The sequence below is a fragment of the Camellia sinensis genome, chromosome 14, assembly GCF_055761805.1.
Source record: "Camellia sinensis isolate YWXY chromosome 14, ASM5576180v1, whole genome shotgun sequence".
Taxonomy (NCBI): domain Eukaryota; kingdom Viridiplantae; phylum Streptophyta; class Magnoliopsida; order Ericales; family Theaceae; genus Camellia; species Camellia sinensis.
In genome coordinates this window covers 89447111-89518883 of record NC_138974.1, presented here as the reverse complement: position 1 = coordinate 89518883, position 71773 = coordinate 89447111, and the positions used below count along the sequence as shown (strand labels likewise).

At 38.9% G+C, this 71773-nt stretch overlaps 7 protein-coding genes across 9 annotated transcripts; 3 read left to right on the top strand and 4 right to left on the bottom strand.

Moving 5' to 3' along the window:
- Nucleotides 1-26057: 26057 nt before the first annotated feature.
- On the bottom strand, nt 26058-27092 carry LOC145807162 (uncharacterized). The gene has a single exon (XM_082905100.1). It carries the CDS (start codon nt 27090-27092, stop codon nt 26058-26060), a length of 1035 nt encoding a protein of 344 aa, XP_082761226.1.
- A 1499-nt stretch (nt 27093-28591) lies between these two features.
- Nucleotides 28592-29416, bottom strand: LOC145807161 (uncharacterized). The gene has a single exon (XM_082905099.1). The coding sequence runs from the start codon at nt 29414-29416 to the stop codon at nt 28592-28594; it is 825 nt and encodes a 274-aa protein (XP_082761225.1).
- A 31-nt stretch (nt 29417-29447) lies between these two features.
- Nucleotides 29448-29966, bottom strand: LOC145807160 (uncharacterized). Its single transcript, XM_082905098.1, has one exon. The coding sequence runs from the start codon at nt 29964-29966 to the stop codon at nt 29448-29450; it is 519 nt and encodes a 172-aa protein (XP_082761224.1).
- Nucleotides 29967-42939: 12973 nt separating this feature from the next.
- On the top strand, nt 42940-47697 carry LOC114278762 (Tetratricopeptide repeat (TPR)-like superfamily protein). Of its 3 annotated transcripts, XM_082905927.1 has the most exons (4): nt 42940-46171; nt 46837-46889; nt 47007-47045; nt 47234-47697. In XM_082905927.1, the coding sequence occupies exon 1, from the start codon at nt 43071-43073 to the stop codon at nt 45705-45707; it is 2637 nt and encodes an 878-aa protein (XP_082762053.1). In that variant the 5' UTR covers nt 42940-43070; the 3' UTR covers nt 45708-46171; nt 46837-46889; nt 47007-47045; nt 47234-47697. The 3 variants fall into 3 exon arrangements, with proteins under 3 accessions (XP_082762053.1, XP_082762055.1, XP_082762054.1); XM_082905929.1 differs by lacking the exon at nt 47007-47045 and having other exon boundaries at nt 47234-47686; XM_082905928.1 differs by lacking the exons at nt 46837-46889; nt 47007-47045 and having other exon boundaries at nt 47234-47543.
- A 2854-nt stretch (nt 47698-50551) lies between these two features.
- Nucleotides 50552-55891, top strand: LOC114278768 (NAD(P)-linked oxidoreductase superfamily protein). Its single transcript, XM_028220904.2, is given in 10 exon segments — nt 50552-50740; nt 50742-50826; nt 52517-52601; nt 52840-52956; nt 53913-53977; nt 54055-54143; nt 54239-54318; nt 54670-54781; nt 55212-55331; nt 55441-55891. Coding segments are annotated over 10 exon segments (981 nt in total). The 5' UTR covers nt 50552-50698; the 3' UTR covers nt 55627-55891.
- A 6426-nt stretch (nt 55892-62317) lies between these two features.
- Nucleotides 62318-64781, bottom strand: LOC145807158 (uncharacterized). Its single transcript, XM_082905097.1, has 4 exons — nt 64532-64781; nt 64168-64402; nt 63114-64050; nt 62318-62779 (listed from the first exon to the last, which is right to left on the bottom strand). The coding sequence occupies exons 1-4, from the start codon at nt 64779-64781 to the stop codon at nt 62318-62320; spliced, it is 1884 nt and encodes a 627-aa protein (XP_082761223.1).
- A 1381-nt stretch (nt 64782-66162) lies between these two features.
- Nucleotides 66163-70160, top strand: LOC114278763 (uncharacterized). The gene is made up of 5 exons (XM_028220894.2): nt 66163-66323; nt 68954-69141; nt 69254-69327; nt 69457-69575; nt 70085-70160. Exons 1-5 carry the CDS (start codon nt 66163-66165, stop codon nt 70158-70160), a joined length of 618 nt encoding a protein of 205 aa, XP_028076695.2.
- The last annotated feature ends 1613 nt before the right edge of the window (nt 70161-71773 follow it).

Here is a 71773-nt window from a genome sequence, read left to right as displayed (position 1 = left end):
TTTAAAATTTTTTATTCTTACTTATTTTGATGATTTCCTAAATACTTCAAATATTCAAATCATGATGTCACAGTGGATTTAAACAGGATGGTTATAATCTTAAGAGATTCAAGTTGTGCTGCATTTGGTACCATGTGAATTTTCATTTTACAATAATAAACTATATAATTTTTCACACGGTTTTTTTTTTTAATAATTTTTTTTAACTATATAATTATTTCTTTACAAAAAACACAAAATAAATAATTACATAAATTTTATTTATTATTCTTTACTTTTTTTCCCAAAGATTTGATAACATAATGATAAATTTAAGAACACTTTTTTTTTTAAATACAAACACTCAAATTTCAGATTACATAAAACTATCCCAAAAAAAAAGGTACAGAACCTGATAATATAATAAAAATTTGAAGAATATTGATTTTTTTAAACAACGTGCGCACACACACACATACAACATTAAGAAAACAAAAACATAATAATAGAATAGATTAACCCTCCAACTGGACCCAAATTCTATAATAATAAATAGTTTCTCCAGCACCCAAATTCTTTAATTTGCCAACCCCACATTCCTTCATTCCTATCATCACTGTGGACCTCTTCACTCGAAGAACCCCAACTCCCTATACTGGACCCTCAACCATTTTCCTTTGACGTTGTGTCGTTCCCCGAAATCTGATTTTTGTCAACAACCGCCTTGTTGCCACCATTGGACTGGCTATTTTTATTACAACTCCTGATATTAGTGGGTGACTCATTCTCATGCCTGGGTTGAGATTGTATTTCAACTTTACTCCCCTCAGTATTCAAAGAACCCCATGCAGCAGAAGTTTTTGACTGAGGTACATGCCCAATATCTTCTTACTTGACTGTGGGTGACTCATTCTCATGCCCGGTTTGAGATTGTATTTCAACTTTACTCCCCTCAGTATTCGAAGAACCCCAAGCAGCAGAAGTTTTTGACTGAGGTACATGCTCAACATCTTCTTACTTGACGATGGGTGACTCATTCTCATGCCCGGTTTGAGATTGTATTTCAACTTTACTCCCCTCATTATTCGAAGAACCCCAAGCAACATAAGTTTTTGACTGAGGTACATGTTCTACATCTAGGTACTTTATTGTGGGTGTGTTTCACAGTGCTGTCTGCGACTAAGAAAATAATTTCGATTTTATCTCATGTAATGTAACTTAACTCATGGGCATTTCAAGACACTTGGGGGTATTTACTTGCACTCCGTTTCATAGTTATTTATGAACAGTATTGCTTTAACACCAAGAAAATTAAAGCCTCTGATTCATTTTATGATTTAATTTATAATTTTTTGCAAACACAAATTTGTATTGAAATCGTCAGTTCGAAGTGACTTCTTATTATATTAAAAAAGCAAGCACCAGAAAACAATTTACTGTGGCAATGTGACAACTTACTGCATTGAAATGGCAAAAGCAAGCAAAAGAGAATTGACAGTGATTGAGCGAAATAATGTCGTAAACAATGTTCTATGTAGTGTCGTATCTTCGTTACTGGAGTGTAAAACAATATTGTTGTTCATCTAGCTTACGAATGTATTTTAACTATTTGTTATATGAACCTGAAGTTTATGAAATCACTACATTTATAAGTACACATGTCAAGATTTGTAACGAATTTCTCTTCCTATTGATGACCCATGTATAAGCATTGCAAAGCCATTATACTGAATGAAAACCTTTGGTCATATATGAAACTAAGTTCATTCAGTATCATCATTATATTCCACATCAATAATGCATGAAATCATGAAAGCCTAGTTCAAGTAGCGTTCTTCAGAATAACAATAACGGAGAGAAAGCAAAGGTATTTGTTATTTGTAGAATTACAAGAACTATTCAAAAACTATTGAAATTTCTCCCTTCATTGATAAGTCGTGGATAAGCATTACAAATCCATTACAAGATAAATGGTTTGGTCATTCATCCAAACAATTTCATTCATTATCAGCATCATTTGACATTTCAATATCAGATTCATACATAACATCCATGCTCCAGGCGAAGTACTGGTGTGCATCATCCATTAACCCATCTTCGGCACGCTCATTTGCGATCTTCATTAGTTCGAACCTTTGCAAACGTTGGGTCATGCGATTAACTTCGTCGCGGATACGATGCAATGCCCTTTGCAACAATTGTGGAGTGTCAGTTGGCATACGCATGGCTAACTGGTGAGGAAATTTAATATGAACTTCATGACATAGCTCAACGAGAACGTTTGATCGAGTTATGCGAAATTCCCACTCAGCTCTCATGGTATTGACGGCGGCATGTGAGTAACGCAAATTTAGATTTAATGGGTATTGAAATTCATCTCCAACGGCAACCCAATAGCAACCCATTGCTAAATATAGATCAACCATCGTATATCTCATGATGATATCACTCGAAATAGCTATAAAACTTTTGTTATGGTATGATGCGATATTTATACTACATATACACATGGTAGCTGTATGTTTGAACTTATTGTAAACAACTATGCATCAAAGTTGTCACGTCAACTTTTATGACCTGAACAACTATGCATCAACTTTATACGAGTTGTCACTTCGACTTTTATTTACTACTCAGTGCATATCTGAAATTTAAGCAATTTAATTTCGACTTTTAAGAAAAGTTCAAATCCGCTTAGAAATTTAATTTCATTTTTTCGCTTACAAATATAATTCAATTTATTTTTCCTTGATAATATATTTAATTTCACTTTTCACCTTACATATTTTGTTTAATTTAATTGGAGAAATTTGACCAATTTAATTTGAAGTTAACTATGTTTTGATTTAAGTCGGTGTTGTTCTTGTCTGCATACTAGGCTAGCTTTTATCTGTAACACTTTCAAGGTATTTGCATCGAAAAACTCATTCATTCTAACTCTACTACAAATTAATCTTCAACACATTATAACTCTATAATATTTTATCTTCAAGGTTTATAAATTTATTTGGAGTTGCATAGGGTAGCTTTTTAAACACAAAGGGTCTAATTGTTTTGTTGTTTTGTTCTAACACTCCCTCATCCCATTATGAATTGCAGAAATTCACATGGGCACAATAGCTACGGTACGATAATGAATTGTAGCTCAAGCAGTAATACGTCCAACATTCATCAGTGATGCAAAGACTTTAACAGACGTAATAAATTATATGCTTTGTTTTTTCCTCAGATGCTATGTGACTTCCTGCAGCGATGCAGTGATGCATGTGACTTTTTTTCCTCAGATGCAGTGATGCATGTGACTTTGTGCAGTGATGCAGTGATGCATGTGACTTTGTACAGTGATACAGTGATGTATGTGACTTCATGCAATGATTCAGTGATGCAGTGATGCATGTGACTTTCTGACTTTATAAATTATATACTTTGTAACTTTTTTCCTCACATGTAGTGATGCATGTGACTTTGTGCAGCGCGACTTAGATGCTTTGTTTTTTCCTCACATTTCAGAATTCATCTAAGTCACATTAATACGACTACATGGCAATAGTGTTGATAAACAATTATATAAAGGAGTGAAGTGTAATTTACCGAATACAAAAAGAAGCAGAAAATGAAAAAGAGGAGAAAATGGGATCACTGTGAAGTTTCGTTAAGTGAAAATAAGAGAAAATATAGGCTGCAGTGCCAATCTTCTTTACATATCAGGTGGCCATTTTATTATTTTGTTTTGTTTGTGTTTTGAACATTGTTTTGGTGAAAAAATCAACGATAGTTTTGTAGGTCGAAGTGAGTTGGAAGGTTGTGTATTTACTTGCACTCTGTTTCATAGTTGTTTATGAACAGTATTACTTTAAAACAAAGAAAATTAAAGCGGTTGTTTCATTTTATGATTTAATTTATAATTTTTTTAAAACACCAATTTGTACTAAAATCGTCAGTTCGAAGTGACTACATACTATATTAAAAAAGCAAGCATGAAAAAATAGTTTAATGTGGCGATGTGACAACTCACTGCATTACTGATTAATTTGACAACTCACTGCTTGAATATGAAGGGATTGCATTGTGAAAAGGACGACCTACAATTATGATTTTATCTGACAACCACGTCCGTGACTACATCACAGGTACACAAAGTCACGGGTACTCAGGATTGCATGAAATGAATAAGATAAAATAATGTCACGGGTATCACTTCTTTCATAGTGCCCCAACTCAATTATCGTCACCAGGTCATCTCTAGGTAACCCCCAATATGATGTCTATAAATAGTGCTACCCCCAGTATGATTGTCACGACCCTATTCCACCCTAGTAGAATGGTGCCATGATGGTCAGTAATCCGAGATTACCGAAGGCCAACTTACAAACTCACACACAATCAGAGTATACATGTGGGGCTCACATGTGCGGAAGCAATAAATTTAAATCTAAATAGTCCACAAGAGCTGTGCATAGATCAAATGAAATGTCATACATAATGTGGTTCTACAACTTGAGTACAAATAAAACATATACATATTACATCTTGATCAAAAGGCTTCTCTAGCCGACATATACAAAACGAACTACAATGACCAAGCCAAGAAGCATAATCTTCAAGATGCTACAAAATACGAATCAAAACAACTTGCAAATAATCATCTAGGCGTCATCGCCTTTTTTGCTCGTCACCTACATATATATATATATAGAGAGAGAGGGTGAGCTTGGATACTCAGTGAATGATATTAGTAATAAAGGTTTAAATGAATGATATCTGAGATCTTTATCAAAACAATACATATCATAACTTGTACAAAATCAAGGGATGAACCAAGTTCATCTATCAAGTCTTTCAAAGCTTTAAGGGATGCTTACTAGCATCAATATAATACAAAGGATGACATTCTAGACAAACCCACGCGGTAAACCGTCGGTGGCAAGACAAGGGTACTAGTTGCATTATAGTTCCCTAGCACTAAGGACTTTCAAAACAAGGGTACTAGTTGCATTATAGTCCCCTAGCACTAAAGACTTTCAAAACAAGGGTACTAGTTGCATTATAGTCTCCTAGCACTAAGGACTTTCCAAGAATGTCATCAAAACAAATATAATACTTGATACAAAACTAGAGATAGTCATTCATGCTTGATCAAATACTTTTTCAAAGCAAAGCAAAGCTTTATCAAAACTTTATAACATAGCTTTATTAAAGATACCACTCACATAGCTCTTCGAGTGTGGGGATTATAAGCAAGGATTCAAGGCCTACAAGCACATAAAAAATCCCATTGAATGCATTTCAAGAAGACAAGAAGAGATGCTCAAGGATGGGTATGAAATGCATTCTTAAAACAAGCTTTTTATGAGTGTGAATGTTCTCGGCATTTCTTTCCAAAACCAAGTCAAAACAAAGCAATCATGTGCTGGGAATCAAGCACTATTTTTCATCTCGGGAAAACACGCTGGGTACCAACCAGGTCTTGGCCGAGGTCCCACACCTCTTGGCCGAGGTGTGGTCCCGATGACCACATTCAAGGAAATGAAGTCGGGAAAATCTGGGTGTTTCTTCGAGGGACATGAAGAACATGAACATGAAGAACATAAAGAACATGAATGCTAAAATCTTAACTTGTTATTACAAAATCGAAGATTTCATGAGATGAGTTCGAAAACATGGACCTGGGTATCCAAACATGGACCTGGGTATCCATACTTGGAGGTTTCATGAAAACAAACACGAAAACATGGATCTTGATACAAACTTTCGGATCAAAACATGGTTTTATTTCAAGAATACAAGAACATCATTTTCTCTTTCTAAAACAAACTTCAAATCAATGCATGGCTCATGAATCATGCTAGATCATGCAATGTAGTTAGATGAACATAAAGAATAACAAGAGCACATCAAGATTCTAACCTCAAAGTACGGATCTAATGGTTCAAGGTGTGAAGATCAAGCTTGAAATCTATTCTCACTCCAAGAACTCCTCTTCCTCTCTTCCTAGAGCTTCTCTCTCTTCCTAGAACAATATATAACAAAATGATGTAGGTTTCTCTACTGCCAGCAAACTTAACCCTTTGCTGGGACACGTGGCAATGACCGGTTGGTTCACCTCAAGAAGGTGGCTGACTGACAAGACAAGTGTATGACAAAGTGTATACCACAAGCAAGGTGACATGGGCACTCCAGCAAGTCATCATCTCGGGTTAGGACAAAGGCTTTTGCAAGTAAGGTCTCAATGATCTCGGCTAGGAAGGATAACACTTGGCCTAGCTGTGCCACACCTTGGCCTAGATGTGCCACACCTCGGTCTAGGTCATACCCGTCTCGACACAAGGTCACTAGGTGCACGGTTCAAGGATGTCGGATGCTTAGATGATAGCATCTCGGCCTAGATGATGCACATCTCGGCCTGGGTGATGCACACCTCGGCCTAGATGATGACATCTCCACCAATATGCTAGGGCGAAGGTGGAGGTCAACCGAAGTGGTTCCAAGATGGTCTTAGGTGTAAGAAGTTCAAAGGTGTGACCTAGGCTTAAGATGACCTCGGCCTAACACACGCAAGCAAGGAACAAAGCATGCAAACAACACATAGATAAAACAAATCAAAGTCTGCAAATAGGCAAGCTTATTCAAGACAAGGATCATGCAATGCATGCAAGCATGACTAAAACAAGGTGTGGGTTATTACTTCCTACCCCCCTTAAAGAAGTTTGGTCCCCAAACTTAAGTTACCTTGCCCTGAAAACAACTCCGGATAACGCATTTTCATTTCTTCTTCCATTTCCCATGTAGCATCCTTGCCATAGTGCTCTTTCCATTCAATCTTCACCATCGGTATTGACTTGTTCCTCAACTGTTTCACTTGCCTATCAAGAACCCGTATCGGCTTCTCCTCATAACCCAAATCTTCATTAATCACAATCTCGAAATGATCAATCGCATGCAATGGATCCCGAGTATACTTCTTCATCATCGAAATGTGAAACACATTGTGGACTTGACATAGTTCTGGCGGCAAAGCAAGTCTGTAAGCAACTGGGTTAACTCTTTCAAGAATTTCAAACGGCCCGATGTAACGATGTGCTAACTTACCTTTCTTTCCAAATCTTGAAACTCCTTTCATCGGCGAAATCTTCAGGAATACATGATCCCCATCTTCAAATTCTAACTCTCTTTTTCTCTGGTCGGCATAACTCTTCTGTCGACTCTGAGCAGTTTTAATTCTTTGCTGAATGGGCTTAATCTTCTCGGTCATCACTTGAACTAGTTCGGGACCAATCAAAGCTTTGTCTCCTACTTCGGTTCAACATATCGGCGATCTGCACTTCGTTCCATATAGAGCTTCATACGGCGCCATGCCAATGCTAGCTTGATAACTATTGTTGTAGGCAAATTCTACCAATGGCAAATGCTCTTCCTAACTTCCCTTGAGGTCCAATACGCATAATCGAAGCACATCTTCAAGTGTCTGAATCGTTCTTTCGGTTTGCCCATCGGTTTGGGGATGAAAAGTTGTGCTAAATCTCAATTCGGCTCCCAAAGCTCCTTGTAGACTCTGCCAAAATCTAGAAACAAACTTCGGATCTCGGTCTGACACGATGCACATTGGCGTTCCATGAAGTCTAACATTCTCATTCATATATAACAAGGCAAGTCGGTCGGCATTAAATGTAGCCTTAACAGGCAAGAAGTGTGCTGACTTCGTTAATCTGTCAACTATAACCCAAATCGAATCCATACCCTTTTGTGTCCTCGGCAAGCCAATCACAAAATCCGTGGAAATGTGTTCCCATTTCCACTCAGGAATTGACAAGGGTTGAAAAAGTCCTGTTGGCCTCTGATGCTCTACTTTCACTTGTTGACAATATAGACACTGAGATAAAAACTCGGCTATTTCTCTCTGCATATTTGGCCACCAAAAAGTCTGCTTTACATCTTGATACATCTTGGTGTTTCCTGGATGTACTGCAAATCTGGAACCATGAGATTCCTACAAAATTCTCCTTTTTAACTCTAGGACGTCGGCCACACACAACCTTCCTTCAAACTTAAGTACCTGATTCTCAATGGTGTACCCTGACCTCAACTTGGTGACAAACTCATCAATCACTTTCTTGAAGAATTCATCCTCCATCTGTTTGGTCTTCACTTCCTCAATAATAGTCGGCTCCACTGAAATCATTGCTAGACATGCCAAATTCCCATCTATCTTCCTGCTCAACACGTCGGCTACCGAGCTTGCTTTACCTGGATGATACTGGATCTGCATGTCGTAGCCCTTCAATAACTCAAGTCATGTTCTCTGCCTCATATTCAATTCTTTCTGAGTGAACAAGTACTTCAGACTCTTGTGGTCGGTGAAAAATTGGCAAGAAGCTCCATACAAGTAATGGCGCCAAATTTTCAAGGCAAACACTATGGCTGCTAGTTCTAAATCATGGGTAGGATAATTCCTTTCATGAGGTTTCAATTGACAAGATGCATATGCTATGACTTTACCCCCTTGCATTAATACACAACTCAAATCCTTATGTAAAGCATCACTATAAATCTGAAATTCCTCATTACCTGATGGTAGTACAAGAATTGGTGTTGTAACTAACCTCGTCTTGAGCTCCAAGAAAGCTGTTTCTCTATCCTCAGTCCATTCATATGTCACTTCCTTCTGAGTCAGTTGTGTCAATGGTACTACAATCCTTGAGAAATCTTTCACAAACTTTCTGTAATAACCTGCCAAGCCCAGAAAACTACGAACCTCGGATACGTTAGTCGGCATCGGCGAATTCACAATGACTTCAATCTTACTTGGATCAATAGAGATACCTTCTTCATTAATCACATGCCCCAAAAATGAAATGCTGGAAAGCCAAAACTCACACTTGCTAAGCTTGGCATATAATTTTCTATCCCTCAGAACTTGTAAGGCAAGTCTCAGATGCCTCTCATGCTCATCACTGCTTTTGGAATAGATCAATATATCGTCGATGAAAACAACCACGAACTCATCTAGGTATGGCTTGAAGACTCTATTCATCAAATCCATGAATACTGCAGGAGCATTAGTCACTCCAAAAGGCATTACCAAAAATTCGTAGTGGCCATATCTTGTCCGAAAAGAAGTCTTCTCAACATCCTCGGCTTTAACCTTCAGCTGATAGTAGCCCGACCTAAGATCAATTTTAGAAAAGACTTGTGCTCCTTGTAGTTGATCAAGCAAATCATCGATCCTCGGCAATGGGTACTTATTCTTAATGGTCACCTTGTTCAGTTCTCGGTAATCAATACAGAGACGAAGTGTACCATCATTTTTCTTCACAAATAGGACTGGTGCTCCCCAAGGTGAAGTGCTCGGCCTAATAAAGCCCTTATCTAACAATTCTTGTAATTGCAGCTTTAACTCCTTAAGCTCAGCTGGGGTCATTCTATAGGGTGTTTTGGAGATAGGCTGGGTTCCCGACATGACGTCAACAGTAAACTCCATTTCTCTATCGACTAAGTAGCTGGGCAAGTCATTTGGAAAGACGTCGGGGAATTCCTTAACAACTGGGATGTCGGCCAACTTAACATTTATATTCAGATTGTTTAGTATACTACACAAATAACCTTGACACCCTTTTTAAATCAACTTATAGGCCTTCATGGATAAGATCAAGTAAGGTGGGGGTACTACTTATTTACCCTGAAATGTAACTTCGGCTTGGTTTGGGGGTTTCAATGTGACACTTTTGGAAACACAGTTAATGGATGCATGATTTCCTACTAACCAATCCATTCCCAATATGACATCAAAGTGAGTTATGTTCAACGGCGTCAAATCAACTAATAACTCTACATCCTCAATCGCAACAACACACACTCTATAAATAGATGTAACAGTCATAGTTCTCCCAGATGGAGTAGACACAGATAACACATAACCAAGGCGTTCTAGTTCCCTATTCAACTTCTCGGCAAATTTAGCAGATACAAATGAATGCGTAGAACCCGAATCAATCAATATGTATGCATCTTGAGAGCAAATTGGAAGGGTACCTGACACTACTGTCTCGGTACTCTGGGTGTCTCCTGGCACTAATGCAAAAACTCTGCCCTACCTCACCTGCGTCCTTCCGACATTGTTTTTCTGTGCAGAGCCCGAAGTGTTCCCATTCTTCTTACCATCGTCAGCCTTTGTCTTTGGACAGTCCTTCACACGATGGCTTATCTCGCCACATTCAAAGCAAGCTCCTGACGCTCAATGACAGACCCCAAAATGTGGTTTCCCACAACTTGCACACGTCAGCTTAGTATCGCCTTCCTGATTTGAGTTACTGGAACTGCCCATGTTCGCCTTCTTCTTAGCATTAAATGGTACCCGGCGATTCTCATAGTTTTGTCTCTTCCTCTGGCTCTCTACTGAACTCTGGTATCGGTTCAAGTTAGCTTCTGCTAGGATGGCCTTGTCTAACACTCTAGCATAAGTCGGCATGTTGAGCATGTTAACTCGATCCTGTATCGGTCCACGCAACCCGCTTTCAAACTTCCTAGCTTTTCTATATTCGTTATCGACCATGTGAGGCGCATATCTCGCCAACTCGCTAAAAGTGCGGTCGTATTCTGCCACTGTCTTGTTGCCTTGTGTCAGAGTCTGGAACTCGGTGGTCTTGCGATCTCGGACACTAAGGGGAAAATGCTTGTCATAAAATAACTCCAAAATCTGGCCCAAGTCAAACCCGGATTACCTTCTTGGACCATCATCCACCATCTGCGAGCGTCGTCATCCAATGTGAATGCTACCAATGACACCTTATGAGCGTCGGCGCTTGGAAAAATCTCGAACAACTTCTCCATTTCTAGAACCCACGCTTCGGCTTTCAACGGCTCTATACCCCCTTGGAATCTCGGCCAGTTCATCTTCTTGAACTCTTTGATCAAAGTTATTGTGCCGTCCCCATGTAAAGCTGGTTGTGGAGGCACTTGCGGCACTAGAGGAGGTAGAAGTGGAACTGCATTTCGACCGTTTGTCTGCTCGGCCTGAGTAGAGGTGGTACTAGTGTCTTGTGGCCTAGGTTGTCTCAACTCACGGACCAAACCTTCGACCAACCTTTCTAGTCTGTCCAATCTGTCCTCGAAATGATCTCGGCCAACTGGTGGTCTACCCCTTCTCATGATGCTAAGAGTATGCAAAATATGACTTTAAAACAAAATGAGCAAGTAGACATGTATGCAAGTAACAAACGATTATGCCGAGATGATGAACACCTTGTCAAATAGCAAGCAATATGATACAATTCTAATATCATTCTAAGGGAAATCCTATGCTTTTTAGGACTCAAGTGTGTGTGAATAGCGTACTATAAGGAACCGGTGGTCTGATACTAATCTGTCACGACCCCATTCCGTCCCTAGTAGAATGGTGCCATGATGGCCAGTAATCTGAGATTACCGAAGGCCAACTTACAAAGTCACACACAATCAGAGTATACATGTGGGGCTCACATGTGCGGAAGCAATAAATTTAAATCTAAATAGTCCACAAGAGCTATGCATAGATCAAATGAAATGTCATACATAACGTGGATCTGCAACTTGAGTACAAATAAAACAAATACATAATACAACTTGATCAAAAGGCTTTTCTAACCGACATATACAAAACGAACTACAATGACCAAGCCAAGAAGCATAATCTTCAAGTTAACAAAATACGAATCCAAACAACTTGCAAATAATCATCTAGGCGTCACCGCCTTCTTGCTCATCACCTACATATATATATATAAAGAGGGTGAGCTTGGATACTCTGTGAATGATATTAGTAATAAAGGTTTAAATGAATGATATTCGAGATCTTTATCAAAACAATACATATCATAACTTATACAAAATCAAGGGATGAACCAAGTTCATCTATCAAGTCTTTCAAAGCTTCAAGGGATGCTTACTAGCATCAATATAATACAAAGGATGACATTCCGGACAAACCCACGCGGTAAACCGTCGGTGGCAAGACAAGGGTACTAGTTTCATTATAGTCCCTTAACACTAAGGACTTTCAAAACAAGGGTACTAGTTGCATTATAGTCCTCTAGCACTAAAGACTTTCCAAGAATGTCATCAAAACAAATATAATACTTGATACAAAACTAGAGATAGTCATTCATGCTTGATCAAATACTTTTCCAAAGCAAAGCAAAGCTTTATCAAAACTTTATAACATAGCTTTATTAAAGATACCACTCACATAGCTCTTCGGGTGTGGGGATTACAAGCAAGGATCCAAGGCCTACAAGCACATAAAAAATCCCATTGAATGCATTTCAAAAAGACAAGAAGAGATGCTAAGGATGGGTATGAAATGCATTCTTAAAACAAGCTTTTCATGAGTGTGAATGTTCTCGGCATTTCTTTCCAAAACCAAGTCAAAACAAAGCAATCATGTGTTGGGAATCAAGCACTGTTTTTCATCTCGGGAAAACATGTTGGGTACCAACCAGGTCTTGGCCGAGGTGTGGTCCCGATGACCACATTCAAGGAAATGAAGTCGGGAAAATCTGGGTTTCCCTTCGAGGGACATGAAGAACATGAACATGAAGAACATAAAGAACATGAATGCTAAAATCTTAACTTGTTATTATAAAATCTGAGATTTCATGAGATGAGTTTGAAAACATGGACCTGGGTATCCATACTTGGAGGTTTCATGAAAACAAACACGAAAACATGGATCTTGATACAAACTTTCGGATCAAAACATGGTTTTATTTCAAAAATACAAGAACATCATTTTCTCTTTCTAAAACAAATTTCAAATCAATGCATGACTTATGAATCATGCTAGATCATGCAATGTAGTTAGATGAACATAAAGAATAACGAGAGCACATCAAGATTCTAACCTCAAAGCACGGATCTAACGGTTCAAGGTGTGAAGATTAAGCTTGGAAATCTATTCTCACTCTAAGAACTCCTCTTCCTCTCTTCCTAGAACAAGATATAACAAAATGATGTAGGTTTCTCTACTGCCAGCAGACTTAACCCTTTGCTGGGACACATGGCAATGACCGGTTGGTTCACCTCAAAAAGGTGGCTGACTGACAAGTGCATGACAAAGTGTATACCACAAGCAAGGTGACATGGGCACTCTGGCAGGTAATGATCTCGGGTTAGGACAAAGGCTTCGACAAGTAAGGTCTCAATGATCTCAGCTAGGAAGGATAACACTCGACCTAGCTGTGCCACACCTCGACCTAGATGTGCCACACCTCGGTCTAGGTCATACCAGTCCCGGCACAAGGTCACTAGGTGCAAGGTTCAAGGATGTCAGATGCCTAGATGATAGCATCTCGGCCTGGGTGATGCACACCTTAGCCTAGATGATGACATCTTGACCAATATGCCAGGGTGAAAGTGGAGGTCAACCGAAGTGGTTCCAAGATGGTCCTAGGTGTAAGAAGTTCAAAGGTGCGACCTAGGCTTAAGATGACCTCGGCCTAACACACGCAAGCAAGGAACAAAGCATGCAAACAACACTTAGATAAAACAAATCAAAGTCTGTAAATAGGCAAGCTTATTCAAGACAAGGATCATGCAATGCATGGAAGCATGACTAAAACAAGGTGAGGGTTGTTACAATGATATTTGTTCAAGTCATAACAATAGTAATATATCTACAATTACTATTATTATTAATTTTTTTATTTTATGAACAATGTCTTCAAGAGGTGCAGGAAGTTCACGCCGTCAAAGAAATCCGAAAGTGTGGCTACTACCTTCATTTACTTATGACTACAAGAGCAAAAAGTACTCAAGTCCGAAGGATTATTATGCTGGTATCCGAGCACAATGGGCGTTCAGGGTAACGGAGCAAGAAGGATTGTTTAATGATCTACGTAACTTTGGGGCACCGGTACCTCATCGTCGTTCATTGACAATGGCTAGATGAAATGTGAGTGACTATGAAAAAGCAGTTAACAGAATTAAGAAGGAGAACAACAAAATGTTGATGCGGCGATGTCAACATTTCATGCTTCAACTAGCCACCGAAATGACAGAAGCAAGCAATAGAGATTTGATAGTGATTGAGCGAAATAATGTCTTAAACAATGAAAAATATCTCTCTGACTACTACATGTCAAATGAGGAATGAGAAATCAAACACCTTTATCTTTCATATATGTTTGTATGTTGTGTCGTATCTTCGTTAGTTGTTGTTCATCTAACTTACGGATGTATTTCAACTATTTGTTATATGAACCTGAAGCTTATGAAATAACTACATTTATAAGTACACATGTCAAGATTCGTTATGAATTTCTCTTCCTATTGATAACTCATGTATAAGCATTGCAAAGCCATTACACATGGTAGCTGTATGTTTGAAATTATTGTAAATAACTATGCATCAGAGTTGTCACGTTAACTTTTATGACCTGAATAACTATGCATCAACTTTATATGAGTTGTCACTTCGACTTTTATTTACTACTCAATGCATACTTGAAGGTTTTAAGCAAAGTTCAAATCCGCTTAAAAATTTAATTTCACTTTTCCGCTTACAAATATAATTCAATTTATTTTGCCTTCACAATATATTTAATTTCACTTTTCACCTTACATATTTCATTTAATTTAATTGGAGAAATTTGACCAATTTAATTTAAAGTTAACTATGTGTTCATTTAAGTCAGTGTTGTTCTTGTTTGCATACTAGGCTAGGTTTTATCTGTAACACTTTCAAGTTCTATACATCGAAAAACCCATTCATTCTAACTCTACTACAAATTAATCTTCAATACATTCTAACTCTGTAATATTTTATCTTCAACGTTTATGAATCTGTTTGGAGCTGCATAGGGTGACTTTTTAAACACAAATGGTCTAATTGTTTTGTTGTTTTGTTGTTTTGTTCTGACACCCCTTCATCCCATTATGAATTGCAGAATTCACATGGGCACAGCAGCTATGGTACGATAATAAATTGTAGCTCAGCGCAGTGATGTGTCCAACATTTCTCAGCGATGCAGTGACTTTAACAAACGTAATAAATTGTATGCTTTATTTTATCCTCAGATGTTATGTGACTTTGTGCAGCGATGCAGTGATGCATGTGGCTTTTTTCCTTAGATACAGTGATGCATGTGACTTTATGCAGTGATGCATGTGACTTTCTGACTTTGTCAGTTATATACTTTATGACTTTTTTCGTCACATGCAGTGATGTATGTGACTTTGTGCAGCGCGACTTAGATGCTTTGTTTTTTCCTCACATTTCAGAATCCATCTAAGTCACATTAATACGACCACATAGTAATAGTGTTAACAAACAACTATATAAAGGACTGAAGGAGTGATGGTAAACACACAACCTTTCCACTAAGTTCTCCCTATGAAATTATCGTTCATCTATTGAGAAAAGTCAAATAGAGTATAGATTCACAGCAGGGGTAGGAATCGCAGAGGTTAGAGTTCACGACGAGGAAGAGGACGGGAAGGGGACTCGCAGGGGGAAGGAACTTCGAAAGAGGTGAGAGTTCATGCCGAGGAACAGGAACGGGAAGGGGAAGTGGCGATATTGAAGATGAAACATCATTTTCTTTGTTAGATGCCTCTTGTGCTTATCATGATAGTTTTGGGAAGCGACATTTTGTCATGCCCAAGTACTATCGAGATCCATGTGGTTTCGTAGAGGATCCATCTGATAATCAAACAGAATATAGTTTTACAGACGCTAGACTTCTGAAGTGGCCCGCACTATTTATAGAGCGAGTACAAATGGAAAGATTATGTCGAGAAAATCGACTGAAGGTGCCGAAAGCATGTTCAGTTCAAATCCAAAAGGAAGATCCAAATAATGTTGATCGACTATGTGAAAGACTTCAACGTGAGATTTCTCAAATGCGCCGTAGGTCAGCTCACGATATGGAACTATCTATATTTAAGTCGGATGCCAAGAAGAACAGAACAGCACCAAATACTGCGGCTATCAAGGCTATCAAGGACAATCCTGCACTTCTCTCTGACCCTGAGCTCTCTGATTGTTCGGACTCTGAGATTGTCGATTTGAGCGAGGATTAGGCGTTTATCTGTCTACTAAATTATATTAGGTTATCCATAATTATATGCTGTGTGTGTTAAAATAACTCTTTCGACAATGAGTTTATGAAAGGGTTGTCTAATATTTGTCTATGTAACTGTTAAGTATTGTACTTGTCGCTTTATTTTATGTTCTGTGTTATGTTGAATGTTTCCACAAATTATTTTTGTGAGACACTTATGTTTGAACTAGCTATGGCGTTCTAAAGTGTTGTAATTGTTATAATCATACCTTTATTTTGTTTTCCTGTTCGTAGTAGTAATTAGCAAATTAGATACTTTATATATGCTGTGTCAAGTTTTATGTAAATATTTCGTGGCAACAAATATTTAGTCTCGAAAAATCTGCAAAAGTAGGCTTAGTTTGGGAAATAAATTCGTATAAGGGCTTAGTATGGGAAAAGCCCCAACAAATTTCTCTGAAACTGAGCAAAATGTTCTCTGGGAGGGTGCGTGTTTTGAGGCCATTATTTTCTTCTTCTTTTTTAATTTTAATTTTTTAATTTTTTATTTGTTGTTTTTATTTTTGTCCATCATCGATCTTTTTTAAATCATATTTGAATTATATAACAAAATAAAAATTTATTTAAAATTTTATATTTAAATAAAAATTTAAAAAATATTAGGTAAATTAAGCAAATATTTAATTTATATTTTTTACACAATTCACTACTCTTTAGACAATGCATATTGTTTATTTTTTAAAAATTTAATGTATAAATTATTTATGTAAATATCAAATTGATCTGATAATCGTACATGTAATTTTATCATTTTTAAAAAAAAAAATAATGGATCTGTGACATAATTTCCAAATTATATAATTGATTTTGAAATATTAAAATAATAAAATTTTGATAGCTAAGATTACAAATTTAATATGATATTTTATATGAATAATTTATATATAGAGATTTACAAGATGATTGAGCGAATTATAGAATGTGGGTTGAACAATAATAATAATAATAATCAACAGTGAGTTGTCACGCTTTCCTTAAAAATTGTATTTCGGTAGTAAAAGTTGTGAACAAGACGATATTTTATATGAATAATTTAAAAACTGTATTGAACCAGGTTTTTTGAAAAAAAAAATTTTATTTAAAACCACAATAAAAGCGTGGTTCAAAACCACGTTTTCTGAAGAAAAAAAAAAATTTACACAATTAAAGCGTGGTTCACAACCACGTTTTTAGAAGAAAAAAAAAAGAAAAGAAAAGAAATTCACTTAAAAGCATGGCTCACAACCACGTTTTCAGAAATGAAAAAAAAAAATTACTTACAAGCGTGGTTCCTAACCACGCTTTCTTAATTAAAAGCGTGATTTAGAAACAGGTTTTTACGATTTTATAAATTTCCCACGCGAGAGTCAGAAAAACGGTGAAAGCGTGGTTTCTAATCACATTTTAGCCTAGTTTAAAAATTCCGTCCAAACTAGACTTAATTTAAAAAATAAGTTACTGTTTTGCCTTAATTTGGGAAGGACCGCACAACCCCTTCTTTGGTCCTTTCGTGAGGGTTTCACACCTATCAATTTAATGAGTTGAAGGATGAAGTATTATATTGAAGTGTGATTCACATTCAAAACCAAATATAATTTTATGATTTTCAATTTAAATTAGTGATTTGAGTTCAATCCGATGCTATTATCTTTCCATATTTAGATAATTCTTTTTTTTTTTTTCTTCTATAAAATCTCTTAATTGTTTGTTTCATTATATTATTCTTTGTTGATTCTTTTTTTGCAGTTTCCTGACTTTTGCAAGTTTTTTTTTTTTTTTTGTATATATCTAAAAAATTGATGTAAATATTTTTTAAAAATATATTTATTTGGTAATGTAGCTGTAGGTTCATCATATTACTATATATATATAGATATGAAGAATTTAATTTGACGATTTTCTTCGTTTTACTCTGAAAAATACAAACAAATAAACTTTGACATTTAATTTTCAAAGAACCTTTACGCAGAAAGTGTGAATGAATTTTATCTTGTATACATTAGCTGACAAAATTACAATTAGATCTATAATATTTTAAGTATTTTTAATAAAAAATAGCAATTTGGCCCCTTCAAAATTTATATAGTTTTACTTTGGCCCCTTCAAGGTCTGTGTAATTTTACCTTGGCCTCACCAAAATCTATATAATTTTATCTTGGCCTGCTAACCTTCACAAAAACCTCATTTGGCCCATGTTATTTTGAGAATTTATAATAAAAATTAGCATTTTCCCCTTGCAAATCTGTATATTTATTTTGGCCCCTAAAAAAATTTAAATAATTTCTGGTTCCGCCATTGCTTGCGTATTAATCTAATGATTGTAATCCAAGCGTGGAGTCAAATCTTTAGATGGATATATCTCTGAACTTACTCCTAGCAAAAGAACGACACAATCATAGTTTGACAATTTTGAATTTCTAAGGATTTTTTTCGACCTTTAGATGAAAGAAAACAGTTGGAAGAGTTTTACGCTAATAAAAAGATCTATACTATGTTATGGGATCTGTTTTATGTGTGTTAGCCAAACACAGCCAATTCCTTTTACTAATTATGTGGTGTCTAACATATGCTATTTGTGCTCTCTTCTTTTATTGCTATAGCTGTGATAGTTCTCATAACGTGCCAGGTGGCCTGGGCCCCATCATTACGTTACATATTCGAATTAGAGTTGGTTTGGCATCCTTAAAAAAAGTTAAAAAGTTATTAAAAAAATTAAAAAGTTATCACTATTTACCAAAAAAAATAAAAAAATTAATTTTACACAAAAAAAAAAGTACAACTCACTTCTCACGTGAGTTGTACTTTAGCTGACTTTGGTTTGACAAAAGGAACAGGCGGGTGCACAAACAAGATGGTGTTGTTCGGCTCGTGGGGGCCCATCACAGATCCCGTTTTGATAATCTGAACCGTTCAATGTGTAGAACTCGTCGAGTACTATATGCTTGTTAAAAATCATGTTAATCGGATATTGCTAACTACATGATCAAATTAATTTTGTATAAAAAAAATGGATGGTGTTATAGTTAACGGTTGACAAAAAACTAATCCGATCAAATAGCTATCGATATCCGATCAACGTGATTTTTTATAAGTATATATTATTCGATGATTTCTACACATTGAACGGTTCCAATTAGCAAAACGGGACCCATGGTGGGCCCCCACGGGCCGAAGAGCATATTTCAATTCAATACCCAAAAAGGAGGTAAGTATCTCCTATACACTACTCTGCACAATGCTACCACCGTACTGCCTACTCGCCGAAAAGCTTCTCCTATACACTAATTTATACAATTTTTTAATATATATTTTTTCGTAAAAAGTTAAAAAATTATCCCAAACAACTATATTTTTTTTCTCAATTTTTTAGTTTAAAAGTAAAAAATTACACGTATTTAGAATATTTCAAGCAACTCCTTAATAGTGGTAGGACCCACAACACATGTCATACTCTTGCAAGGAGTGGCATGGAACCTGCTTGATTTGGTTTAGATCCTATGAAGTGCACTTACCCACCAAAGATTGTACTTAACTCAATTAATTATTTCATTTATGATGCCAGTGAATGTGTAACAAATTTTGGATGATCTGGTTCTTAAGAATATTGCTTCTTGTAACCTTATATCATGTTCACAAATTTTGATGCCAGATAGCAAGAGCTTGGAATCTGCTCATGTTAAAATTTGAATTTTTAGCTCTGAAATTGAGCCCCACTTCAGCTTTCCCAGCAACTTCCGGGCACAAATGCTGCTCATTTTAGGGAAATATTACAACTTATGTTCTTAAGAATCTGTACGGGGTGAAATATTCTCCGTTCTCCATACTCCTTGAATCTAAGCTTCACCTGGCGTTGCTTAACCTGAGAACAGAAAGACGATGAGCTGTCTGGCGGTGTGCTGCCGGATAAACCCTCTGACGATCAAGTCAGCATACTTGGAGAGAAAGAAGGAGAATGAATAGAGCACTTTCGAGAGAGAGAATTCGAAATACTTTCAGGTTGCTTACCTTTAATGTCTCCATATTCCTTTTTTTCAAGGCTGGTCATGTAGCCTTAGGATTGTGGGTGCACTACATCTGCTGTCCTTTTCTGGGCAGATGGTTGTGCTCCCCTTTACCATTCCTACACGTGTAGAGACCAAAACCTCCAAACAGTGTTTGTCAAACCGCCAAACGGTATTGATGTATACTAGGAGTGGATTCCTCTCTCTTCGTCATTGGGCCACGTGGGATGTCGAACCGAGCTATCACTTGGTGAACCATATATTTCGATAGATAGCTATATGCCAAGCTCAACCAGATTGGACTACGGTGGAAAGCATCTCGGCTGCTGACCACTGACCTTATGGGCCATCTACGCCCGCACTATTGCGGACCGAACTACCTATGGCCCGGTCATCAGAAGATTCAGTTACCTTGAGTTCCAATGCCGAGGCAGTTCCACCCGTCCACTCCATCCCGGCTAAATCCAGCAAGATGCTTCATTCGATATGAGCCTAGCTCGGTCGAACCCCCAGACACCGCGTGGATATAGCTTGGCTACCTTAATCCGGTTTGGCAATATACTCAGCGAGGACTAGATTCGGCTAAACAAAGAGCTCTCGGTTTCCTTCGCGTGGCCTATCACAGCACTCCGTGCTATTCAGCCCGGCCACACTATTCGACGCAAATCTCCCTCTTAATTGCCCCTTAATCCTAATCGAGCCGAGCGTGATTGAGATTACCACTTCTAGCCGAACTGTCATGTTTTGGCCTGCCATTGAGACTCATGTCAGTCACTCCGCCTTCAATCAATCAGCAGCGCTGACAGCCAGCTAGTCGCTTCTAAGCCACGTGGCGCCTCCCTAAAGGCTCTATGCAATCCTTGTAGCTGTGACCATCATGCCAAAATTTGAAAAGTTGTCGCCTTTTGAGCTTTCCCCCATAAATAAACCATTTATGCCCCACAGTCTCTTCATTGTTCATCTCCTTCCTTCGTGCCAAACCCCTATCATTTGAACATTTGCCTCTATCATTGCCATTGTTTTTGTTCGAGTCAATTCATCATTCTCTCTTCTTACGAACGTTACAACAAGGGTCGTAATCAACTGGGCTTCGATTTCGCATTTAGACTCGTAAGTTTTCCCCACTTTCCTTTTTGTGTCACTGTGTTCTTCGTGTTCTTCATCTTTCTTCATTTTTTTTCATTTTTCTCTTTGCTTGGGATTTGTCAATATGTTGCCAATGTTCCTCTCATGGGGTAAAACCAATTGTCACCTATAGAAATTAGGCAAAAGTGGAATCTAAAATACATGCGGGGCCAACATGTCCCTCATTTCCTTAGCTTCAACGCTTGAATTTCATATTTAGGATAAATAGCGTAGGTTCTAGGTAAGGCCGAGTATAATCTCACCTTTAGATCCAAAAATAGGACATAGCCGGGCTGAAGTTAGTTTGTGGTCCTGCCAAGGGGCGGTGACCACGCTGGAAACTCGTAGGAACAATTTGCCAAGATGACTATCTCAGACTAGGATAAAGGCCCAAAACCGACCTAGCCCTGAAGGCTTAAACACCGAGCTGAAAACCGAGTTGAGACAGAGAAACAAAACTTTCGTGGCCGAGTTAGGCTCATTTTGGTAGCTGTGCACTTGAGGCTGTGCTAATACATGCATTTATTTTTCTAAAAATGTAGAACAAACTAGGACCGACCAAGATCATTCTTTATCACTGTCGGTGAGGTCAAAGACCGAGCAAATAAGATCATCTAAGCCACTCAAATTAGACCGAGCTACTGTCAGATTTCTCATATAGAACAAAACCAAGATAAATGGGAAAATACCGATTTATGGTCAGCTCGTCTGGGGCTATGGCCGAGTTCCGTAGAGAGTACAACATTCCAGATGACGTCCACCTGGAGTTAGCCAAGAAAGGAGACACTCCTTGGGGTGAATTGGACAAGTGCCCCTTCACGGTCGTGTTTATTGTGGAAGGCGGCTTATGCTTCCCGGTCCAACCCCTAGTCTGTGAATTTTTGAGGCATACTAGGTTGTGCCCCACCCAAGTCTCCAACAACACATACAAAATAATAAACGACGTGGCCGCGCTAAATAGGATACTCGATCTTAATCTCGATCTTGCCGAGATATTCTATCAATACACACTTAGTAAAAATAAAGGAGGCTTATGTTGATATCTCAAGGTTAGAAAGGGCCGAGCAAAGCTCATAGAGGGCAACCCAGATAAAAAAGTGAATGATGATGACTTCTTATGGGTGTCTAGGAATTACGAAGACACTGAAGCACCCATACTGAGCTGGTACATACAGAAAAATTTTGGGAGTGCTGGTGAGCATCATAGAGCTGTGTAATTTTTTTTGAATTTGAGTTGTTTTTGCTGATCTAACCCTTGCTTTTATTTTTGCAGATTACAAACTCTTGGTGGTAGATTATTCCAATGCTAACTGAGAAGCTATAAGGGTTGCTCTTCGGCACCCGGTTGAAGAAAGAGAAGCTCAAAAACTGCTCAGATACCATTCAAGTTATAGATACACTACACTGCGCAGGAGTCGGGTCACCGATTTTCTTCGCGCCCCTTCTCCTGAACCAAATCCAACCCTTCAGCCGATCAAACTCATACCTTTAACAACTGAGCAAGAAATGGCTAAAATCTGAGCCATCAAATCAATGATTACGGGAGAGGCAAGCAATTCTCAGCTGATGGAAGTTGTTGGCGGTCAGTCCTCCATGCCAACCGTCCTAAACAAAAGGCCTGTGCTGGCCCTTGCCAATGAGCAGGCTTCAGGTCGGTCAAAGAAGAGGCCCAGACAGGGACAAACCCAGCAGCGCCTGGTTGATGAAGATTCTACCGAGCTACCATCGGCAGAACAAGAAAAGCAAACTGAACAATCGCTTGCTGGGCAATCCACTCATTTCACCACCTCTCCAATCTGGTCACCTAAGCTAAAATACAAGGACCGAGTTGTGACGGTGGTGGACTCTGTATATGCCGACAAGGACCATTCACTCGGCTCCTCCCTGTTAACATGAAAAGGCATAAGGAACTGTTCGATCTAAAAGTCCTTCAATCGGCGGCGAAGTCAATCATTCTGGTAAGCAATCAAATCCCTTTTTTTTTTGGTTGTTTTGTGCAAGTTATTGATCGATTCCCCGTACTAACTGCTGTCATTCTACAAGCTGCGCAGAAAAACTATCTTGCTCATGAACGCATGATTTCTGTTTTGAAGAGTCTGCGTGAGGCCATTGCGGATAATAAAACAAAACGACCAAACTGGAAAAGTTAAAGACTGCACAAGAGGAGGTGGTGGTTGAGCGTAACCAACTCGCAAAGTGGCTGGCTTGGGCGGATGAGAATAAGCAAAACACCTTGCAAGTGACCAAGGCCAGATACACCGTCGAGCTACGCAAACTCCGCGAAGCCCACAAAGCCGAGCCGAAGAAGCAGGTCAATGATGCTAAAGACCGCGGCTATGCAGAGGGTGAAAAATCTTATGAACGACAAGTGGAAAGGACCAAGGACATCTTTTTCCAATGCGGCTGGAAAGCTGCCATGGAAAAACTTGGCTTTGGGCAAGACTCTGACGGATTCAAAAATCCCCCAACCGCCTTCATTCCACTCCACATGCAAGCTTCTGCCAGCGCCGTGTAGCAGAAATTGATAGAAGAGGCAAAACTGGCAGCCGTGGCAGATGCTTCTGTCATACAACATGCCAAACAAAATCTGCCTTCAGAGGTATCCGAAGAAAGAGGCAGCCAAGCCGAAAAGGAGCCCGATCAGGAGGAGAATCCGATGCCCCGTGTAGGTGAAGGAGATGCTAAGATTGCTTTGACTGACAAGCCAACACCGTGGAGCTGGACTGATTTGTCTCTCTTTTTTTTTTCTTTTTTTTTTTTTGTAACCAGGCTATAAACGCCACTTTTGTAATCAAACTGTCAGGAATGAATGAAAAACTATGAACTTTTTGCTCGCTATGCATTTGAATTTTTGGTTGACTTATTGTTTTCTTTAATTCGGTCAAGATACATATCGCTCGATTTCATAGCATCAGGTTGAACCTGCACGTAGCCGAGATAAAAATCTTCTCGTTGCATTCCAAGCGTAATGATCTCCGTTGGGTCGAGCTGGTTTTTCAAACGCGCACAAATATAAAATTCCTTTTCAAAATTGGGGAAACGTAGCTGTCTTACAGGCGATTCAGCTTGGCTAACTAGCAAAATCAGCTCGGGGATGAAAACATTTTAACGAGCGAAATTAGCTCGGTTTGAGTGCAAAAACAATTCTTGAGACAAATCGCAGTCATTCCACGGCGAACGAATCAACTCGGGTTAACGAGCAAACTTAGCTCGGTTTTAAACATTCGTTGAGCATAACATCAACTGTTTGAGCGGGCGATCGAGCAATGTAGATCAATTATAATACAAGTTGGACAAAACACCAACTGTTTGGGCAGGTGAGTGAGGTCAGCTCGGTTTTATGAGCAAAATCAGCATTGCAACAATGAGCAAAAATTAGCTCGGGCAATCAAGAGTGAAATCAGCTCAGTTTATTGAGCAAAATCAGCTTTATAATGGTGAGCAAAAATTGGTTCAGGCAATCATGAGCAAAATCAGATCAACCATTGCAAGCAAAGATCAGCCCGGTCGATTAAAAGTAAAATCAGCTCATAACCGAACAACCGCTTGTACAATAGGCAAAAGTAAGCCCGATTTGGGCATTACCCCTAGCACTCACAGTAGCTTAATATCCTTGTAATATTTTTGTACAGAAACGCATAGTATAAAAGAAAGAAGGAGCTATCTTCTATTACATGTCACAAATTACACCCAATGCCAAAAGGCCAAGTTACAAAAAACAAAGAAGCAGAAAAGATTATATTTCAAAAGTAAAATATCTTGAGGTTGGCCGCATTCCATGGTCTGGGGATAGCTTTATCATCTAAGTTTTCTAGGTGATATGCCCATTTGCCTGCAAGGCTAGTTAACTTGTATGGCCCCCTCCCAATTTGCTTCTAACTTGCTCTCTTCAGGGATCACTGTGTTGCCCATTACCTTCCTCAAGGCCCAGTTTCCTATCTTGAATAGCCTAGGATGCACAGTCTTGTTGTATTTCTTGGAGAGCTCTTGTTGGTAGGCCGCAATGTGAATTAGTGCCCGTTCTCTTCTTTCCTCAACTAGGTCCAGTTCCAGGGCTACAGCTTCACTATTTAAGTCTGGTTCAAAACTTTCAGATCGAATGGTTAGCATGCCGATTTCCAATGGTATGACTGCCTCCATGTCGTAAGCCAAGGCGAATGGAGTTTTCCCGGTTGAGCGTCTTGGTATAGTGCGGTATGTCCAGAGCACATTGGGGAGTTCCTCAGCCCACCTCCTTTTGGCCTTCTCCAGTCACTTTTTCAGCCCGTCCAAGATGGTTTTGTTTGAGGCTTCGGCTTGACCATTTGATTGAGGGTAGGCCGTCAATCTTTAACTCTTCGTAAAACCCGCGAAAGAGTTACCTGTCGAACTGAGTGTCATTATTCGAAATGAGGGCTTTTCGGATGCCAAAGCGAGTGATGACATTCTGCCAGACAAACTTCTTTACATCATTTTCCTTGATGGTGGCCAATGGCTCGGCCTTTATCCACTTAGTGAAGTAGTCCGTAGCAGCGATGAAAAATTTACAGTTTCCCGAAGCAGTTGGAAGCGGTCCTACAATGTCTAGCCCCCAAAGCACAAATAGCCAAGGACTTGTAAGGGGGAGCAACTCTCTGGCCAGCTGGTGGATTTGGTGAGCGAATTTTTGACATTTTTCACATTTGCAAACATATTTCTGCGCGTTGGCCTGCATGCATGGCCACCAATAACCCTTGGAAATGGCTCGGTAGGCCAAAGATCTGCCCCCAATATGGCTTCTGCAAATGCCTTCATAAATCTTGAAGAGGAAAGCTTCAACCTTGATGGGGTGGACACACTTCAGGTATGGCCCAGTAAAAGATTTCTTGTACAAGACGCCAGACGGAGAGAGCCAAAACCGCTAAGACTTGGCCCTGATCTTGTTGGCCTCCTTCTTCTCAGTGAGCAGAATTCGATCCTTCAAGGAGATGATGACTGGATCCATCCAGGATGATCCCAAGTCGGCGCAGAGTACTTCGGGAGCCTCCAGTTCCTCAATGCTCGGTCGAGGTAAGAATTCTATCATCAAAGAATTGGGAAAATTTGTTTGCATAGATGCTAGGCTGGCCAATTTGTCAGCTTCATTGTTGTCTTCACAGTTAATTTGTTCTATTCTTATCGCAGCAAACTTTTTGATCTCTGCGCGTACCAGCACTTGATACTTAGCCATCATTTCATCCCTGGCCTCAAATTCCCCAGAGACCTGATTGACCACCAGCTTGGAGTCACTGAATACCATAAGTTCTGATGCTTTCATTCTTAAAGCACTTTTCAATATGGCGAGGAGGACTTCATATTCCTCCTCATTGTTGGATGTTGGGAAACCAAGTATGATCGCATGCTCAATGGTTAACCCATCTGGGGATGTCAACATGACCCCCAGTTCGGCGCTATGTCTGTTGGAGGCCCCATCAACGAAGAGCTTCCATATCTCGCCAATGAACAATTTCCAGTAGTCGGAGGGATTTTGAGAGTTCCTCAACTCCAAGTTACTGGTCAGGTCGGTCTGATTCTTTCCTGGACATCTATCGAGCTTGTATTTCGGTAAATCAGCCGGTTCTTTCATTTCTAGATCGGCTTGATCGTTCCATTCTACTACTTGTTCCCCACCATTTTTTTCTTGTTTCGCTTGATACTTAGCCAAGTCCGCGCTAGCCAAATCAACAGAGCAAACAGGGTGTGTTCCAGGGGCAAATTTCACCACAAAGTCGGCAAAGGCTTGAGCTTTGATAGCAGTGCGCGGCTGGAACTTGATGCCGTATTGTTCTAATTCTACGGCCCACTTCAGAATTCTGTCGGTGAAGTCTGCCTTCTCAAAGAGCACCTTGAGCAGAAATTTGGTTCGCACTACTATTGTGTGGGCATGAAAATAGTGCGCCAACTTTCTAGAGGCCATCATGAGAGCTTGAGCCAATTTTTCAAGCGGCAGATATCTCGATTCAGCTAGGAGTAGTGTCTTGCTAACCTAGAAAATAGGGAGATGCTGGATCCCTTCAGCACGGATGAGGACTGCGCTTACCGCGTGCTGAGAAACTGTCAAGTAAAGATACAGCTCTTCACTCGGTCATGGTATGACCAGGATTGGGGCTGAGAAGAGATATACCTTTAGATCTGCCAGTGCATGGTCGCACTCGTCATCTCAAAAAAACTTGGCTTTCAAAATCTTGAAAAAGGGCCTGCAACGATCCGAAGACCGGCTGATAAACTGCTCAATGCGGCTGCCATTCCGGTGAGATGTTGCACGTCATTTGCCGAGTTTGGCCGCTCCAGTTCTTGTATTGCCTTGATCTAGGAAGGGTCGGCTTCAATTCCTCAGTTGGTAACTAAAAAGCCAAAACATTTTCTAGTTCCCACCCCGAAAGCGCACTTGGATGCATTCAATCGCAACTTATGGTATTTGAGGACGACAAACATTTCATGTAGGTCCGTGAGATGTTAAGACTTGTCTTTGCTCTTCACCACCATGTCGTCAATGTAAGCCTCCATAGTGCGGCCCAATAGTGGGGCAAACATTTTGGTCACCATTCTTTGAAAAGTTGTCCTGGCGTTCTTAAGACCAAAGGGCATGACCTTGTAGCAGTACAAGTCTCTAGGCGTGGTAAACGACGTGATCTTTCTGTCTGGCTCGTACATGGCTATTTGGTGGTAGCCGTGGTATGCATCTAAAAAGCTAAACCTTTGGTGCCCAACAATAAGGTCCACCAGCTAGTCTATTATCGGCAATGGAAAACTATCCTTTGGGCAGGCACGGTTGACCGTCTTGCAATCAACGCATACCCACCACTTCCTATTTTTCTTGGGCACTACCACCGTATTAGAGATCCATCTAGGGTATTGTACTTCTTCTATTGCCCCAGCTTCCAACAAGTTTTTGACCTCTTCTGCCACTACCTCAGCATGGTGTAAGGCCGAGCGCCGAGTTCTTTGAATAATTAGTCTTGCGTTGGGAAAGACATTTAATTGGTGGCAAATGAAGCTAGGGTCGACGCCAGGCATATCGTAAGGCGTCCATGCGAAGACTTCGATGATGGAAACCAAAAAATTCATATAGTCTAGCCACTCGGCGCTAGACAAAGATGATCCCAAAAGGAAGAATTTGTTCGGGTCATTCTCATCGATGCGCACTTCCACCAAGTCTTCAACCGATTTCTCTTTGGCTTTTCTTCCTACAACTTCCAGCACCTTCTTTTCTTCTGGCTCTTCTATCATTTGGACAAAGCCTTTGGCAGCCCGGCTGCCATTTACCGCGACGAAGCATTGCTTTGTCATTACTTGGTCCCCCCAAACCTCTTCTACTTGTCCAGCTAGTGCAGGAAAGCGCAGGACCTGGTGATAAGTCGACGCTACTGCTTGCATGGCGTGCAACCAGCCTTTTTCGAAGATTAGGTTATAGGTTTATGGGACCTTAAGCACCCAGAACTCCACTTGCTTCGTGACTGACCCAGCTTTGACTGGCAATATGATCTTTCTGATTGGCCATTCCAGTTGAGAGTTGAAGCTGACCAAAAGGAACGTTGCTGGAGCCAGGTCTTTGTCCACCAACTTCATTTGTTTGAACACGTTGTAGTACATGATCTCGACCGAACTCCCCTGGTCGATCAAAATTCTTTTGATGTCAAAGTCTTTGATGCAAAGTGTCACAACTAAGGTGTCATTATGAGGCGTTTGAATTCTTTCCAAGTCCTTGCTTGAAAAAGTTAAGACGTCCTTTATCTCGGTCTCCCCTTTCTTCACGGCAGGCTGAATAAAGAGCACTTCCCTTATGTGTTCGGCCTTCTTGATCATCCCCCTCAGCTCGCAAACCCGTGTCGGCTCGATGATGCTGTGAATAACATTGATTACTCCTTGGGGTGCCGCATCTAAGGCAACATGGCCATTTGGCTCGGCTTGTCCTTGTGATGCAGCCCTCATACCCCCGTCAATGTACTGATCCAAGTGCCCAGCCGCAACCAGCTCCTCCAAGTGTTGTTTGAGCGGCACGCAGTCCTCCATTCGGTGCCCCCTTTCTTCATGGAAGGTGCAGGGGTACCTCGAGTTGAAGCCCCTCTGCGTGTCTCCTAGTTTGGCTGGCCAACGCACGTATGGCTCACCTCGAATTTCACTGAGGATGCGATAAATTGATATCTTAAAGACAGTGGTGATGCCGGTTCGTGCTTTCAACTTCCTCTTCGCTGCAAGGAGTGTCAGCTCGGTCGTTTCTATAGTTTTTGTTTCTATCATTGCAGTTTGAACAGTGATGTTGGTCTCTAGCTCAATTATTAGGGTGGTTGTCCTCCTGTCCCACCGAGTGAACTTTCCCAGCCACCCTTTTGTCCGCCCTAACCGGATTTTCCTTCTCGGTTGCGGTGGCAGTGACAGTATCATCCTCTACTCGGATATGCTCGTTGATCCGTTGCATTAAGGACTCCATGGTTGTGGGCTGATGCATCGTGAGCGAGTCTCGCAGCCTATGCTCGACTGGTAGACCTCGCTTGTATTGGGCGATCACCAGATTGGTGGGATAATCGAGGATCTCATTGTAGGTTTCCCAATACTTGGCATTGTATGGCTTCAAAGAACCTCCGGACTCTATCTTGACACTTAGGAGGTCGTCAACCTCCTTCGATGTTTGAGTATTGGTCTTGAACTTGGTGACAAAGGCCTCCGTTAGTTGTTGCCACCCCTCAATGCTCCATTCCGGGAGCCTTTCGAACCACTTCAGGCCCAATTCTCCCAAACTCACTAGGAATATGAGACACATCAAGGCATTGTTGCGCCAGTAGCCAACCATTACTTGCCAGTAATGACTAACATGCATGTACGAATCCGTCTTGCCATCGTACAGCGTGAACTTAGGCTAGTGGAATTTGGCAGGGAGTGGTGTGCTCTCGATCTCTGGGGACAGTGGGGTAGCGCTAAGTCTTGCTAGCTCTTTGTCCATTGATGTTGGAGCCACCATTCTTGGCGCTGATATGGCCACTTCCTCACTGCAACGGATTTAGGGACTTAGGCTTTGCAGCGCTGGCAATCTTTGAGCCTCTACGGCGGGGCGCACTCTTCCAGCACATCTCTCAAGTCCCCTGAACGGGCGGAGTAAGAGTATCTCGATGTTGTTAACGGACGCGAGGGACGGTAACTACTGTCGCGCGTGTAAGATCTCTCCACCGGTGGGTCGGAGTCGCTAACTCCATAGCTTTTGGTCATAGAGAGAGAGGGTGGCCCACGTTGACGACGACTGTCAAAGCAACGGGGTGGGGTGCACTCACTGTGGTCACCCACTCCAACAACACCCTTCCCCTTGATTTGGCGCTTCAACGTCTCTATTTCAGCCCCCATCTTCCGAAGGAGGACGTCCTGGTCTCTGAGTTTGTGCTCCAGGCACTTAGCATGTGACTCTCCTCGCCGCCGGTGACCCTCGGGACTCTTTGAATGTTTAGTGCTCCTCGCGTGTTTGTCTTGCGTGCCTCTAGAAAAGGTCTCCAGGCCCGCCATAGTCAGAATAGCAGAAGGGCCATCTCTCCATCGGACAGACTCTGGTGTGATACTGTCAACAACGGACAGCGGTGTTTCGTCGTTGTTGGCCATGGAAACGGTTAAAAAATCTTGGAGAGCAAGGTTTGTCTATTTAAGATTTTCTATAGATGACGCCAATTGTACGGGGGTGAAATATTCTCCGTTCTCCATACTCCTTGAGTCTAAGCTTCACTTAGCATTGTTTAACCTGAGAACAAAAAGATGGTGAGCTGCCCGGTGGTGTGCTGCCGGATAAACCCTCCGACAATCAAGTCAACATACTTGGAGAGAAAGAAGGAGAATGAATAGAGCACTTTCGAGAGAGAGAATTTGAAATACTTTCAGGTTGCTTATCTCTAACATCTCTATGTTCCTCATTTTCAATGCTGGCCATGCAACCTCAGGATTATGGACGCACTACCTTTGCTGTCCTTTTCTGGGCAGATGGTTGTGCTTCCCTTTACCATTCATACACGTGTAGAGACCAAAACCTCCAAACAGTGTTTGTCAAACCGCCAAATGGTATTGACGTATACCAGGAGTGGATTCCTCCCTCTTCGTCATTGGGTCACGTGAGATATCGAACCGAGCTATCCCTCTTCGTCATTGGGCCACGTGAGATATCGAACTGAGCTATCACTTCGTGAACCATATATTTCGATAGATAGCTCTATGCCAAACTCAACCAGACTGGACTACGGTGGAAGGCATCTCAGCTGTTGACCACCGACCTTATGGGCCATCTCCGCCTGCCCTATTGTGGATCGAACTACCTATAGCCGGTCATCAGAAGATTCGACTACCTTGAGTTCCAATACCGAGGTAGTTCCACTCGTCCACTCCATCTCGGCTAAATCCAACGAGACGCTTCATTCAATACGAGCCTAGCTCGGTCGAACCCCGAGACACTGCATGGATATAGCTCGGCTACCTCAATCCGGTTTGGCAATATACTCAGCATGGACCTGATTCGGCCAAACAACGAGCTCTCGGTTTTCTTTGCGTGGCCCATCACAAAATTTCGTGTCGTTCAGCCTGACCACACTATTCGACGTAAATCTCCCTTTCAGAATCTTAACACATCAATTTCAGCTTCTGTTGCTAGTTTCAGCACAGGCCTGTCACTATATACATATTTTAAGGATCTTGTTAAATACATTTTATTGATATTGAGTACCTTGACAACTTGATAATTAAAGACCACTCCTTATTTGGCTTTTGTCATTTTACTAATTACTCACAGTGGCAGAGTTATTAATTCATATATTATACGATTTAAATATATTAAGCATCATGTCATGCATGTTTCATATGAAATGAATTTGTCTTCTTTCATGTTGCCTGTAAACATCTCCCTATCATGAGCTTTTGAGCCTCATGCAGAGCTGTCATCTGCATGTAACCTAAAGCCCTCTTCCAGCATAAGTTGTTTTGGGTTTTTATTGCCAATTTATATGAAAAATGGCTCTGATCGTCATTCGAGAACTACTCCACCAATATGTTAAGTCATTGTTTGACGATGTTGTAAGATTTCTGAATATTCAATTGTGTAAAATACAAGAATACATTGGTTTATATAACAATCTAACCCTAGAATGAAAAAGGAAACACGAATTATTCACTCAATCCCTAATATATACTAAATATATATACTACCATATATACATAAAATCTAACATTCTCACAGAGGTATCAGACTACTTTTCTGTTGGTTTTAGAGTATGTTCTGTGAAAGTATGGCTGTTAGATGTCACTTGAACTCTAAACTGTTGGCCATGGTGTAAGATGACTTTGATGTGTGTTAGTAGCAGTTTTTGGGGCATTTCGGAACCCTGTTTCTGCCTCACAAGCCTTTGTATGTTGAAAACCAAATTTTATATGTTGCAACTTACATTCACAATTTGGTTTTGAGGGGTGGGGTGGGATTATATTGACATACATAAGCCTTTTACTTCTTTATAATTGGAGTTCGAATGACTTGTTGGAATCCCTTTGTTTTTATTTATTTATTATTATTATTTTTTTTTTCTCTAGGAAGAATGTAACACCCTGGCAATGAAACTCCTTGATCCCGTCCATCCGAGCATTTCCAATATACGATCCACAACGAGAACGGGAAAAAATAATAATGAAATAACATCAATAACATTCCTTCCCTTCTGAGCTATTTCCAAACCTTACAACATTGTCTCATTACATTCATAAATAAAATATAATAGTTCAACCAGTATGGAATGAAACAACAAAATCAGTTATAGGTTAACTTTCCCTCAACATTTGTTCCTTTTTGCACCAAAATACAAATCGACATATAGTCGCCAAAACTGCCTTAGGCATACCCATAACATGATTTCAAACAAAAGCTTTCACATCCCAAAAATTTCCTTCTTCTCAAAACAGTCACTTAGGAGGGGCTCCATCTTCTTTTCCTGAAAATTTGGTTAATTTGGGATGAGCAAAAGCTCAATAGGTAATGTACTTAATAGGTTTAAAGATTTATATGGACCCATTAAGAGTGATAGTGGCAAACCCGAGGGTATGAAAGATGATGAATAGAAGAGGCTTAATTGAAAAGCCGTTGGTGTTATCCGTCAATGGATTGATAATAGCGTGTTTCAACGTGTTGCTGCTGAAACTTCGGCACATGATTTATGGAAAAAAATTTGAAGGTCTTTATGATAGAAAATCAGCCACAAATAAAGCTTTTCTGTTTCATAAGTTAGTTAATTTAAAATATAAAGATGGTAGCCCCATTTCGGAATATTTGAATGAAATAAAGAGTATTATTAACCAATTTGCTTTTATGAAAATTGTTTTTAATGATGAGTTGCAGGCTTTGATGCTACTTATTTCTTTGCCCAAAAGTTGGGAGACTTTGGTTGTGACGGTTAGTAATTTGGCACCCGATGAAATTGTCACAATGAGCTAAGTCACTAGTAGCTTATTGAATGAAGAAACTAGAAGAAAAACAGTGGTTTCCTCTCATTCGAAAGCATTTGTTGTCAGAGGCCAAAGCAAAACAAGAGGGAGGAGAAAGACTCCTCATGGTCGTGATAAAAGTCGTGACAAATCAAGATATGGTTCTTTTTCAAAGAAAGACATTGAGTGCCATTATTGCCATAAGAAAGGACACATGAAGCGAGAATGCCAAAAACTTAAGAATAAGGAGAAAAAGGCGTGACAAAGTATGGATAAGAAGCAAGAAGACACAACGGCAATTACTACCGATGATGATCTCATAATCATTTGTGAAGATGATTATGTCAATTTTGTAGGTGAAGAGAGTAATTAGGTGATTGATTTTGATGCTTCTTTTTATGTGACTTCTCGTGTTGATTTGTTCACTACCTACACCAAAAGAGATTATGGGTGTGTTCAAATGGGTAATGAAGGTTTGTCTAAGATTGTAGGCATGGGTGATGTTTGCTTGGAAAAAATGATCTACACACATTTGAGTGAACTACCCGTAATTCTCAGGATACTCTTCTAAAGAGTACAACATTATATACCAATACAATCAACAAAAAAGAAAGGCAGAAAAGGAGGGACAAAACAAGGTACTAGAAAACAACGTCACCACAATAGCTATCCTACTGCAAAAGCATATTCCTCTCTACCATCAAATATTTTCTGGTACCAAATAAATAGCAAAAGTGGCCGGGGTGTAAGGACGAAGATTCTTCATTCAAAATAATTCAAAAGCATAATAATTTTCCCGCCTTTGCTTTATGCTAATCATTCTAAAAATATCTTTACTTTACAACCACGCAAACCACCATAAACGTGACACGTATATAGCACTATCCGGCAAAGGAATCAAAAGTACTCATACCACTCATATTTGGGCCCGGGTGTAACTTTCCTTTAACCTCATCCATACACGTGTCCATAAGTATATGAATGGACGGCCAAGATCAGCGCGGAGAGGGGGGGTGCTAGTAATATTAATACTACGTCTCCCCCCAAATCACACTAACTCGCACCATTCACACTAGGTTTTTTAACTAATAACGGCCGGTGTGAGTTTACTGTTTATCACTACAAAATGTCTCACCAAGCCTCTTTCCGTTTCTATGTCAAGAATGTTTTCCTTACCTACCCACAATCCCTTGCCCAAAAGAACAACTCTTAGAACACCTCCAATCCCTTCTCCAACTAGCCTGTCAGCCATATTACATACTTGTCGCAAAGGAGCTCCATGAAGATGGAAACTCTCACCTTTATGCCATGGTTCAATGCACAAAGAAAATCCAAACCTCAAACCAGAGATTTTTTGATCTCATTGGAACCAACGGGAGAATCTATTATCCAAATATAGAAAAACTCCATTCTTCAATAGCAAGTCGATAATATATACAGAAAGGCGGCAATTTCATAAAATGGGGAGAATTTTCATCTAAGGGGACAAAGTCCCTCGAAGAACAGAGACGAACTCTGGAGGGGAATACTTACAGAAGCAGAAACGGAGGAACAATTCTTTGCACTCTGCAAAGAAAGATGTCCCACCGATTACGTAACAAAATACCCCCAATTAAAAACATTTTCGAGGGATTGTTACAAATGAGAGAGGCCCTCATATACTAGCCCCTTTAATTCATTTCCTTTTTTAAATGAAGAAGTAAAAAATTGGGTAAAAAATTGGGTAAAAAATAATATTTTGTTTGTAAGTCAGAATTTTGTAAAATGTGGGCTATGTCAAAATTGTTGTTTCTCCGTTTACAATGAAGACGACAACATTAGATTAGGGATACATAATAATAATAATAATATTCATGATTTGAGTGAACTACTTGTAATTTGGGCTGCGAGTTGTTACTTAAAGATGTAAGGCATGTTCCCGACATTCACCTTAATTTGATCTCTATCGGGAAGCTAGATGATGAAGGCTATAACAACAAATTTGGTGATAGAAAATGAAAGCTCACAAAGGGTTCTTTGGTCGTGGCTAAGTGCAAGAAGACTCACACACTTTATTCGTTGTAAGGAAAAATTTGTAAAGTTATTATCAATGGACTTGAAGATGATACTTCTACCAAATTTTGGCACAAATGGCTTGGGCACGTGAGTGAAAAAGGGTTGCAAGTTTTGTTCAAGAAAGAGCTTCTACCCAGTTTGAAAGATACTCATCTTAAAACTTGTGTTCATTTCTTGGCAGGCAAACAACACAGAGTTTCTTTTCATAAAAATGTTGTTTCTAGAAAAGCAAATGTTTTGGAGTTGATTCATTTGGATGTTTGTGGTCTTTTAAAAGTTAGAACACATAGTGGTGCACTTTATTTTGTTACTTTCATTGATGATTATTCAAGGAAAGTTTGGGTTTTTGCACTAAAAACTAAATATCAAGTTTTAGATGTATTTAAGCATTTTCAGGCGACGGTTGAAAAAGAAACAGGGCATAAATTGAAGTGCATCCGAACAAACAATGGTGGTGAATACATTAGGCCATTTGATGAGTATTGTTGCAGCCAAGGTATTTGGCATCAAAAGACAGTTAAGAAGACTCCTCAACAAAATAGCATTGGCAAGAAGATGAATAGCACCATTGTAGAAAAAACAAAGTGTTTGCTTTCACATGCTAACTTACCAAGATTCTTTTGGGGTGAGACAATGAGGACAGCGGTTGACATAATCAATTTGTCCCATTCCTATCATTTGAATGGTGATGTTCCAGAAAGAGTTTAGACTGGCAAAAATGTGTCTTATGAGCACTTGAGAGTGTTTGGTTGCCGAGACTTTGTTCAATTTCCAAATGATGAGAGGTCCAAGCTTGATAGCAAGTCAAGACAATGCATTTTTCTTGGCTATGGACATGATGAATTTGGTTATAGATTGTGGGATCCAATTGACAAGAAAGTTATTCGAAGGCGTGATGTTGTGTTTCTTGAAGACCAAACAATTGAAGACTTTAGCAAAAGTGATAAACTAGAGGAAAAAACTAGTGATCTCATTGACATGGATCCATCTCCTTTATCTTCGGTGGATGATGAAAATATGGGAGATGTGCAACCATCTATTGAAGATGTAGAGGACGATGCTACTCCAAATGAAGTTGAGCCCAAAATTGAGGAAAAGCATCCAACTTCAGAACCGCCACAATAACTTGAGTTGAGAAAATCTACAAGGGACCGGCAATCTTCGAAAAAATATCCTCCCAATGAATTTGTACTGATATCCAATCAAGGGGAGCCCGAGAGCTACCAAGAAGCAATTGAGCATGCAAAGAAAGGTGACTGGAAAAAACCCGTGGAAGAGGAAATGTATTCATTGATTGAAAAACACACTTATGATTTGGTGAAGTTCCCTAAGAGGAGGAAAATTCTGAAAAATAAGTGGGTCTTCAAATTTAAGAATTATGGTAAGAATCTAAGGTACAAGGCATGCCTTGTTGTGAAAGGTTTTGAGCAAAAGAAAAGTATTGACTTTGATGAGATTTTCTCGCCGATTGTGAAGATATCTTCTATTCAGATTGTACTTGGCATGACCGCAAGTATAAACTTTGAATTTGAACAACTTGATGTGAAGACCGCATTTCTTCATGTTGACCTTGAAGAAGAAATGTACATGGAACAATCAAAACGTTTTGTGGAGAAAGGGAAAGAGAAACTAGTTTGCAAATTGAAGAAAAGTTTGGCCTCAAGCAAGCCCTATGGCAATGGTACAAAAAAATTGACTCTTTCATAATGAATAATGGTTTTTCTAAAACCACTTCAAACCATTGTGTGTTTGTGAAAGAAATTTCGGATAGCAAATTTATTATTCTTTTGCTTTATGTTGATGACATGTTAATTGTGGGTCGAGATTATACTATGATTATCATGTTCAAATTGGAGTTGAGCAAGTCTTTTGCCATGAAAGATTTGGGGCCGGCAAAGCAAATACTTAGTATGAAAATTGTTCGTGACCGCAAAAAAGGACTGATTTGGTTATCTCAAGAAAGTTACATTGAGAAAGTGCTTGAGAGGTTCAACATGGATAAACTAAAGCCAGTTGGTTGTCCACTTGTGAGTCACTTCAAAGTTAGTTCAAATCAATATCCTACAAGTGACAAAGACAAGGAAGAGATGCTGAAAATTCCTTATGCTTCAGCGGGTGGTTCTTTGATGTACGCCATGGTTTGTACAAGGTCGGATATTGCTCACTCCATTAGTGTGGTGGGTCGTTTTCTCTCTAATCCGAGTAAAGAACATTGGGCAGAGGTGAAATGGATTCTAAGATATCTTCGAGGGACTTTGAAGGTGTGTTTGTGTTTTAGGAATGGCAAGCCAATGCTTGATGGGTTCACGGATTCTGACATGACCAATGATATTCATTCTAGAAAATCTACTACGGGATATTTGATGACTTTTGCAGGAGGACCTGTGGCATGGCAATCTAAATTACAAAAATGTGTTGCTCTCTCAACTACCGAAGCCGAATTTATTGCCATTACGGAAGCTTGCAAAGAAGAGTTATGGTTGAAGAATTTTTTTGCAAGAGTTGGGTTTGAAGCAAGAAAGGTATGTGATTTATTGTGATAATCAAAGTGCATTCGAGATCGAAACATATTGATATAAGATATCATTGGATTCATGATGTGTTAGATTTGAAATTATTACAACTCGAAAAGGTTTACACAGATGATAATATTTTGGATATGTTGACTAAAACTTTGTCAAGGGATAAACATTTGAAGTGTTGAACTTTGGCGAGTATGGTTGATGTCTCCACCTAAGTCGGTAGCGGGAGAATTGTTGGGTATGCCTCCTTAGTGGAGTATGAGACCCAATTGGTTTATTAAAAATAATTAATTAAATTTGGTGTTGGTTATAATATATTTTAATATATTATATCTGACTTCGAAAGGCCCAATAGGTATTCAATAATCTGTTCGGTAATAATTAGGACTTTGATAAAATAAAGGGGAATTTTTTTTAAGGTCCCTGATATTAAGACTTTATAGTATAAAGGACATCAAATATTTCCATGATGTCTAAGGTCCCTCAACAGGATCCAGAGAAATTTCAGTAATCTAAAGCCCTGTCTCGCAGTAGAATACCAAAACTAGCTCTTGGTTCTTCAAATCTACAAGGTTTGTACCTTCTTGTCAATGCATTGATCTATTCCAATTATTTCCATCATTGTGTTCTTGAATCTTGATTGTTTATGTATATACCTGTATGTTGAAAACAAGACAAAGTGGAGGATTTCCATAAGCTAATGCTAGAATCAACATCAGGGATTCACCGATCCAACAAACAAAAGTTCCGATCAATGTCCGGCAGCCCAAATTGTGTCACAGATGTTTGTTTCAGCTCCGACAGCCTGAACGACTCATGGGCCATGGCATCATCAGCATCGGCTTTGGTGTTGGTCTGTTTCTCACCGGAGCCATTGTCAAAGAAGAGAGAGCTCAGGATAATAAAATTTCTCTGACTTCGCAAATTTCTCTGGCTCTATTAACTGCAATTAAACCCATGTCTAACAAACCTACAAACCCACAAATTTCTCTGGTCCAAAACCAGAGAAATTCTTTCCAAACCAGACAAACCAGAGAAATTCTCTGGATTGAAACCAGAGAAATTCAAACACAAGATTCTAAATTCCAAACCCCAGAGAAAATCACAAAAACTCAGAATTCCCAGAGAAAATCACAAAAATCCAAAGAAATTCAATTTTCTCTGGATTGAGATTTTCTCTGGGTGTTCAAATTTCTCTGAATTGAAATTTTTTGTGGGTGTTCATTCAATTTTCTCTTCTTTTTTTTTTTTGTGCCACAGAGTATTACAGAGCTGCATGGTGGATTAGCTCTATTTGTCACCGTTGCAAAGTATTTATCACCAGCACTTCATGACATAGATCAAGTTGGCATAACGCCTGATGTACAGTGCACAACCGAAATGCTTAACTCACCACAAAAGGGTAAGAGCATGGCCTCACCTTTGGAAGCAGATTCATGTATCATGGTAGCAGAGCATGAGTTGGACATTCAGGAGTCCAAAGGTGCTGCCTCTTAAAAGCCATTTGACTTTGTACTGCAGTTTTTCGGTTCGAGACCACGGTTCGTAGGTTAATGGCTTTTGCGAGAGAAGAAGCATGTGGAGGGCATTGAGTCGGTCAGAATCGGAGTCTGAAGTGAGTTGGAGCTCGGCGAGGTGGAAGAGTTCTGGAGGCGGTGGTTGTGGGTAAGAATGGCGGTGGGTTTGGGGTGGTGATGGGTCAGATTCCGGCGGCGGCGGTGGTGGGTGAGACTGGTGTGAGATGCGTGAGTTTGGGAGTGGGAATCTCCACTGGGTAAAGCTTTGGGAAGTGTTAGAAGATGAGGAGGACTCAAAGTCGGGCTGTTGGGTTTGCCGTGGATCAGATGATGAAGATAGTATAAATGACTGAAATTTCTCTGATATATGTTTAGAGACTTTAGACATCAAAAAATAATTTTGTAAATCTCTTCCATTACGAAAAGTGAGAGAGTGACCTTAGACCGATTTTTCCTAAAATAAAATTAAAAAAATCTCAATAGGTAAAAATCTCAATTATTTTTGGAGTATTATTTCATCTTTCCGAAAAGCAGCGGCGTCTATAACAATTGATCAATCAATTCGGTGAACAGAAACGTGGGTCGAAGAAAATTTGTGCTCTGCTTTTGAAGACTTGTTTGCTCAATCAATTTGTGAATTGGTTTAGTGCTTGGGTGAGATTTTTGTGTTACATACAAATTGGTTTAGTGTTTGGATGAGATTTTTGTGTTACATACAAATTGGTTTAGTGTTTGGGTGAGATTTTTGTGTTACATGGTGTGCGTTTTAAAGGACTGTTTGGGTTATAGATAAAAAAATATATATATATAACCTATATTCAATTTATAAATTTTATATCTAAAATAAATTTAGATCACGTAATTCTTTTTCTTTTGATATACTTTTGTTTATGAATTTTATGTATGTAACATTGTTGGGTTTCAAATCGAAAAAGTGAATTATTTATTATTATTTATTATTTTTGAATTTATATATTTAATATTAATTTCAGTTTAAGATATCATCAATGTGCATTCCATTGTACTAATTATATAAAAATCAAATTTATATATTAAAATTTATGCATAATTTATTAAATTAAAATAAAAGTTAAAAAACTTCACGCATTTTCTAAAGGCACGTGGAACAAGAAGACAGAAAAGTGGTATTTTAAAAAGTTGGTAAAAAATTAACTTTTTAATTTTTTTATGACTTTCTTTTTTTGTGAAAAATAAATAGGTGACGTGATTCAAAAAAATAAAAAAACTAACTTTTTACTATGCTGTCAAAACGCCCCAGAGGTAAGGTGTGTGGAAAGCATGAGATTCCACACATTTGTAATTAAAATTTGTAGGGCTAGCAAGGAAATTGAAAATTTTCCAAATCGAATCGGTCTGGACTAATTTAATAAATTTGGTTTGTTTTTTTTTAATTTATGGTTCGGTCTTAATTTGAAAAATTAGAGAATCAATCTCCACAAATTGGTTCTGAATTTAAGTTCACGATTTTGAATTTGAACGGTATGGGACCATATAATTTAAATCATATATATTTATTTATTAGATCTTATATATCTTTAAGTTAATGGTGAAATAATATGTATGTTTATGTTTATATTTTGAAAGTTTATGTTTCGAAAAAATCATGATAGATTAAATATTGATCAAATTTGCTTGATATTATGCTTTTGTTTAATTGGTGAATATTATGAGAGTAATTTATTTGATGGGTATGTTATTATTAATTCTGAAATTTATGATAGCTTAAATTTTTTTGAAAATGTTATATAGTTTTTTTTTTTTTGTGAATAGATTAGGCCATCCGTGGTTCTAAATCAAATCGAACCGTGTTTAAATGATTTTGTTTAAATTAACCCCATAATTTTAATGATTTAGTTTAGTTTCAATTTTTATGAAATCTTAAACTATGAATTAAATCCTGATTTAATTTCAAATCAATTCAAACCGATACAAAATTTCGAATTTGTTTTCACTCCCTTTTAATTATCTACTAACGGCAAATCAGTGCGGGGTGAAAATTTCATATTTCATTAAATAAAAAAAACTAACTACTAAAGTTATTATTAAAAGAATGTCCAATTTCATGTGTACCAACTGATATTGCAAAAAAACTCATGTTTTTTAAAATTAAAAAATACTAAACTGTAAAGGTTACCAAAAATAATTGGGTGATCATAATTTTTCATTTATTTAGAGGGGTTAGGAATCATCTAAATAAATATAATTTTTTTTTATAAAAAATAAAAATAATAATATAACCTAAAAAAATAAAAAAAATATGCTAATATGAGAAATTTGGTTTGGATAACCTACAAAAGTAAAAAAGTCTACCGAAACTTGTGGGAAAGCCTAGAGGACAAAATTATTATTTTGCCAACAATGATAGAATGATCATTTGATTTTACTACAATATTTTATTACACATATTTTCATAAAAAGTCACAAAGTTATCCAAAAATACATTTTTTTTCTCTACTTTTCTAGCCAAAGAGTCAAAAAGTGCACTTATATAGCACATTCCAAACAACCCTTGCTGAAATCGTTAAAAATTATTTTTTATTGTCGTTAATTTAAAATTATATATTAAATAAAAAATATAAATTATAAATTTAATTTGATTAAAAATAATAAATTAAAAATTATGGCCTTATAAATTAAATTTTCTTAGTATTGTTAAATTATAAATTATAAATTATAGATTACAAATTACAAATTACAAATTATATATTAAATAAAAATTATAAATTATAAGGGTAAAATAGTCTTTTGAACATTTGTTATTATCCAGTCCGTCTAACCAAACATTAGATTCACTAAAAATAGTCCAATTCATGACTAAACAAACATAGGATACAAATCTAATCCAACCAAATAATCCGGAAACAATGCATCCCGAGACTAATAGTCCGATAGATTACAATCCCCCTTATCCAGTCTATTCAAACAAACACACCCTTAAAACTCTAATAATGTGACAAGAGAAAAAATAAATAAATAAATAACAAAACAAAACAAAAACAAAAACATAAGCACATATATAACATCATATGTAAACTCTACTCTACTCCTTGATATATTACTAAAACTCTTTTTAAAATTTTAAAATTAGACAATAAATAAAACTCACATGTGATATGATATATATATATATATATATTTATATCTTTATTTTTATTTTTTTTCTCTCTTATTATTAGGCCTCTCTATCATCGTGGCAATCGTTAAAGTCATTTTACGACTGACGGGTAGACTGCTCCCTGACTTCACCCTCCTCCGCCTGCAACCAAACCGCCCTCCGCCGCACTTATCCTGCCTCTCGGCCTCTCCTCTTTCACTATCCTTCCTCAATCATTTTTTAAAACTCTTAATATGGTTGTTGGACCTGTTACAAATGTGTCACTAAATAAAATCCACCAAATTCTCAAGTATTTCCAACAATTTCAAACCCCATTCCACACCAAAACTGTCAATCAATCTCGAGCTGTTGCTCTCAATCCCGAACCTCCTGTGGGGTTCGAACCCACTGGTTTTTCTGAAGCACACCACCTGTTCGATGAAATTTCCCCAAGAATCCTTTCTGACAATAACCAATTGCTCTTCGAGTACTCCCGCAACAATCTCAACGTCGAGGCTCTGAATCTCTTTGTGGGTACTCATCGTTCGGGTTTGCGGATTGATGGGTCTAGCCTTTCTTGTATTTTGAAGGTTTGTGGATGCCTATTTGATCAGATTGTTGGTAAACAAGTACATTGTCATTGTTTTAAATCTGGGTTTTTAGAGGATGTTAGTGTTGGTACTTCTCTTGTTGATATGTATATGAAAACTGAGAATGTTGTTGATGGGAAGAAATTTTTTTATGAAATGCCGGAGAAAAATGTGGTGTCTTGGACTTCATTGCTTGCGGGTTATTCGCGGAATGGGTTGGTTGATCAGGCAATAAAAATATTTTTCCAGATGCAAGCAGAGGGAATCAAGCCTAACCCGCTTACCTTTGCGACTGTTTTTCAAGCTTTGGCTGATGATGATGCAATTGACAAGGGCATTCAAGTACATAGTATGGTTATTAAAAATGGTTTCGAATCGACTACATTTGTGGGTAATTCTTTGATTACTATGTATTCAAAGTCAGGGATGGTCAGAGATGCCAAAGCTCTGTTTGACAATATGTTGAATAGGGATGCAGTTTCCTGGAATGGCATGATTGCTGGTTTTGTAACAAATGGCCTTCATCTAGATGCTCTTAAACTGTTTTATCAGATGAGACTTGAAGGTGTAAAGCTAACACAGATGATTTTTGCTACAATTATCAAGTTATGCGCTAGCCTTAAAGAAATGGGTTTTGCAAGACAACTCCATTGTCGGATTCTTAAGGATGGTTTTGTTTCCGATCTCAATATTAAAACAGCAGTTATGGTTACGTATAGTAAGTGCAGTGAAATGGATGATGCCTTCAGACTGTTTTGCACAATGCATGGGATTTGTAATGTGGTGTCATGGACAGCCATGATTAGTGGGTACTTGCAGAACGGTGGAGTAGAGCAAGCAGTGAATCTTTTCTGCCAAATGAGGAGAAAGGGTGCTAGGCCAAATCATTTTACTTATTCAACTGTCCTTACTGCTCACCCTGTTGCTTCTCTGTTCCAAGTACATGCACAAGTGATCAAAACCAATTATGAGAACTCACCTTCAGTAGGCACTGCACTTTTGGATGCTTACATTAAGATAGGTAATACCAGTGAAGCTGCACAAGTTTTTGGACTAATAGAAGGGAAGGACATTGTGGCATGGTCTGCAATGCTAGCAGGGTATGCCCAAATAGGGGACACCGAGGGAGCCATTAAAATTTTCCTCCAGTTAGCAACAGAGGGTGTTTGGCCAAATGAGTTTACCTTCTCCAGTGTCATCAATGCATGTGCTAGTCCTACTGCGGGAGTGGAGCATGGAAAACAGATTCATGCAAGCTCAATTAAATCAGGATATAATAATGCTTTATGTGTAAGTAGTGCTCTTGTTACCATGTATGCAAAGAGAGGGAACATTGAGAGTGCAAATGAAGTTTTTAAGCGGCAACAGGAGAGAGACTTAGTTTCATGGAACTCGATGGTCTCGGGATATGCACAACATGGTTATGGGAAAAAGGCTCTTAAAGTGTTTGAGGAAATGAGAATGCAAAACTTGGAAATGGATGATATAACATTCATCGGTGTGATTTCTGCGTGCACTCATGCAGGACTAGTTGATGAAGGTCAAAGATACTTCAACATGATGATCAAGGATCTTCTCATTAATCCTACCATGGAGCACTATTCTTGCATGGTCGATCTCTATAGTCGAGCTGGAATGCTTGAAAAAGCCATGGAACTCATAAATAATATGCCATTCCCTGCAGGTGCAACTATTTGGCGTACCATTTTGGCAGCTTGCCGTGTTCACTTAAATTTAGATTTAGGGAAACTAGCAGCAGAAAAGCTTATTTTACTTCAGCCACAAGACTCAGCTGCATATGTCCTGCTATCAAATATGTATGCAGCAGCAGGAAACTGGCAAGCAAGAGCCCAAGTGAGAAAATTAATGGACAAGAGGAAAGTGAAAAAGGAAGCTGGGTACAGTTGGATTGAGGTGAGGAACAAGACCTATTCATTCTTGGCCAGTGATCATTCACATCCCTTATCAGACCGTATTTATTTAGAACTTGAAGAGTTAAGTGTCAGATTGAAGGATGCAGGATATCTTCCAGATACAAATTATGTGCTACATGATGTTGAAGATGAACACAAAGAAGCTATACTTTCTCAGCATAGTGAGAGGCTGGCCATTGCTTTTGGGTTAATTGCCACACCCTCTGGTACTCCAATCCAGATTGTGAAGAATCTCCGAGTTTGTGGTGACTGTCACACTGTGATCAAGTTAATATCAAAGATTGAGGGGAGAGAGATTACTGTTCGAGATTCAAACCGGTTTCATCACTTTAAAGAAGGTTTATGCTCTTGTGGTGATTATTGGTGACTCTTGAATGGACCAGTGAAGAATGGCTTGTAACAGAAACTTATTATGCAAAGGATTCACATGGCTTCATGAGCTGAAAAATCTTTTTGTATGGCAGAGGAGAAACATCTTTTTGTATGGCAGAGGAGAACATTGCCAGGAACAACATATTAGAGTTCAAATTTGTGGATGACCCAACTTCATGTCAGAATGAAGAGCCACTAAGCAACCGCCTAAGCATATGGATTTGCTTCTTGTTGCTGTAGTATGTCGTCGACACATCAAAGAAGAAGATACATAGAACCTTTGGAATTGGGGAAGATGGATTAATCAGAGAGGAGTCGTTTTAGAAATGTCATGCCAACAGAAGATTGGCATTTCATGAATTGTGAGATGAATCTTCTGATGGCCCACCAAAAACAATGGGCCTTATGAAGTCTGGATTCATTTCTCTCCATGTTGTTGTTGACAAATTGGCCAGAGAGGTATGTGAAGAAGATTTTTCTTTATGCATTCAAGAGTTTCCATGCTAACATTCTTTTGTGTATTTAATAATTTAATGAGTATCGTGAAGTGAATGTGTTACTCTAGCACAAATATTTTTTATGTACCCTGAACACAATAAGGTGCTGATGTGATACCAATATGACATAGGTGTTTTTCTAACATATTTAGTGTCACTTTAAATGAATGAGAAAATTAGAATTCTCTTGGAAAAAAAAATTTATAAATCCACTCAAGACATGCAACTATAGCCTGTGCTTAAAAATATCATTCTGCATGCAACCGTGTGGAATAGGCTTGAAATACAAGGTCATCTCTGTAAGATATAGGCTCAGGTTCCTTCCCAAAGCACTTGTTCGAGAGAGGAGTTCATCTAGGAAGGACCACTTGTGACCTTCAAACTTGAGAAAATGGTCTTTGCCACGGTGGTAAGGTCCTATCGATACTATTTGAGTCTGTTGGGCATTGTCACCAATGCCTACAAGGCTACGAGGTAGCCCGAAGATACATATGGACGAGCTTGAACCTAATTCTTAGTAGGCACCTTTCCTCAAGTCTGTTTTATAAGATTTAAAGAATACGCAAATAAAGCTTTTGATCTAAGGTAATTTAGCCTCATCTCTCGCTGCACTTTCCATTGCTTCAGGTTCAGGGTTTTCAATACTCATCTCTTTCAAGGCTTGACCATGTGCTTGAACGGTATTCCTTTTTTCCAAAGACTATCACTACTTGCTTTATGCTGTTGTTTTTCACTTGGCTTGAACTTTCAGTGATTGGTTGTGATTTTGCTCTCTTGTTTTCCTGGGTTTGATTCAGTCTATCCTCATTGGCAGACACATTAATTGCAATAGCTTGGTACTCCATCTCTCTCTCTCTCTCTCTCTCTGGTATAGAAGATTGATGAAGGATATTAAGATGCTTACACTTTTTGAGTTTTACTCATGTTTCCTGGAAAGTGTGTAAAATTACATGTCCTATTACATGGTAGAGAGGTAATTCCAAGCAACTACTAATTTTGTCTAAACATTTTGTTTGACTTGCAGCAATTAATTGAGAAAAGGAGAGGAAACTGGACTGAAAATGACACTGGCTTGGCTTAGGACAGGACACCAGGAGGATTCGAACAGAAGGAGAATCTGGCCTCATCTGAAAGACACCATAAATCTATAATGAGTGGACACATTAGTTCATCGTGTCTTAAACCGTTATACTAGTCACACGATTATTGAATAGAAACATGGTAGTGGGCAGGTAAGTACTTCTATATTAGAAATGTCATCAATCTAGAGAAAAAAAATTGTTTAATAAGGTGTACAAAATTTGAATATATTGTATTGATTTAAACTTGGTGTAGGGTTATTCCGAGATAAATCTTGATGGGATGTGGGTTATATTCACAATCAGGGCCGAAACGAGGAAATTTGTTCGGGAGGGGCCAATGTATATGCATAAAAAATATTGAATTAGTTTTGATATATTACTAATTGAATAAAATTTCTTATACAAAGCGTTGCTGAGGGAGTATTTTGCAAGAAAACTAAATAAATCTAAAAAATAGTTTTTTAAGTTTTAAACCATTAGATCTTGGTATACATTCGGTTAAACTATTGTGTTAAGCGATTTTATTAATTGATATAATCTAGTAATAAAAAGTGAAAAATGCTTAAGATCCGTAAAACTTCTTGAACTTGCACTTGGCGTTGAATGTTACATGTTAGTTAATTTGTTTATAAATTAATTAACTAAAACCTAATTCCTGCCATGTTATTGTGAATAAATTTGACGGTGAAATTTTTGGTTTTCTAACATTGCTCATAAAAAAGTACGCATACCATTTGATTTTTAATATCCAAAAGATAAGTGACATGTGCCTCTTGTTTTAATAAAATCGACTTGGATAAAATTGATATTATTATTTAAAATATGAAATAATTAGATATCATTTCATTAGATATTGTAAAATAATAATGTAATCAAAATTTAGTAAAATTGCTAACATACATTTCACTTCATTCGCAAATTACTACAATATTCTTATGTTCACTTCGTACCAGGCATAAAAAATACTTGGATTTAACTAATATGCGTGATTTGCAAGTGGATATGGATAATGTTAAGAATATCAAATTCTCTACTAAACAACTGACTAAATGTCTGAGGTCCGCAATTTTGTGGACCCTACACTCATGTGAGACATTTGGTCATTTATTTGATAGAAAATTTGAGACCTATAACATTTTCCAATGAGTATACCTATCTCGAGTTTATTTGTAAGGGGATTTGTATCTTTATGTAAGATTAAATTAAACCTAGTCAAGCAAGCATGTTAGAAGTGTTGGGTATACTTCTAACCAATATTCCACGAGTAAGAACGCTTCTGATTTCTGTAACGCTCAGTCTTGATGAGTTAAAAAACATCAATAGAATTTTAATATGCTTCGATTCGGGCTTAAATCTGGTTTAAAAGTAAACTTTCAGAAAGCCTCATTTGCAGCATTGGTACTGAAAATTTGCAAGGAAATTTTCAATTTGGAAAAATTTTAAAACGCAAATCTGGCAATTTTTTCTCTGCAAATAGTGTAGAATCATACATATAAGGGGGAAATTTTTTTTTCACAGTTTTTACCTTCTAGCTTTCACTCAAATTTCACATTGACTTTTCATGTTTCAATTTTTACCAAAATTTTAGGGTAATTACAAATATACCTTTAAAATTTACTTAAAATATAAATTATTCTTTATAGTTTTGAAAATTACACCTCACCTCTCAAAGTATATAATTGTATAACAAATGATATTTTTTATTAATAAATTATTAAGTCAATTAATAATTTTTAATAATGTCAAATATATTTTAATTAATAATTTAGGTAATTTTATTATTGCATAAGAGAATAGTCAGAAATTTTATTTTTTCTATTAAATTTCTGATAAAAAGGTATTTGTAATTTTTTAAATTATAAAAAATAATCCGTATTTTAAATAAATATTATGGGATATATTTGTATTTTATCCTAAATTTTAAATGATAGGGTAACAATGGGGTTGCAATAAAACTCGAGTTGAAATCTAGTAGGGTGGGCATAGAACGGGTTCGAATCGACCTAGTCTTACACTACATAGTAAAAACATGTGTTATTTCACTTGGGTTTTTGACCTTAGACCTAATTTTATTATTTTAAACATGACGATTTTTTAAGGCCAAGTTTGGGGAGATTAAATAAGTGCACTTTTTGACTTTTTTTGTATTATGTGTAGAAAAAATAGAGAGGAGATGTTGATTGATGTGACCCAAAAAAGATAAAAAGATGAAATAAGTGCACTTTTTTAAGTTAGCCAAACTTAACCTAAATTTCAAATATGTGCACTTAACCCAATATCTATTGACTATTTTATTCATTTTGGTTATGGAAATTAATCGAACTTTCTCAATAATTATTTGAATTTAATTTATTAATGAAATTTAATATTAAAATAAAATTTAGCCGTTTTGTTTAAATTAGTCTTTTAAAAAACATTTGAGTATAAAGCATATATATATATATATATGTATTATCTTTTAGTATGTTTTTTAATTTATTATGCTAATATAATTTATATTAATATTTTATAAATGGATGAGTTAGTTTAAGCCAAATGAAGACATTGGGGTGTGACATAATAGTCTAATAGTCACACCTTAAGGTATGATAAGTAGAAAGTCTGGGATCTGAGTTGATGGAGCAGTGGCGAACTTTCCAATTATAATATAATTATACTAACAAACTAACGATATCTATGAGAAAAAAAAAAATGTTAAGCCAAGTGAGATTAGAATTATAATTATTCATCACAAATTCAATTTCAAAATTAAAAACTTCCAAATCTCAAACTAACTTGGTTTTATGGGCCTAATATTTATCTTAAGCTCTAAAAATATTTATCACTAGCCATGGCCTCAAGTTGAGGAAAAATTATTCAAAATATTTCTTTACTAATTATCATATCTCTTCATATTTTTAATCATCTAACATAAAATCATAAATTATACATTCTTCACCAATTATAATATCTTAAAACACTACGTGACCATAGTCAAGACTACCTAATAACCACTCCAAGTTTGGAGACTTCAATTATTGTAATAAAAATGTGAAGGATCAAAGTGTAACTCAAATAAAAATAATGGGTGAAATGTGTAATTTATTCAATTTTATTTTTACGGAAATTATATAAACGAAGCAGGCAGTCATAACAAAGCATCGCAGCTTAACCTTATCTGCTTGCTCTCTACTTGTTAACGGTCCCTCATCTCACTGCATCTTCGATTGGAACCATAGATTTATGGCATCGACACTACACTATGGCTTCACCAATCTCATCACCATCAGAGTCAGACACAGTACCAAACCTAAGACTCGGACCGGTCCCCAGTGGCGGAGACTCGGGCCTAGACCGGTCCGGTGCTCGGTGGCGGTCGGCGAGAACCGGCGTGTCACGGTGAAGAACGGGAACGATTCGCTCGATATATGCCGAGTTCTGAACGGGATGTGGCAGACGAGTGGGGGTTGGGGCAGAATCGACAGAGACGACGCCGTCGAGGCCATGCTCCGGTATGCCGATTCCGGCCTCTCCACCTTCGACATGGCCGACCACTGTAACTCTCTCTCTCTCTCTCTCTCTCTCTGTTTCTAAATCACATTTTGTTTTTAATTTGTTGTTTTTAAGTGGACTGTGATGTTTTTTTCAGGAATGGGCTGTCACTTAAGCATACCCTTTTTAGTGGACACGTGTCTCTGTACCAGTTGCATATAAGCTTCTTTGCATTTACAAAATACAAAATACTATCTAAATTTTCCCCCCCACAAATTAATGGAAAATGAGGTGGTTGGTGTAAATTTAAAATCGGTGAAATGTGGATTATACTGGGAATTTTGCCTATACATTTAAGAAATCATAATTGCGTATACGTACTTATTTCATAAAAATTTAAGAAATCACAATTTATATATATTTGTGAAAATTTACATGATTTTGTGAGATAACTTATATAAATGCAAGTACATATAGTATGCACCTTGCACACACAAATGCTTCCCGCTTGAGTAATACTACAAATCCAGAAAAATTTACTCAGAAATTATCCAGAAACACCTGTGTGATTCAAATCCAATATACACTTTCTCCATCATACACTCCAATCTTGATCCAAATCTGGATGGTAACCAGACTTACTGTATATACTTTTCTGAATGTTTTTCTTATTGTTTACACACATTGTATTTTCTTGATGTTAATTGTTTCGTAGTTAATAGCACTTTTCATTTGGTAATAGTTTTGGTTGATATGTTATGGTAATTGTAAAATCAGCTTTACAAATTTGGGCATGAACTAGATAGTGTTGAGGGTAATTTTCAAGCTGTGACTTTTGAGGTAACTGATTGATAGCTTCAAGAGTAGGGACATGGATGCAAAGAATCAAAACAAGATGGGAAAGTGTAAAAAAGAAAGAAATTTAAGTAGATGAAAAGAAAATGTACAAAATTTCCAAAATTGTAGGACACCTAGGCAAAAATCCTAACTTGAACAAAACATATGGTAGAGAGCTGATATATGAAAGCAGACAGGATAAAACATAACTACCAACTACCTTCTACTACTCTCTCTCTCTCTCTCCCCCCCCCCCCCCTCCCCCCCTCTCTCTCTCCATATTAATGGCAGAGTTCTTAAACCACTCCTTCAGCAAATTTACCTTCAATTCAATCAAAATAAACTCCAAGAGAGGCACTGAGATAAGAAAGCTGCGTTTGAGACCATTCCAATGTGTAGTAACTGCAGATAAATGGCGGGTTGTAGTTAAGAATGGCACAGATTCACTGGATATTTGCCGGGTTGTTAATGGAATGTGGCAGACTAGTGGTGGGTGGGGCAGAATTGAACAAGATAGTGCAGTCAATGCTATGCTTCAATATGCTGATTCTGGGCTCACTATTTTTGATATGGCTGATATATGTAAGATACCCCATACGATAAATTTGTTTGACATATAATCAATTTTGCTAGACAGGTTTGATTGCTTAATTAATTTCACAGATGAACATGGTTATGGCTGAATTCTGTTTAGCTGAGTTATTTTGATGGATTCCCAGCTAACTTCTAGTCCATATTGTTCTTGAATAAGGAACTATATCTCAGTTTGGTCTTCCAACAACTTTTGAATCTTTACCACAAGATCAATCTTGATAAATAAATGATTATTTATTTAATCATTTTATTGAATGATATTGTACAAAAGAGCCTATGGCTAATCTTTAGTGAGCTTTCTGTTAACTACGTTGATTTTGCAGATGGACCTGCAGAAGATCTTTATGGCATCTTCATTAATCGAGTCCGTCGAGAGCGTCCACCAGAGTTCTTGGAGACTGTCAGAGGGTGAGTTATAAACATGCTTAATTTGATGTTAAAAATGTATTTCTTTGGCTCTCTGTGGTTTTGAATGGGTCCATTACAAAGTCCCAGTTTTATCTGCATCTTGGCTTATGTGATTATGAAACAAAATAAAGTCGCTCATTATAACATGCATAATGCGGAGTATATAATGAGAAATAATAGCTCTGTTGGACTCTCCAAATTGTTTGTCATATCTTGTCCTTGATATTTTGTGCTGCAGTCTTACCAAATGGGTTCCACCACCAGTTAAGATGACAAGTAGTTATGTCCGTCAAAACATCGACATATCACGGAAGAGAATGGACGTGCCATCCTTGGACATGCTTCAGTTCCATTGGTATTGAGTTTCTTCTTGCTCTTTTGATTATTATAGCTACTAGCTACAATAATTGTTCAGAGCGATATGTTAGTACATATATGCTCAAACCCCAGTGGCTAGCGCAGATAAGGTTCAAGCTGTGATTGGATTTTTTAACCATATATAGTCGCTGACTGGAATCTCTATTTGCTATGAAAGACAAATTCAGGAGGGAAAAGGGCAAAAAAAGAAAAAAAGAAAAATGATTGTATCAATGTTGTTGGCTGAGTTTTTTCTAGTGTGATAATGATGATGCTTTACTATCGGGTCAATTATGTCTGCTTCATACAATGTAGAAGGGAAGTTGTTATTTGTCATCTTTTGGTTTTGAATTTATTTAATATAAATGATGTTGAGATTATAATATAAACAACAAAGTTGCCTCTCTAATAGCTTAAACTTTTGGATGAGTTGGTACTCAACAATTTAATATAATATTAGAGCAAGCGATAGATCTTGTGTTTGAACCTCACGGCCTACTCAATAATTAAAATACTTGCATGTGTTTGGCCCGCTAATGATGGAAAGCCCAACCATACATGAGGGGGCATGTTGTGAATATAATGTAAATAACAAAGCTGTCCCTCTCTTTAATATTTTAAGCTTTTAGAAGAGATAGTAGTCAACAATTTAATAAATGACAAATTGTGTGCACTAAAGTTGAGAGTAATTTTTGGTACCATTTTCCCAATAAACTTAGCTTTTATACCAAATGAAGCCTTGATATCACATGGAATAATTTTCAATTTTTTTCAGTCCACTTCAATTCTTGATTAGATTTTACTTGATTCAAAGAGTTCAATTAGTTCCCTTTAATTTCTAAAGAGTTGAAAAAAGTATCCAGCTCAAGTCAAAAGGGCCTTAAGCTACATGCTTTGGTTGCAGACAAAAATTCATTTTTCCATGCTGACTTCAATAGTTTCTACTTGGAACAGGTGGGATTACTCTAATCGTGGCTATCTTGATGCACTAAAACACCTTACGGATCTCAAAGAAGAAGGTTGATTTTATTCAATTTCCTTTTAATCATCACGTAAAAGCCGATTAGACTGGTTTACTTCAGTGGTTGGCATGCAGGTAAGATCAAGACTGTTGCGTTAACTAACTTCGACACGGAGAGGTTGCAAATAATCCTGGAGAATGATATTCCAGTTGTTAGTAATCAGGTAACTAAACAACATTTATTTGTCATAAATATTTGTTGGATTCAGTATATAATGTACTCAATTGCTGAGGAATTGGTTTTTTTGGGTTTCTTCAGGTGCAACATTCTCTTGTTGACATGCGCCCTCAACAGAAAATGGCAGAGCTGTGTCAGCTTACTGGAGTAAAACTCATAACGTCTCTCTCTCTCTCTCTGTGTGTGTGTGTGTGTGTGTAAGCCATTGTTGTCGGGACTGCCAGTGCTACAAATATTCTATATCGTTGCTTCTCTTGAAATTAAAATCCACTCTGGCTTTTTAATTTTCTAGATCTTATAAATGGGCAACTTGTACATTTACGTTATAGATACATTGGATTATTCCACCAGTTAAATATGTGTGTGTGTAAGATTTTAGAGTTGCCAATTTTATGTTCAAATTGGGGGTTCCATTTTGCAGTTTCTTGTAGACAACGCATTTTTTTTGTTTAATCTATGTTGAGTTGAATTGATTTCAAGACAATTATGTTATTTCCCATCTAAATATGCAGGTATGGAACAGTAATGGGAGGATTGTTATCAGAGAAGTTCCTTGACACAAACTTAACTATTCCTTTTGCTGGTCCTCCATTAAACACTCCATCCCTTCAGAAGTACAAAAGGGTATGTATTCCCATACACAATAATGAATTTATGATGCCAGATTGATGAGCAGGAAATTATTTTATTTTGTAAATAAAGGAATTTTATGGGACTTGTGCATGAGAAAATCAGGAAGTCAATTTTAAGAATATGGTTCTACAAGGATTTATATACAAGGAAAAAAAAAGAAAAAAAGAAAAAAAAAAGAGGGTGTATGGTTAAAGCATTTCCTGTCAAGAAAAAGAGAGGCTTAAGTTGCAGCGAATCACAGCATGCTTGAATAATTTGCAGCATCTTGGATTTTATTTGATTTATTATTTAATGAGGCATTTCTAGATGAAAATTTCAAGCACGGTGCTTTTAATAAGCAAGGAAAGAGTCATAGAAAGCGTGATTTTTCTTATTTGTAGTGACTAGTGATACATTTTGTAAAATTGACTGTGGTTGGTAGATGGTTGATGCTTGGGGAGGATGGAGTCTCTTCCAAACTTTGCTTCAAACCCTTAAAAAAGTAGCTTCGAAACACGGGGTTTCAATTCCAGCAGTTGCTGTGAAATATGTTCTAGACCAGGTAAATTCATTTCCCCTCCTAAATCGAACGCTGGTTGACCTTTTTGAGTCTTGAATATTCAGTTTTTTACCTAATTTTGATTCATGATTTTGTGGGAATTGAATTGCAGCCAGCAGTGGCAGGATCAATGGTAGGTGTCAGGCTTGGCTTGTCGGAACATATCAAAGACTCGAGTGCTGTGTTTTCGCTTGTTCTTGATGAAGACGATGTAAGCAGCATCCAAGAAGTGCAGAAGAAAGGGAAAGATCTGCTGAGAATAATTGGGGACTGTGGGGATGAATACAGACGTGCGTGAGGCCGACCTCTCGCTTGCACGGCCATGCCGTCTTAATTGCAAATGTGAAGATAATGTTGTATTAGTATACAAATTTTGTAAATCATCATGTTAATTGTGAAATTCCATACATATCATGGGCCTGTTGTGCGATTTATTTTACTGTAACCTAAAACCCCGAGTTTAAACTCATTGTTCAAACATATGATATTTTTGTATGTTCAGAGTACCAAACCTACAATATTCTTTTGAGTAACGCTATATAAATAAAAAAATTATTATATAATGATGTGATTCATTATGGACTATTTACTCTAGAACAAAACACTATTGAAGATACATTTATTTATAATAATAATATTGTCACATTATTCTTATAAATTTTTTTATATGAATAGAATTTCCTTACTCTTTTATTTCAAAACACATAAATATCAATAGTTACAACAAATAATTAATTTTTATTTTTGACAATGATGACTTCATAATCTTTCAGATAGGCGAGTATGAGTGATCAACTGATTTTTTAATGAAGTTATTATTATTATTATTGACAATGTAGTTTGGTTAGGGTCGGATTGGGTCGAACTGATCCAAGCGCTCCACGGGTCGTCGTTTTCCCAGACACACCCGCCACGAGTCCAATGGCAAGGTTCTGAAATGGGGTAGTTCCTTCTCGTGGACCCTTTGACAATTAAGTTAAGTGGTATCGAATAACAGTCTAGAGAGAGAGATTTCTTCTTACCAACCACATAAACTAGAGGTTTCCTTATATTGTTCATTAGTCATTTTCTTGTCCACTCATACTGTCCCGTTGGCCGAAAGCCTGTCGTTTGCTTGTTGTCAGCCATGGTGGTTTTCCCACGTCTCAGAGCAAGAGGTCTTATTGCATTTAATGTTTTGACAGTCTCATTTAATGCATCGCTAGGCTCAATAACTCCCCAAAATCTTTGTCTGCCACATAGCCAACTCCTTGCCTAACACATGGCTAGTTGGTACCTGGGTCTGACCATTGTGAGTTCTTTACTGGGCTCACTGTTAGGCCTGTCTTGACAGGCTTCAGGTGAGTGACTGCTTGGGTAACCCAAGACAACCCTCTTTGTGTTGTGTCCATCAATAGTCCCCCAATCTCAAGTGCAGCTTTAGTCCAGCGAAGGGAATAATAAAGGTGGAAATAGTCCTCCAAGTCATAGGACAAGGGGCGCGATCGACCAGGCAAAACGGTCGAGCAAAGACATTCAACTAGTGGAGTGGGCGACGGGTGAGATGGCCGACTGACAGTGTTTGACCAGCGAGGTGGCTGACCGTCAAAGTGACTGACCGAGGGTGTCCAACTGGTGAGGTGGCTGACTGTCAAGAAGACCGACCGAGTGACGACGCCGACCAGGGAGCGAAGGGTTAAATGTGTCGGTGGGCGAGGGGCTCGAGGAGCAAGAAGACACGTGGCGACATGACGGAAGGCAGACAATGGAACAACTCCGTCTGTCCACGTGGATCAATTAAGGCCATTGATGTCAATTTCAAATGATTCCGAGGACAAAAAGTGGTGATAGTGCTTGAATTCGGAAAGGCAAGGGGTATTAATTTGCAATGGCGCGTGAATACGAAAGGGCTAATGTATTAATTCGTGTGTTGTTCGTTTTCCCTTCCTATTTTGGGCAAATTTTCAAACTGGCGATTTTGAATTTTGATCCTTAGAATACAGGGAAACCGTGGGCTTTTGCATTTGTGCGTTTCACATATCTGGTTGCAAAAAATCAACGCATTCCAGATTTGAGCTCTTTCGTATCGTGGGATTCTCCTATCTTCCACATTTCGAAGATCTTGACTCCCGCAACTGAAGCAATCACTAGAAACTTGAGAGAGATGGCCCGAGAGAAAACTCCCGTCCTAAGAACTGACGCACTAGGAGATAATGATGGGATTGCTTTGGTGAAGAAATACAAGGTGGAGAAGATGGTAGAGAAAGGCACCGGAAGGCCTCCTCGCCTGATACCATCGACAATGATCTCGACCGCACAACCGATTAGTCAAGTAGCCCCTGACCACTGGCATACGAAGGCGGACAAGTCGACGTTGATGATAGAGGACCTGGAGAGAATCCGAAGCAAGTATCAGATCATCAAGAATGTGGAGTTAAGGGCTCCAATGGTGGGGGAAAGGGCGTCGGATTCCAGATCTATGGAATTCACCCTCTACGAAAAGGCATTGTTTGGATGGTTGAGGTTACTGCTTCCCCAACTGGTTGTGGAATTGCTGAACTGGCTGGAGGTGGCGTCGAGGAAGTTGGTGCTGAACGCATGGAAGATACTAATGGCCAACGCGATCTCTTGGCCATAGGCAACCGGAGGGCGACACATGACAGTCGACAAGTTCTTCTCGTGCTACAAGGCGTCGAGCCAACAGGAGACCTGGGTATCCCTGCAAGTGGTGCCAAGCAGAGGATTGGTGGCTGGGCTCCCTTCCTCCGTTAAGGGGTGGAGGACGAAGTGGTTTTTTGTTTCAAAAAATGGTAGGAGAAGGGCGAGAACGATGTAGAAAATCCCCACCAGGTCAGTAGAGCTGAAGTTAAGCATAGCGAAGAAGAGAAAAGTGATGGAAGTGAAGCAATGGTGAGAGGAAGAGAGGCTCAAGTAGAATGATCTAGTTAAGCCCTCTGCCCTCTTCACCACCGGTTTAGGCCCTAAACTGGCAAGGAGGACCCCACCTCAGAGGAGGTTAAGGCAAGGAAAGCGGCCCAAGAGGCTGATGACTGTCGAGCGCTTGTTGCGGCAAAGAATCTAAAGGAACAAGAGCTGGGCCTAGCTCCCAAGCCATATGTGCACATGGTCGCCCGCCAATGACCCAAAGTGTTGGGAGAGTGGGACTTAGAAACTATTGTGCCGGTGAAGGCACCGATTGATCCGATCAAGGAGAGAAGTAGAGCTTGGATAGAGCAAGCGAAGAAGAAAAAGAGAAGTGTGGCCAGGGGGGAAGGAGGGAAGGAAGGGAAAGAGGGCCAAACTTGTGCCAAGGGATGATCGAACATGGAAGGTGGAGATAGTGCAGGCAAGGCCAACAATGATCGTTGAGGAAAGCGAAGCCGACCCCCCCATCGCAGAGTTTATGGACCTGGCTAAGGTGAAGGAGGAGAAAGCAGAGGAGCAAATGATTGGCCTGCCTGCGGTGAAGGAAACAAGTGATAAAGTAGTGGGTGGAGAAAGAGCGCCCAACCCCCAGTGAGTACAAGTAGAGTGGAGGAGAGCTCCGCTTTCGGTGTAGTGAGCACCGTTGCTTGCCATCTAAGTGCAGTAGTTGGGCGCTCACTACTTGAAGTGAGCCAGCCAGCCAGCCAGCATCTTTCGTGACACCAGAGCCGCTACTGAACGCCAGTTGAGCATTAGAGATGATGCGGTTGTCAGGGACGTGTCTCGATTTGGGGAGGCCAACCTTATGAGGGCATTATGCTCGGCCCAAACGGAGTCGCTGACCTTGGCAGCCGCTCTACTGGGCAAAAAAGTGATGGCGAAGATGGAGACTGAGCCACTAAAGGCCCAGTTATTGAAGGCGCACGCTGAGCTTGAAGTGGCCAGAATGAAGAGTGTCAAGTGGCAAAAGGTGGCGCGAAGTGCCTGTGCCAAAGGGCTGGTGAATGAACGACGTTTAAAAAGGATGGAAATGCTAGCCTTGGTGCAGGGACATGTTGCCGATCGAGCGAAAATGAACTAATCAGAAATAATGGCTGAACTGGTGGATGTGAAAGCTCAGTTAGACGAGGCGAAGCGTGAGCTGGAGGGCGCTCGCCAAATGGTGGAGTCGCTGGAGTCTGAGATGGCGAGTGGGTGACAGAAAGTGTTAGATTCCCAGTAGGCCTGCAACCTGGCTAATGAAAGGCTAAAGGAGGCTCTGATCTATAACGAAGAGCTATGTGAGTCACCTCTAAAGGAGAAGGAAGAGGCTGACGCGCAAGTTGCTGAGTTAGAGAGGGCACTTAGCGCAGAGGCGAAGGCTCTGGAAGAGGAGAAGAGGAAGGCAACAGAGCTGGCTAGGGTGATAGCGTCAGAAAGAGTGACTTATCCCGGCTTTTATGCCTCAATAGTGGAGCAATTCAAGCAATCTACTGAATTCCAAATAGCAATAAACGCTATTGTGGTCTCTAGCCTGGCCTGGTGGGGGCGGAGGTTGGGCCATCGGGCGCGAGTGCAGTTGATCTGGTGGAGGGACAAACAAAAGCGGAGATAATCCAGAACTTCCGATAGTCCAACTATTACAAACACTTACTGAGCAAGTATTGGGATGTCAACTAGGTGAGGTTTAAGCAAAGAGCACAAATGACCTTCCCAGACATTGACTTTAGCTCTGTGAAGCCAAGAGAGGATGACATTGCCAGCACGCCTCTGGATGAGGGGGTTGAAGAATGAGACCTCCTATCCAACGAGGAAGAGGAAAGCTGAACCTTTGGATGTGTTGTTTTTGTTTTTAAATTTTCCATGTAAAGACTTACACATTTTGTAATGAATTCGTGTATAATACAAGAATTGGTTTTGGAAATTGTTAAGTTATAACAATTTGTTTATTGTGTGCCCATTGAAAAATGAGGTATAAAGAAAGAATTACGTGAAATGAAAGATGAAATGGATTTTAACAAATGGAACGTGTAGAATGCAAGGGCTCAAACTTGTAAGCAAAATGAACCAAGGCCCCAAGTAAAACTTAAAAGTGAATCAATAAATCAAGTAACTGCATAAAAACTGGACTCGTGCCAAAAGCAGGGGTTTAATTTGTGAAGTCAATCAACTAGTACCACGTGTTGAACTCAGTCTAGAGGAGGTTGTATCGAACTCAGGCTGGTTGAGGACTTCAGGCTGAGGCTTAATTGAACGCAGTTTGGCAGAGGTCTTCATGCTTAATTTGGCTGAGGCTCAGTCTGGCTGAGGTCTTCATGCTCAGTCTGGCTGAAACTTGATTGAACTGAGGTTGGCTGAGGTCTTCATGCTTAGTATTACTGAGGCTTGATTGAACTCAAGCTGGTTGAGGGCTTCATGCTCAATCTGGCTGAGGCGTAATTGAACTCAGTCTTGCCGAGGTCTTCATGCTCAGTCTGGTCGAGGCTTGATTGAACTCAGGTTGGCTGAGGTCTTCATGCTTAGTCTAGCTGAGGCTTGATTGAACTCAGGTTGGCTGAGGTCTTCATGCTTAGTCTGGCTGAGATCTTTATGCTCAGTCTAGCTAAGACTTGATTGAATTTAGATGAACATTCATGACATATGCAATACAAATAACAGAGGTTGAATGTCTTTTTCATTAATATGAAATCTTGCCATGATGAGCTTATACATTGTATTGAAAAGACAAAAATTTAACAAGTAGTCTGAGTTGACCAAGGTAGCAAAATAAAACGTCATGGGAGAAAATGGGACTCCATTTTACTAAAAATACCGCTTCAAATGCTTAGCATTCCATGGGTGGAGGAGGTCTCTGCCTTCTAAATCTTATAAGTGGTAAGTGCCTAGGTGTGGCCTAGATTTAACAATGTAAGGCCCCTTCTATTTAGCGGCTAGCTTATCTTCGGCCGGGTTTTTGGTAGCCAAAGTCGTCGCTCGAAGAGCTTGATTTCCTATAACGAACTCTCTGGGATTGACTTTACTATTATAATGTTTCCTCATCCTCTGTTGATATAAGGCTAGTCTAACAGCGGCTAACTCTTGTAGTTCTTCAATTAGGTCCAGCTCGACCCGTTGTAGTTCTTCGTTTAGTTCTGAGTTTGGGTGCACTACCTGGGGGGTCGGCAGACCGATCTCCACGGGATAACCGCCTTAGCCTCGTATGTTAGGCAGAAAGGTGTCTCCCTAGTGGGAGTTCTTGCTGTCTCCGATAGGTCCAGAGTACATTTGGTAGCTCCTTCGCCCAAAGTCCCTTAGTGGACTCCAACTTGGTCTTGATAATCTTTAACAGAGACTGGTTGATGACTTTGACTTGCCCATTAGCTTGGGGATGGCCTAGAGAGGAAAAACATGTCCTGATGTTGAGCTCCTTGCATAATTTCCTGAATTTGGCGTTGTCAAACTGTTTGCCATTATCTAACACAATGGCTTGAGGGATCCCGAATTGGCAGACTATTGATTGCCAGATGAACTCTGTGGTATTCTGTTCAGTGATCTTAGCAAAAGGCTTTGTTTCTACCCATTTAGTGAAGTAGTCAACGGCAACCATAGCGAATTTGACTTGGCCTTTGCTAATGGACAAGGGACCGATTAAGTCGATGCCCCACTTGGCGAAAGGATAAGGACTACTGAGTGTGATTAGTTATGTTGGAGGGGCATGAGGGATGTTGGCAAAGCATTAGCATTTGTCACATTTGAGCACAAAATCACTTGTGTCTTAACTGAGTGTGGGCCAGAAGTAGCCCATGCAGAGAATTTTATGAGCCAAAGATCGTCCCCCTGAATGAGTTCCACAAACTACTTCATGTATTTCTCTCGTCACATATAGCTTGATTAGCATTTAGACACCGGAGGTATGGTCGTGAGAATCCTCGTTTGTACAAGATGCTGTCAATGATAACATAATCAGACGATCGAGCCCTGACTTTGTCGGCTTCTGGCTTATTTTTTGGTAACACTCCCTGCTCTAAGAACGGGATAATGTCTTGGGCCCATGGAATAGGCTCGTTTTAGAGCAAGTAGACCTCTTGTTGATCTGGTGAAACTGCTGGGTGGGTCAGGTATTCGATTCAGACTTTGTGACTGAGATCTGACTGGTCTGCCAAGGCTAATTGGGCCATTTCGTCTACTTGGGAGTTCTCTAATCTGGGAATATGCTTGATGTGGAAACTGTTGAAGAGGTGGGTGAGGGAAAGAGCGATGTCCTTGTATGATCGCATTATTTCCTCCTTTGCGTTGAACTCCCCAGTTATATACCCGACAACCAATCGGGAATCACTAGACACTTGGAGATGGTTTACCCCAATGTGTTTTGCCAATCGAAGACTTGCTATTAGGGCCTCATACGCAGCCTCGTTATTACTCGCGTCAAAGAGGAATCGAATGGCACACTTGAAGTACTCACCCTCTAGGGTGGTGAGGATTAAGCCAGCTCCACTACCTTCTTTTCTGTATGAGCTGTCAACGCTAAGAGTACAGGGAGTGGGGATCAACCACCTCGAGAATGACGTGTGCCGGTAGAGGAAGTACGTCTGGGGTGAGATTGGTGAACTCTAGGATAAAGTCTGCAATGATTTGGCCTTTAAAAGATGTTCAGGTTGATAAGAGATCTCATTAATTCAACAGACCACTGCATGAGCCTTCCTGACGACTCTGGTTGTTGCATAACTTTTTTCAAAGGTTAGTCAGTGAGGACCACGATGGAATGGGCTTGAAAATAGGGTCGGAGGCATATGGAGGCGATGACCAAAGCTAGAGTCATCTTCTTCAATAAGGAACAGTTATGTTCTGCCCCTGAAGTGCTCGATTGATGTAGTAAATCGGGCATTGGACTAAGTCTTCCTCTCTGATTAGGGTAGCACTGACCGCAGTATTGGAAACAACTAAGTAGAGAAAGAGGGTCTCCCGTAGAATTGCTTGAGAGATGAGAGGAGGGTTGGCCATGCACTGTTTCAGTTGTTGGAATGCCTCCTCGGACTCGGTGTTGTAGTCGAAAGCCTTCATAAGCAACTTGAAGAATGGAAGACACTTGTCGGTTGCCCTTGAAATGAAGCGATTGAGGGCAGCTACTCTGCCAGTGAGCCGCTGAACCTCTTTTACGGTTCTGGGAGACTGCATTTCTATTAAGGCCTTGATCTTTTCTGGATTGGCCTCAATGCCCCTGTGGCTGACCATGAGCCCCAAAAACTTATCAGACCCGATGCCGAAGGCACACTTCTCTGGATTTAGCTTCATTTTGTACTTGCGCAAAGCCTGGAAGGTTTCCTGTAGGTCTGTTAAGTGATCTGAAGAGAGTTTGCTTTTGACAAGTATGTCATCAACACAAACCTCTATATTCCTACCTATCTGGTTTTTGAAAATGGCGTTAACCAGTCGTTGGTAAGTGGCCATCGCATTCTTCAGACCGAATGGCATCACACGGTAATGATAAGTCCCCCTGTCAGTAATGAAAGATGTGTGCTTCTGATCAACTTCATGCATTAAGATCTGGTTATAGCCTGAAAATGCATCCATGAAACTAAGCATTTGGTGACCTACTGTTACATTGACCAATAGACTTATCATGAGTAGTGGATAACTATTTTTGGGGCAAGCTCGGTTGAGGTCGGAGTAGTCGACACAAAGTATCCATTTGCTATTACTTTTGCAAACCAAGACCACGTTGGATAACCACTTGAGATAGTCCATATTTTTTATGAATTGGGCCTTTAATTGCTTGTCTACTTCTGCAGTGATGAGATTATTACGTTCTGGATGGAAAATGCGCTGATTTTTACGAAATGGTCGAAACTGGGGCTTAATGCTGAGGTGATGAGTAATAAAAAAAGGATCGATATCTGGCATGTCCAAATGAGTTCAAAAAAAGACATCATTATGCTCGGTTAGGAGAGTTGTAAGGTCGGCCTTGGCTTGAGAGGACAGTTGGCTGCCAATCTTAGCCATTTTTGTTGGATCGGTAAAATTAATGGATACTTCCACTAACTCTTCCACTAGTTTCCCCCAGATTAGTTCCTCTTCGTCTCTGGCGTAAAGGCCTTTAATGATCATAGCCTCCTTCATCTTCACATCTCTTAATGAAGCGACGTAACATTCTCTAGCTACGGTCTGCTCACCCCTTACGATGTTGACCCCATGATCGGTCAGAAATTTTACGACTAGATGGTAAGTGGACGTCACAGCTTAGAAAGCATTAAGGGTTGTACGTCCAAGTATGACATTGTAAGCGGAGGGGCAGTCGACCACCAGGAAAGTGAGGATCTTCGTGGTTTTCCTTGGGAATTCACCAATAGTGATTAGAAGATCGACTGATCCTATGGAGGTTACCTGATTTCTTGTCAAACCGACTAAAGGGGTTTGAAGAGGTGATAACTTTTCCTCGCAAATTTTGTGCTGCTTGAACGCGTTAAGGAAGATGATGTCCGATGAGCTACCATTGTTGACGAGCACACGTCTGACTTTGTAGTTGGAGAGGAGAGAGAAAATGACTAGAGGGTCGTCGTGGGGATACTGAATTCCCACACAATCTGCATCCATGAAAGTGATCAGCTTCGACCACTGTTTGGGTTACTTCAGATATCGGTCAATCGTTGTCATTTCTTTGTCTGACCCCTACTTGATCCTGCGGAGCTCGACTCGCTGTGCCGACCACAATGGTCCGCCGCATGCTAGGGCGCTCGTAATGACCCTAATTTCTTTCACTAGGAGAGCGGGTCAGCCTACAGATCGAGGTTGTTGTTGGGCTCTATCATCATTCTGTCGTGGTTGATTGGCTTGCCTTGGCAGAATATGTCTGTCATTCTACCTCGGAGGATCAGCCCTTGCTCTTTGGTGGGGTCGAGTTGTGATGAACCAAGCCAAACGTCCCTGACGGATCAGGTTTTTAACCTGATCCTTAAGATTGATGCACTCCTCGGTCTCATGGTCGTGGTCGCGATGAAAGCGAAAATATATCTACTGATTCCGATGGATGGAGGGAGACTTGGAAAGTTGGGGCCATTTTAAATTGTAGTCTTGTTGGATTTGGTTAAGGACCTACTCTATGGGTGAGTTAAGAGGGGTATACTGCTTGAAATGATCGGATGGGTGGGAAGGAGCCAATCGGTCGGAGCATGGGGGCCGGTCAATATATTGGGTAGGTCGGTGGGTGTATTGGGAGTGTTTATCGGGTTCTTTTCATTTTTGTTTGGGTTGTGAAGGTTTAGGCGTAGAATCTTGGTGGGCTACCAAAGAGTCCTCAACATTCATGTATTTCTGGCCTTTAGCAAGGAGGATAGCCATGGTTATTGGAGGGTTTCTAAAGAGGGAGAAGAGGAAATCTGATGGGCATAGCCCGGCCATAAAGGCTGTTAAAATGACCTTGTCATTATTCTCCTTGACCTGCAAAGTTTTCGAATTAAAGCGAGTGACAAAGCTACTTAAGTCTCCCTTTCTGTTTGTCGAAATCAGTAGCTGCGTCGCCAGACGTCGTTGACACTAAGTGCCCATGAAATAGCTCAGGAAGGAGTCGCTTAGCTGATGGAAAGTAATGGCAAAGTCTGGCTTGAGTTGACTAAACCACAGTCGTGCCGACCCCTTGTGTGTCACAGGGAAAGCGCGATGCATGATTTCATTAGGGAAAGCATGGAGGATCATGAGTATCCTGTAAGCTTCCAAGTGGTCGACCGGATCAGTTGTGCCATTAAAGGTGTCGATCGACGGCATTTTAAACTTAGGGGTAGAGGTTTATCCTTGATAGAAACGACAAAGGGGGAGTTGGCGGTCGTGGCAGGTTTGTTCTGTATGTTCTGTATGACCCTCTAAAGTTAGAGCTTCACGGCTCGCAGCTCCGCGTCCCAAATGCAAACATTGTCTCCTCAGGAAGAAAATGAGGGTTGAACACTACTAGCCTCACCTTCATGGACAGGAGTGTGGTGTGATGGATGGCAGTTATAAAAGGGTTGAGGTTCGTCCTGATGAAGTTGCGAGCCCTGAGGAGGGGGGTGTAAGCCCTCCAAGTTCGACAAGTGAGCTTGTGGGGCGAAATGTGGGACAAGAGGTCCTTGAGAAGCACACGGTTGTTATGGGTGGTAGTTTAGGGTATGTTCCTGGTTTGGAGGAATGTCTTGTGGCAGCGGAGGGGGAGGAATAGGGAGATCACGCTGGAGCAAAGCATTGATCAAGGTCTAGTTTTGCTCAGCCAAACGGTTGATGTTGTTGGCGAGTTCTGTAAAATATGAAGGTGGATTGTTTGGGTTGGATGACTCAGCTCGAGGGTTGCCAGTATCGTGTTGCGAATCCATAAATCTCGTCGTAACCATTCACTTCGACGTAAAAGTGGGTGATGGGGGAAATGCCTCCGACGATAATGAACACAACTATCGACCGAAGAATTTCCACAGACGGCGTCAACTGATAATGCAGTTTGGTCATGGTAAGACTGAGTAGGACTGATCCAGGCGCTCCACGAGTCGTCTCTACTCCGTCTTCCTAGACACACCTGTAACGAGTCCAATGGGAAGGTTCTGAAATAGGGTGGTTCCTTCCCGTGAACCCTCCGACGATTAAATTAGGTGGTATTGAATAACAGTCTAGAGAGAGAGAGAGAGAGAGATTTCTTCTTACCAACCACGTAAACTAGAGGCTTCCTTATATTGTTCATTAATCATTTCCTTGTCCATTCATGTTGTCTCATTGGCCGAAAGCCTGCCGTTTGCTTGCCTCGACCATGGTTGTTTGTTGTATTTAATGTTTTGACAGTCTCATTTAATACTTCACGTGTGGACAAAATAACTCCCCAAAATCTTTGTCTGCCACGTGCCAACTCCCTGCCTAACACATGGCTAGCTAGTACCTAGGCCTGACCATTGTGAGTTCTTTACTGGACTTAGTGTTGGGCTTGTTTTGACGAGCTTTAGGAGAGTGATTGTTTGGGTAACCCAAGACAGCTCCCTTTGGGTCATGCCCATCAATTATTATTTTTGATAACTTGATATCTAGCCCACTAGACCAACTAATTTAGGATAAATCTTTCCGTTGAAGTCAGTTTTTTTTCTCACTTTTTTTTTTTTTTTTTTTTTCTTGTTTATCCAACTTATTTACAAAAGGGATGATGTGCACTATTTGACAATTGTTATTATTATTATTATTATTATTGTGGTTAAAATGGTCCAAAAAGAAATAACTTCTTTGCCAACATAATATTTCGGAGACAAAGTTAAAAAATGAAAAGAAAAAAAAAATTGAATAAATTATACTAACCTTCTCCAAACTTTAATAAAATTACAAAGACCTCTATTAGGTCAGTGTAATTTGTCTTGTGTGATGAAGACCCAAAAGACAAAGAATTCATATTCGGCCATTGGGAGTACCTCGTTTGGCAACTTATCTATTATCATATGTGCCATTTATTCATACTATGGTTAAGATATTGTAACCCTGCAGCTAAACAATATATTCAGGCAGACTCTTCTTTTTCGCTACATTCCTCAATTTTTGCTTCAGCCCTCTCTTACTCACCTATTTTTGTAATCATATCCCGCTCTCTCTCTCTCTCTATATATATATATACATATATCATTCGTGGTGATAGATTCGCTAGTCTTCACATTTTGTTGTTTAAACCTGTAATTGTACAACTTTGATCGAGCATTGAATTCAATATTGGGGGTGCACAATCAGAGCAACACAAAGCAATCATGGATGGAATGTGAAACCTACTTACATACATACATGCCTTTCTATTACATGTATTTGAATTTTGAATTTTCGTACTTTGATCTTCTTTATTGAAATTTGCATTGATTTTTGTTTGCTCTCAGTTGTCAATAACCAAAAGAGACTATTTCAAAAAATGCTAACTAAATAAACACCCTTATTTGAAACCCTTGGTTTGAACTTTGAAGCTCTATTATATTCAGAACATTTTATAGTAGTGAATACAAACAACTCTTTTCTAGAGACAATGCTTTTTTATTTACTTGCGTTGGGTTTTTTGGAAGCTAGCAACTATTGTGATTGTTTAAATGGTACATAGCTATAGAAGTGATACATAATAGGATGATCAAACTTGGTTGATATAATTACAAATTTGGATGGATGTCTTAGAAAATTATTAGAAATTTTGATGGATGTCTTAGCGTATATGAGAAAGAAATATTCTAAGGACATGGGAATTGTGGAGAAGCTCTTGTTGCTAATGCTTTGATAATGTATTCCCTTCCAAATCACCTATCAAAGTGTGGAGTGGACATGGGATACTAAATTCAACATTTTAAGTTCCTTTATTATTGTTATGTGTGTTGTGTATTATATGAAGAAAAGAATAAAGTTGGCCCTCTTAGAGGACCGAAGGTTGAGTACACACACACACACACACACACATATATATATTGATTTATTGCTCCTCAAATCAATAAATAAGCTTTGACATGTATGTTGCTTAATGCTTAAATTTTTTAAAATCTTCTTGAACCTGTGGTTTCCCATCAATCAATATTAATTGTTGGTACAAATTTGGAATCAAAAGGTCCTAGTATATTATTTTCCCCCATTTTTCTACCATCAGTTAAAATCAAATTATTTCATGGACATGTGGCTTAAGCTTGTGCCTTAAAGCTTACATGTCAATGCTTTTAGATCCTAGGCCTCACATCATACCTTTGCATTTTGGAGCTCTAGTGAGTATCTTGTGGGTTACTTGATGCAACAAAGCTTTAAAACTTGGAAAGAATTATACTTACGAGTTTTTCCCTTTCATGGATTTTAGTTGATTCACAACCAATGATGGAGGAAACTATTTTGATCGGCGATGATCTTATGATGGGGCCCCCATCACCACTCATTCCACCAAAAATTGCCTCTCATGTACTCGAAGGTGTTGATTTGTGTGATGGGATATTGAGGAACCTATTTTTGTGTAAGTTCTGCCTTTTTCCTTCACTTTTCCTTCTGTTCTTGTTCTCTCGTGCATTAAGTTTTGCAGTTCTTTAAAAATTATTTTTCTGTTGTCTCTTTTGGCTGTGTTATACGCTTGCAAATCAATGATATTAAGCCATTTTGTCAGGATGAGATTGCTCTATATTGGCAGTGTGCAGAGAAAATGGTGAGATAATAATTGATTTTATTTTCTACTTTCCTTGTTGGTTGCGATGTAAATATATTGTAAATGGAGCTCTCTTCATTCTATTGCATTTTATCATCTGTCTAACTCAAAATTTTTGACTGACTTTAGGATAAGGAACTGAGGGAACAACTTCAAGATAGTGAGCGCAAATTGGGGTCATCTATGCCTTTAGATGAAGCAAATGAAAGAGCAACTCAACTGCAATCAGAAGTTACATCATTGGATAGGTATTTAGTATTCATAAGCAAGCATGAAATGATATAATCATGTCGTATGAAGTGTTTTCGAATTGTGAAAGTTTTTAAAGGTGGCAATATAATGCTATTCCAACATATGCTACGTGTTGCAAACTGTTTTTTCCTCCCTTTAGTCTGTTTTGCATTTTGTTGTTCTTACAATGGACATAAAATCTACCCACCATGCTACTCTATAAAAAAATAAAAAAATAAAAATTGAAAAGAAAAAAAGAAAGAAAGAGTGAACAAAAGAAAGAAAACAAAAACAAAAATAGAAGAATTTTAGTTCATGTTCACAATCTTCCTTTCCCTGGTTCTAGGACTAGCTTTTTTAAAGATTTGGCTCTAAAACCAACAAATGCAAGAGACTTTGCCTGTTTATCTTTGGCATATTCCTTTTTCTTTTTATTTAATTTTTTTTTAAAAAATAACTATAGAAGCCTTTGAGATTGGTTGTGGAATTAATTGATTATGGTGATTATGTTTTTTCAAAATTGTAGGCACTTAATTCTGGCCAATGGAATTGAAGACATGGATGGATTTCACCAGAGATGGAGTTTACATGGTCACCAGTAATTTTTACACATACTTGTATTTTGATCAAGCATGCTTTTGTTTTTCTTTTCAATGTTCTAGGTGGCCTACTTCTAGATTCATTTTGACCATTCACTTTATAGGTTGCTAGTTCAATTAGTTAAACGGGGAGGGGGGAAATCTTAGCCAGTTGCCTTGGTTAAATATTTCCCAGATACATGAAACTTGATACTCTGTTGCCATTAAATACATATGGAAAAGTATTAGAAGTCAACCGGTTTATCATTGTAAAACAATGGAAAGAAGAAAGAGAGAAAAGCAACAATTAATTATTCTTATTTTTTTGCACTAGTTAGGATGTTGATAGGTTAGCACAACCTAGCAGTCAAAGCTTCTCCATAAGCACGAACTCTAAACCTCCCTCTAGAAATCTAAAGTACAACCACTTGAGCTACGTTGAGAAAAATAATAGTTGGATGCACATATTTTTGTATATGAATGGCAATGAAAATGTCACGACCCAAACCCACCTTTATAGGTTTAGGATCGTAATCGGCTAGTAATCCCAGATTACCCGGCCTCAAAGACAGAATTAACAGAATTTATAATACAATATACGGGGCCACAAGCAAAAGCAGAATATAAAAACTTGTCCATTGAGCTATGCATACATGCAAATGACAAAACATACATGTTATATCTCACATCATACAATAATATATACAAACATTCATCTTGTACATACAAACCCAAGATCAAAATATATATATAACACAACAAATTGTACAAAACCAAAGCTTCTCAAGCTCGGCTCAAAATAAAAAATAAAAAAAAAAGAAAAAAAAAACTAAGGCCTCGATCCTGAGGCATAACACGGGTGGCTTCACAAAAGGCTGACTCCAAAGCACGCTCTAATGCTGGACTTCTTGATGCTCACCTACATACATATATATAAATAGAGTGAACTGGAAGCCCAATGAGTAACCTCAATGTAAAGAGGTTAAATGAACGAGTCTCATAATTTATCCGAGTAATTCAAAAGGTTCTTGTCGTAATTGATGCTTGTTTCGAAAACATGTGATAGCAAATACGGTTATTACCAAACCTTTCATAAATTATCACATTGCAAAGTGCCTGAACGCTTTATGTTACTTATCAAAAGACCATACTGAACATTTATATTGAATGAGTTCATTCGAAACACCCATATTGGTGACTTATACAGAACATCACATTGATAGCTCATACAGAACATCACATTTGATGGCTTATACAGAATGCAGAACATCATACTTGATGGCTTATACAGAACATCACATTGATGACTCATACTTGATAAGCTTATACAGAACATCTTATACGTGTAAATTCCATACAGACGATTACCATCGAAGTCATACGGAATAATCATCAAGATCGACATCATACAAAATGTTCATAATGAGTCATTAACTTTTACAGAATATCACTTGCGGATCATAGACGAAATAGTGGTTACCAAATGGTCAAAGCACATTTTCATGTCATCGTTCAAAGGAAACTCATTCATTTTTAGCAAATCACATTTTCGGAAAGCTTATCTCATTTCACACAATTCAGAGGTTTCGAGGATAGCTTAGTGTCTCAAAGTACTTGTTCAAAAATCTTGAATCATA

Coding starts and splice junctions, on each gene's coding strand:
- LOC145807162 (XM_082905100.1), bottom strand. CDS start 27,092: ATGGCCTCTAGAAAGTTGGCGCACTATTTTCATGCCCACACAATAGTA.
- LOC145807161 (XM_082905099.1), bottom strand. CDS start 29,416: ATGATAGAAACAAAAACTATAGAAACGACCGAGCTGACACTCCTTGCA.
- LOC145807160 (XM_082905098.1), bottom strand. CDS start 29,966: ATGGTTGGCTACTGGCGCAACAATGCCTTGATGTGTCTCATATTCCTA.
- LOC114278762 (XM_082905927.1), top strand. CDS start 43,071: ATGGTTGTTGGACCTGTTACAAATGTGTCACTAAATAAAATCCACCAA.
- LOC145807158 (XM_082905097.1), bottom strand. CDS start 64,781: ATGGATGCAGATTGTGTGGGAATTCAGTATCCCCACGACGACCCTCTA. Junction 64,403..64,531: donor CGATCTTCTAATCACTATTG/GTGAATTCCCAA, acceptor CTTACCATCTAG/TCGTAAAATTTCTGACCGAT. Junction 64,051..64,167: donor GCTAAGATTGGCAGCCAACT/GTCCTCTCAAGC, acceptor TCATCACCTCAG/CATTAAGCCCCAGTTTCGAC.
- LOC114278763 (XM_028220894.2), top strand. CDS start 66,163: ATGGATGGCAGTTATAAAAGGGTTGAGGTTCGTCCTGATGAAGTTGCG. Junction 69,328..69,456: donor GGCAGTGTGCAGAGAAAATG/GTGAGATAATAA, acceptor GACTGACTTTAG/GATAAGGAACTGAGGGAACA. Junction 69,576..70,084: donor GAAGTTACATCATTGGATAG/GTATTTAGTATT, acceptor TCAAAATTGTAG/GCACTTAATTCTGGCCAATG.